This window comes from Lolium rigidum, chromosome 2, assembly GCF_022539505.1.
Source record: "Lolium rigidum isolate FL_2022 chromosome 2, APGP_CSIRO_Lrig_0.1, whole genome shotgun sequence".
NCBI lineage: Eukaryota > Viridiplantae > Streptophyta > Magnoliopsida > Poales > Poaceae > Lolium > Lolium rigidum.
The window spans coordinates 263,271,801-263,343,889 of record NC_061509.1 but is presented as its reverse complement, the minus strand read 5'-3'; the positions used below and the strand labels follow the sequence as shown (position 1 = coordinate 263,343,889).

General features: G+C 48.5%; 2 protein-coding genes across 2 annotated transcripts; both read right to left on the bottom strand.

The window, feature by feature from the left end:
* Nucleotides 1-17,705: 17,705 nt before the first annotated feature.
* Nucleotides 17,706-22,183, bottom strand: LOC124690859. Its single transcript, XM_047224187.1, has 2 exons — nt 20,940-22,183; nt 17,706-17,802 (listed from the first exon to the last, which is right to left on the bottom strand). The coding sequence occupies exons 1-2, from the start codon at nt 22,181-22,183 to the stop codon at nt 17,724-17,726; spliced, it is 1,323 nt and encodes a 440-aa protein (XP_047080143.1). The 3' UTR covers nt 17,706-17,723.
* Nucleotides 22,184-40,011: 17,828 nt separating this feature from the next.
* On the bottom strand, nt 40,012-44,116 carry LOC124688685. Its single transcript, XM_047222326.1, has 3 exons — nt 43,136-44,116; nt 41,269-41,339; nt 40,012-40,223 (listed from the first exon to the last, which is right to left on the bottom strand). The coding sequence occupies exons 1-2, from the start codon at nt 44,077-44,079 to the stop codon at nt 41,327-41,329; spliced, it is 957 nt and encodes a 318-aa protein (XP_047078282.1). The 5' UTR covers nt 44,080-44,116; the 3' UTR covers nt 40,012-40,223; nt 41,269-41,326.
* Between the last annotated feature and the right edge of the window lie 27,973 nt (nt 44,117-72,089).

Below are 72,089 nucleotides of genomic sequence, written 5' to 3'. Positions count from 1 at the left end.
TGGAGGCATGAACCCACTATCGAGCATAAATACTCCCTCTTGGAGTTACAAGTATCAACTTGGCCGCAGCCTCTACCAACGAACGGAGAGCATGCAAGAACATAAACAACATATATGATAGATTGATAATCAACTTGACATAGTATTCCATATTCATCGGATCCCAACAAACACAACATGTAGCATTACAAATAGATGATCTTGATCATGATAGGCAGCTCACAAGATCTAACATGATAGCACAATGAGGAGAAGACAACCATCTAGCTACTGCTATGGACCCATAGTCCAGGGGTGAACTACTGTTGCGGTCAGAAACCCACCGGCGAGCAGCGACGGGCAACACAGTAGAGCCGGGAGGCTCCCAGGATTGAGGCTGACCCTGGTCCCTCAGGCGACGGCCCGCAAAGCCTTCTGGTACACGCGTCATGGTGCTTACGAGGGCGTGCCACCTGACCTATACCTGGTCAGGAAGGTGATGGATCGCTTCGACTAGTTTCCTGCATGGCAAACACGTAACATTAAATACGAGCTCCAATCGGCTCTTAGATTGTTCTGTGGATCGGCTCAAAGAGCCGATTGCCCCATGGTTCATGTTAGATTTATAAGGACATGGGGATCATGCTTTATCAATATCAAGCTAAACTAATCTACGATAGTCTAGGGTTTTCACCGTATAATCGGAACATCCTATGCGTAGTTGAGCCTAACAGATACGCAAGATAATGGAAAACTAGCCCTAAAGAGGCCTAAAAACCAACGCGAAGTTGATCCCGGAACAATCCCTCTAGAGCTTAATAAACCACACCTTACGCACTACCGGATCGTTCAACCCGTTTATAAGGCCTAACCATACAGATATCAAACCAAATCCTTGAGGAACAAGGATCGACTATAACGGATTAGATCTACTAAATAAAGAACAAGCAAGATGTCTGCTCCTACACCTAAAATAGGTGTAAGGGCAGCTAGATATCGAGGGTAGCGTAGCTAAACAAGTGCATCGTGAAAGCATTGCGATCAACCCCAAAACACCTAAGATAAGGGTGTTGCTCGCCATCAAAAAGGCTTCACGACGAGCAACACCAATGACGAATAAACTAATACTGCCTAGATCGCAAGATGCGATCTAGGCAGCATGTTGCTTACCCGGGAGAAACCCTCGAAACAAGGGGTGGCGATGCGCCTAGATTGATTTGTTGTGAACGTGTTCTTCCTCCTTCTCAATAACCCTAGGTACATATTTATAGTCCAAGGGACTTTCTAGTTCGGAAGTACACCTAACCGTGTACGAGCTAAACTCTATCTTTTAATTCTAAATACGATTACTAATAATATACAGATACACGGGCAATTTAGCCCAAACTCTCGTGCAAGGCCGTTTCAGAGATTCTCCACATGTATATCCTTCAAGCCCATCTCAATTACGGCCCACCTCTTGGCCCGGTTAAAATCTGGTGATAACACATGCCCCCCTGGTTTTGGTAATGATAATTTCAAAACCACTCTGTTTTTCCTTCGAAGGGTCATGTCGCAGCAGAGCAGAACCGTCGCAGTATCCTTCATCATGACGCCTTGCCTTCTGAACTTCTCTGCACGATTTGATAGATTCGGCACCATGCCCTTGGAAACCGCTATAGCATTAAATCTCCACTATATCCCCTTTATTTAACTGCGCCAAGCAACTCGCTTCTTCATCCCCCTGTTCAGTACTAGCCACCGAAAAACCCTCCTCCACCATGGACTCATCCTCCTCCTCTGCTGCATCGGCTCTCTCCTTCCAATCTTCTTCCTCAGACGAGCCGATGCCAGAGCCCGACCAATGGGATGAGCCGGAGTGGGACTTCGACTTTGTGCCAGATGGCCCACCCGAGGCCCTCGTCGGGTCAGATGGCAACTTGCCCCTGACCGATGGGGAAGACGACCTCCGGTTCCTCATCGACGGGGAACTGGTGGCAGAGAGTGAGGACGACCTCCTCTCCTGGGGTAGCTTCACCCCCTCCGGCGAAGAGGAAGAAGAGGAGGATGAGGAGGACGACGCCTCCTCCAACGAGGAAGAAGAGGAAGGCGACACCTCCTCCGACGAGCCGCCGGCGAAGCGCTTCCGCGGCTGGGCCTGGTCGGATGACGACGAAGACGACGATGATGAGGAGGAAGAAGCCCCCACTGAGGGCTACGGCAGTAGCGACGAGGAGCTCGCCAGCAGCAGCACCGGCGGCGGCTACAGTGGCGACGACGAGGACAGCGACGGTCCTTAGAGTAGGGACCACTTAGCATAGGACTAGTGGTAGCAATCTGTCCTCCTTTTGTTCCTCCGTTCCTGAGCAATCGACTCCTTCTTGTAAACAAAATCCCCTTTTTAAATCAATGAAGAAGGATTCTACGCTTAGTTCTTCCAATCATCAAAATAAATCATTGCTCGAGAAACCGATGGCAATACAACGGTCTTTGCCCACAACGTCATCAAGGCCAGACCCACAATCGAATATAAAATTGAATGGTGACCTGAAATAGCAGTTGTTCCTCTATAGTCGATGGCTGCGCATCGGCTGTTTCATTCTTAAGTCGATGACCATGCATCGGCTCTTGCTTTGCACATATATTTCCTTTATACTGGCCGATTCCATACATCGGCCCCCATATTTCACTGCTCCAGTTGATGTAAAAAAAATTTACTGGCCGATTTAAAATCGGCCCCCGTATCTCACTGCCCATCATCCCACATACTTGGGAAATACTTCTTGAGATGCTGGCCATTGACGACCACTGGGAATTTCACACCATCCAACTGCTCAAGCATGTATGCATTGCCCTTTAAAACTTGATCGACTTTGTACGGGCCATGCCAATTTGGAGACCATTTACCATATGCCTTGTCCTTAGTCCCCAACGGCAATACAGACCTCCCATACCAGCATCACCAACATGGAACTCCTTTGGCTTCACCTTCTTATTATATGCACGAGCCACCTTGGCCTTGTTCTCCTTAATTTTCTCAAGTGACCAAAGTCTAAGTTCCGTGAGATCCTCAATGCTATCACTCATCGTGGCTGCATACTCTTCGGTCGTCGAGTCATTCGAAACGTGACACGTCTCGACCCAGCCGTGATCTCCCAGGGTAACACGGCTTCTTGTCCGTAGACCAGATGGTACGGCGAGGTTTTTACCGCTCCATGACATGACATGCGATAAGCCCATAAAGCCTCCGACAAAACCTTGTGCCAACGCCTAGGGTACTCGTCGATCTTTCTCTTAATCAGCTTGATAAGGCTTTTGTTGGACGCTTCAGCCTGCCCATTTGCTTGAGCATAATATGGAGACGATCGGATCAGCTTAATTCCCATGCTCTCGCAGAACTCTCTGAACTCGCGAGAAACAAAAACCGAACCTCCATCGGTCGTGATGGTCGGGGGAATCCCAAATCTGTGGATGACATGCTCTTTCACGAAACTGATAACGTCCTTCGATGCCACAGACTTTATAGGGACGGCCTCCACCCATTTAGTGAAATAATCTGTAATGGCCAAGATCCACTCGTGGCCCTTGCTCGATGCGAGGATGGATTTTGCCGATCATGTCCATGCCCCATCCTCGAAATGGCCAAGGCTTGATGATGGGGTTCATTGCTGATGCGGGTACCATCTGAATGATCCCAAACTTCTGACATGCTTGACACCCTTTATAGTAATTGAAACAGTCCTCAAGCATGGTGGGCCAATAAAACCCTGATCGCCTGATCAGCCACTTCATCTTATGAGCCGATTGGTGAGTTCCACAGACACCCTCATGCACCTCATGCAAGAGCCGATTGGACTCGGCTGGTCCCAAACACTTGGGAAGTAACCCTTCCAAAGTCTTGTAGAACATATCATCGCCAATCAGGACGTACTTCATGGCCCTGTATCTTATCCGTTTAGGTGCCCCCCGAGCCGGATCTTTCAAGTAATTGAAGATATCGGCTCTCCAATCATCTGGTTCCATAAACTGCACCTGAAAATCGGCTCCATCTGCTACGTCCTTGTATCCTGACGCTGTTTGTGCGAGATCGTTCGCCTCGGTATTTTGCGACCTTGGGATCCAATTGAAGTTTATATACCTGAACTGTGCCATCAGCTCACGGCATTGCATCCATAATGGGAAGAGCGACTCGCTCTCACACTTGTACTCTTCCGTGAGTTGAGAAATCACCAATTTGGAGTCTCCAAAGATCTCAACTCGCTTCGCCCGACGTCCAATAGCAACTCCATTCCCTTGCATATCGCTTCATACTCAGCAACATTGTTGGTGCAAGGGGTAGATATCCTGATGGAGAAGGAAAATGTTGCCCCCCGAGGCGACACGAGTAGCACGCCGATGCCGCAACCATCCTCACAAACCGATCCATCGAAGAACATGGCCCATGCACGCACAGATAGTGCTGCCACGTTCGTGTTTATTCGTTCAGAAATAAGATCGGCCAACGCTTGTCCCTTAACTGCTTTCGCAGGTTGATACCGGATATCAAATTCCGATAATGCAAACATCCACTTGCCGAGTCGGCCTTTCAACACAGGAGCCGACAGCATGTGCTTGATGACATCCGATTTGCATATGACGATGAATTTCGCCGACAACGAAGATGTGCTCGAATCTTGGTGCGAGTGAAAAATAGACAGAGGCACAACTTCTCAATTTCAGGGTACCTCGTTTCGCATCCAACATCCTTCTGCTGAGGTAGAAAACCACTTTTCCAGCACCATCATAAACCTGCACCACCACCGATGCGATGGAGGTGTCGGCCTATCGACAAGTAAATGTAGAATGGCCTCGTCTTACCGTGGCGGAACTAACACAGGTGGCTTCGTTAGGTACTCCTTAATATCGTCAAATGCTCGTTGTTGCTCGCCCCCGGCGAAACTCCTCATCGGACTTGATTTTGACCAATCCCATGAACGGCTCGATTCGTCCCGACAAGTTGGAGATAAACCTTCGACGAAATTAATTTTGCCGATGAGACATTGGAGCTCCTTCTTCGTGGTGGGTGGCTTCATCGTTCGCACCGCCTCTTGACTTTTCAGGCCGATCTCAATTCCGCGTTCATGAACCAAGAAACCCGTGAACTGACCGGCCGTCACACCAAAGGCACACTTCTTTGGATTCATTCTTAGTCCGAACTTCCTAGTTCGGTCCAGGACGTGTCGCAAATCCTCCAAGTGTCCGTCCATCGAAACAGACTTGACCACCACGTCATCGATGTAAATTTCCACCAATTTGCCGATTAAATCATGAAAGATGTAGTTCATGGCTCTTTGGTATGTTGCGCCGGCATTCTTCAGTCCAAACGTCATGACTACATATTCAAACAAGCCCACCGAGCCTGGCACTCGAATGCAGTCTTGTGTATATCTTCCGGAGCCATAAAAATTTGGTTGTAGCCGGCATTGCCATCCATGAAACTTAAAATTTTATGACCAGCAGCTGCATTGATCAATGTCTCTCGCTATCGGCATTGGATATTCATCCTTTGGAGTGGCACTGTTGAGGTTCCGAAAATCTATGGCGACGCGCCATCGGCCGCCCTTTTTCTCCACAGGTACGACATTGGAAATCCATTCAGCGTACCTGCATGGCCTGATGAACCCGGCGTCCAACATCTTCTGGATCTCTTTCTTGACTTCCACCAAGATTTTGGCCTTCATCTGTCGTGCCCGCTGCTGGAACGGCCGAAATCCTTTCTTCAGAGGGAGCCGATGCTCGATGATGCTCCAGTCTAACCCAGGCATCTCTGTATAATCCCATGCAAAACAATCCGGGTACTCTTTCAACAAGGCTATCATCGGGCCCCTCGGATGCGGATCCAACTTTTTGCTGATAAATGTTGGTCGTGGCTTATCCCCAGGACCAATGTCAATCTCTTCCAGCTCATCAGCTGATGTAAACCCATACCCCAGCTTTCCATCGCCTGCTAGATCAATGCTGAACACAGGGAAAATGCGTGGTGAGGATAATTTTGGCCGATTGCTAGAATCGGCCTCCTTTTTCATTGCAATGCTCAATGAGGGTTTACAACTTATTGGTTTCCCACTATGGCTACGTGACATGCTTGAGGTAAGATTTTTGCTTTTCATTTTTTGGGGCCGATCGCGGGGATCGGCCTTGCCACGTACGTCTAGTGCCTTGGATCTTGCTACTCTGTCAGGCCGGTGGATAAGACCAGCCTCACTCCGTTTTTTGAAGCTTCGATGCGCTCACAGCCGTCCAAACTGATTCCAGAGAGCGGCTCTTGGTCGTCTGCATCCCAAATATTCATGGCAGCTAGTGAGATCCTGATTGAGTCATCTCGCTCGAACGACCTCCACTTCATCTCCATCCCACTGTATGATGCATTGGTGCATTGTGGATGGAATGCAACAGTTAGCGTGAATCCAATCCCTTCCTAGCAGGACAGCGTAGGTGCTTTTGCTGTCGACGATGAAGAACGAGGTAGGGATGGTTTTTCGGCCTACGGTCAGATCTACATTCAGAACACCTTTTGCTTCTGATGCTTGGCCGTTGAAATCACTTAATGTGACGTTGGTCTTGATCAGATCGTCGTTGGAGCGTCCCAAACGTCGTAGCATGGAATACGGCATTATGTTGACTGTCGCTCCCGTGTCAACCAACATCCTGCCGACAGGCTGCCCATTGATATAACCTTTTAGGTATAGAGCTTTCAAATGCCTGTAGCTCCTCTCTCGTGGCTTCTCAAAGATCACTGGCCGTGGACCGCTGGTCGAATTGAGCCACCGATACTTCCTCGTCGTTTGGAGCACAAAACTCTGACGGAAGTATGAACACCATGTTTGTATCAGCCGATGCCTCTGCATCGGCTTTTGTCTGTTTGGGGCGCCACACTTTCTTTGGCAGGCGCGTCTCCGTCTCCAACGTTTGCTGAATTTTCACGGCCAGATCGGGCCGTGCCTTCCTCAACATGTACAGTGCATCGCGCCTCGGCTTCCTCCGGGTTTCGTAGCCGCTGCACCCTACGCTTCGAGAATGGCTGAGTCCATCAGGGCACCACCTTGGCCGGTGGTACCTATCTTCTTCTTCATCTGACTCCTCAAAGTCTTCATCTTGAGATGACTCAGCTCGTTTTTTCTGAGGTGGGAGAGGCCCTAGATGCTTGAACACTGAAACTTCATTTGTTTCCTTCCTCTGCTGTCTACACTCTGGGCAGTTCTCGATTGTAGGTAATCGGCTCATTCCTGAGTCCCAGCAGTGTTTAAAGAAAGGACAGTTCCAATGCCTATCCATGTCTTCTTGCTCTCTTGACCTCCCTCTAGCGTGACGCTCATACCCGTCGTTGTCTCTATCATATCGACGGTGTTTCTTGTCATCTGTATCAGACCGACGATATCTCTCATCATCTACGTCGTAGCGCCGACGTCGGCCATACTGCTGCTCATACTTATTAAGGAGATGCGCGGAGAGTGGTCGTTGATACCGCACGCTTCTCACTTCTTCCTCGGCCAAGTATCGTCTGTCATCATATTGGGGCCGGTCGCGTGGATCGGCCTCCTCTTTATACTTGCCACGGGCGTGACTGCTTTCTGCTTTATCCTTGCCATGGCGGTTCACAAGCCCTGCCATGTTGACATCAAAAGAGAAACCTGGCTCGCCTCTTATGGAGTGACTGAGATCCACCATGTTGATGCCAGGAAACGGATGTGTGTCTAGTTTCATGGCAAATTGTCCGAAGATTAATCGGCCTGATTCTATCGCCATTTGAATCTGTGCGCGCAATACTTTGCAGTCGTTGGTGGCGTGGGTGAACGTGTGATGCCATTTGCAGTATGGCCTACCGTTCATCTCTTGTGACGTAGGGATTTTGTGGCCTTCGGGTAACTTCAGCTGTTTCTCCTTCAGCAGCAAATCAAAAATCTGCTCAGTTTTTCTTAAATCGAAGTCAAACCCTTTTGCAGGCCCTTGTGGTTTTACCCATTTGCAGGACACGGGGTTTGCCCCCCGAGCCCATTCAGCTACAGCTACTTCTAGGTCTGGTGCAGGGTCTTCCGTTTCTTCCATCTCAACCAGGCCTATCGGACGCTTGAACTTGTCTTGGTACAATTCAGGGTGTCGCTGCTCATATGATGTGAGTTTCACGCACCATGTGCGACAATGAACCGTACTCGCTTGGGAAGTCGGGTCCTTGATCGGCGTTGCGAGACCCAGTATCGCCGGATCGATCGCTTCCTTCTCGGATAAACGAACCGAATAACATCGGTTCTCGACGACTCTGAAACGTTGGATGTATTCAGATACTGTTTCTCCCCGCTTCTGCCGCACCTGTGTTAGATCAGCAATGCCAGCCTCGGTAGCTTCCGAGTGATATTGCACGTGAAACTGTTCCTCCAGCTACTTCCATGTGCGGACTGAGTTTGGTGGCAACGAGGTGTACCATCCAAAGGCTGATCCCGTAAGAGATTGTGCGAAAAACCTCACACGTAAAGGGTCTGATACTGAAATCAAGCCCAGCTGTGCCAAATATCGGCTTACGTGCTCTATTGAGCTAGCTCCTTCTGCTCCATTGAATTTTGAGAATTCAGGGAGCCGATACTTGGGTGGCAGCGGGATCAGATCATACTCGTCAGGGTACGGCTTGGAATAGCCGATTGTTTTCCTCTTCGGCAGGATGCCGAACTGGTCTCTCAAGATAGTGCTGATCTGCTTCATGGTATTAGCCGTAGGGACCGAACCTTCATGACTCGTTCCAGTAGCATATTTAGCCAGCCATGCTTGTTTGTCAGCATCTACTCCAGAGATTCATGTTGGTGCGATCTGGCTTGTGCGCGCCAAGGCATTGCAGTCCGGCACGTATGTGCACACGTATCCATGTGGGATCTCCTTGGGCGGCTCATATAGGAATTGGCAATCGCTAGGATCGCCTCCAACCTTGTAGACAACGTACGCCGGTGAACCCGGTGGTTCTGGTGCTGCGAGCGCGAATGGCAGCGGTGGTCTAATCTGGAGTGGTATCTCTCCCTGGTGAGTTCCCAGGGTAGGTCCTGACGGAGAGTACTGATGCTTCATGATCTCTTGCACCACCCGGACCGCAACGCGCTCAAAAGCGTTCACCAAGCTCTCAGAATGGCGGTGTAGGGAATGAGCTACCATGTAATTAATCTCCTGGCGCAGAGCTCTGGTGCGTTCCTCTGAAGAGGTAGAGAGGTCTACTTCATCGAGGGCACCTTCAGGGGAGAACCCTTTCCATCTGATGCCATGTGAACGGGTTTTCATGAAAGAGCCGATGAGATCGGCTTCTAAGATGGCTTTCATCTCATCGTACTTCTTCTTGTGTTCTTCCGGCAGATCTGCGTACATGACTGGTTCGCCCACCACCTCATCCGCGGCTTTTGACATGGTTGCTGCAGATGTCGACGTAGTGGTTGCTGTAGAGTGTCTCACCGGGCGTGCCAGAATGTGTTGCGGTCGAAACCCACCGGCGAGCAGCGACGGGCAACACGAGTAGAGCCGGGAGGCTCCCGGGATTGCGGCCGACCCTGGTCCCTCGGGCGACGGCCCGCAAAGCCTTCCGGTACACGCGTCCCGGTGCTTACGAGGGCGTGCCACCTGACCTATACCCGGTCGGGAAGGTGATGGATCGCTTCGACTAGTTTCTGCATGGCAAACACGTAAACATTAAATACGAGCCCCAATCGGCTCTTAGATTGTTATGTGGATCGGCTCAAAGAGCCGATTGCCCCATGGTTCATGTTAGATTTATAAGGACATGGGGATCATGCTTTATCAATATCAAGCTAAACTAATCTACGATAGTCTAGGGTTTTCACCGTATAATCGGAACATCCAATGCGTAGTTGAGCCTAACAGATACGCAAGATAATGGAAAACCAGCCCTAAAGAGGCCTAAAAACCAACGTGAAGTTGATCCCAGGAACAATCCCTCTAGAGCTTAATAAACCACACCTTACGCACTACCGGATCGTTCAACCCGTTTATAAGGCCTAACCATACAGATATCAAACCAAATCCTTGAGGAACAAGGATCGACTATAACGGATTAGATCTACTAAATAAAGAACAAGCAAGATGCTGCCCCTACACCTAAAATAGGTGTAAGGGCAGCTAGATATCGAGGGGTAGCGTAGCTAAACAAGTGCATCGTGAAAGCATTGCGATCAACCCCAAAACACCTAAGATAAGGGTGTTGCTCGCCATCAAAAAGGCTTCAGCACGAGCAACACCAATGACGAATAAACTAATACTGCCTAGATCGCAAGATGCGATCTAGGCAGCATGTTGCTTACCCGGGAGAAACCCTCGAAACAAGGGGTGGCGATGTGCCTAGATTGATTTGCTGTGAACGTGTTCGTCCTCCTTCTCAATAACCCTAGGTACATATTTATAGTCCAAGGGACTTTCTAGTTCGGAAGTACACCTAACCGTGTACGAGCTAAACTCTATCTTTTAATTCTAAATACGATTACTAATAATATACAGATACACGGGCAATTTAGCCCAAACTCTCGTGCAAGGCCGCTTCATAGATTCTCCACATGTATATCCTTCAAGCCCATCTCAATTACGGCCCACCTCTTGGCCCGGTTAAAATCTGGTGATAACAACTACTCACACATCGATCCGGAGGCGATCATGGCGATGAAGAGCCCTCCGGGAGATGATTCCCCTCTCCGGCAGGGTGCCGGAGGCGATCTCCTGAATCCCCCGAGATGGGATTGGCGGCGGCTGCGTCTCCGGAAGGTTTTCCGTATCGTGGCTCTCGGTACAGAGGGTTTCGCGACGAAGGCTTTAAGTAGGCGGAAGGGCGGAGTCAGAGGAGTCACGGGGGCCCCACACGCTAGGGCCGCGCGGGCCCCCTTAGGTCGCGCCGCCCTAGTGTGGCGGCGCCCCGTGGCCCCACTTCATTTCTCCCTCGGTCTTCTGGAAGCTTCGTGGAAAAATAAGCCCCTGGGCGTTGATTTCGTCCAATTCCGAGAATATTTCCTTTGTAGGATTTCTGAAACCAAAAACAGCAGAAAACAACAAGCTGGCTCTTCGGCATCTCGTCAATAGGTTAGTGCCGAAAAATGCATAATAATGACATATAATGTGTATAAAACATGTGAGTATCATCATAAAAGTAGCATGGAACATAAGAAATTATGGATACGTTTGGGACGTATCATCGAGCTCCGAGGACTCCATTCCCGAGCGCATCGTGCGTCCCTCTCCACCACCTCATGGCAAGGTCAAGCTCAAGACGAAGATGAAGGTGATGAGGAGGAGGATGAGGACGAGGAGATCTATGGAGATGATGAGGACGAGGGGGACGAGGAGGAGGAAGACGAGGACGAGGATGACGAGGGATCTTCTTGGGGCACTAGCATGCTTCCTCTCCCTTTTTTGTGTTCTGATGCCAAAAGGGGAGAAGTTGTTTTATGTAGTACGGGTATTTGCATGGGGATGCCAAGGGCTTGGTGCTTCATTTTGGTCTTTTCGGCCTTGGCATCGCTTTTTACTCTAGTTATTTGAGAAATTTTATTCGTATGCTTGATACTTTGCTACTCTATTTGCGGATCTCCCGGATTGTAATAAGACTTATTTGTGGTAGCCTATATTGGTATTCAGTATTCATCTATTGTGGCTACACCATTTCTATGGAGGCATTATTATTGGAAGTTTGGGTTTTCTCAAGGCAAAGGTATGACTCATTCACCCAAAACTCCTTGTATTCTTGTTGCATATTGATACGTCCCAAACGTATCTATAATTTTTGATGCTCCGTGCTTGTTTTGTTACAATTCTTATATGTTTTATGTGCACTTTTCCACACTTTTTAGCATTTTCAGGGACTAACCTATTAACGCAGTGCCGCAGTGCCAGTTCCTGTTTTCTGCTGTTTTTGTGTTTCAGAAAAGTTGTACATGAAAGTTTCTCGGAATTGGATGAAACAAAAGCCCAGAGTCTTATTTTTCCGGGACGAAGATGGAGCCAGAAGGACACGCGCAGGAGAGCTGCCACGTGGCAGTACATAGGGCAGGCGCGGCCCCACCATTGGTCGCGCCTGGCCCATGTATTGGCGCCTCGTCGCCTCGTTTGCTCCGCCCTTCCGCCTATTTATTCCTCGTATCGGGAAAACCCCAGGGACCAGAGCCTCCATATACGAAAAGTTCCGCCACCGCCGTCAACCGAAACCCTAGTTCGGGAGGGTTCTGCAGTCCATCCCGGCACCCTGCCGGAGAGGGAAATCACCGCCGGAGGCCTCTACATCGCCATGTCTTCATCCGAGGTGATGCGTGAGTAGTCCTCCACGGGACCATGGGTCCATAGCAGTAGCTAGATGGTTGTCCTCTCCTTGTTATGCTTCATGTATAGATCTTGTGAGCTGCCTAACATGATCAGGATCATCTATTTGTAATTGCTACATGTTGGTTTGATGTGGATCCGATTTATAGAGAGATTGCTTTGGTTGAGATTATGTATTATGTTATTATGATCTTGCATGCTCTCCGTTTCTAGTAGATGCTCTGGCCAAGTAGATGCTAGCGACTCCAAGAAGGAGTATTTATGCTCGATAGTGGGTTCATGCCTCTATTTAACCATGGGAAGTGACCTTGTTCTCTACGGTTGTAGATGTGATGTTGCTACTAGGGAGAAAACAGCGATGTTCTATTCAAGGGTAGTTTCATTGTTTACTTTACACACATTGCATAAAGCGATAGTCCGTTGCTTGCAACTTAATACTGGAGGGTGTCGCGGATGCAATCCTGAAGGTGGATTATTAGTCATAGATGCAGTTGGATTACGGTCTATGTATATTGTTGTAATGCCCGCATACTTTCATAGCATGTATTATGCACCAACCATTAGCGTAGAATCTTTGTTTGTCAATTGCCCATCTGTAATTTGTTTACCGAGCATATTTATTTTATTGGGGAGGCGCCTCTAGTGAACTGTGGACCCCGGTCCTTCTTCTTTTAATTGCAATCTTCTACAGCATTTTTCTGTTCTGTTCTCTGCAAACAATTCTTCTTCCACACGGTTCGTTTAACGTTTGTTTTCAGCAAAACCAGTGAGCTTGACAACCTCGCTGAAAGTTGGGGACAAAGTACTTGGTTGTTTGTCTGCAGGTCTCCACGTTGCTGCTGACGCCGGCAGTGCGCTCTGCCACGAGTTGGTTCGCAACACCACGGGAGAGAACTTTTTTCTCCTACTGGTCGATAAACCTTGGTTTCTCATTGAGGGAAAACTTCCTGTTGTGCTCATCATACCTTCCTCTTGGGGTTCCACCAATGTTGCGCTTAAATTCTCCTTCATCAACTCCGCGCTCAGCACATATGTGCTTGATTTGTAGAATCTAGGGGGAGTTATGTCTCTAGGATGTGTGTATTTGTATTCAAATGCATATTCTAACTATGCACACATCCAGGGGGAGTTCCGTCTAGCTTTTGCAAATCTAGAATCTTATCATAATATCTTATGCTATATTGCAAATTCTTGTATTGTCATCAAACACCAAAAAGGGAGAGATTGAAAGAGAAAAATATATACCTCGTGTTTTGTGTGTTTGATAACAACACTTGAATGAATTTCACCATGTGCATAGTTTGTTTTTGATAGATTTCCAGGTGCACGGTGCCCTCGCTGAACGCATCAGGATCGGAAGACTCAAGCGTAGCTTATAGGATTTCTGGTTTTGTGTGTGTGTCGCGAGGTGACGTGGTTGGAGAGGGAAAGAGGAAAATATTGAATCTGCTCGACCAGTACTACCGGCACCAACAATGGTAGTACCGCTACCTATTGGTACCGGTCAGTGGTACCGCTCTGGAGTTTGCACTGAGAAACGCCCACAGTACATGTTACGGTACCTCGACGGTACCTCGACCGGAAGTACCGCTCTCGAGCGGTAGTTCCGTCAAGGTACCGCTTTGGTATCGTAAATATGACGGAACTACCGCCCTGGTACCACTCTGGTACTGGGTGGGAGTCCAGGGATCGCAGAGGCCCTGCCGGTACCTCAGCGGTACCGCTGAGGTACCGGCAGTGGTACTACCGCTTCGAGCCCACGTGGCAAGTCTGTGGGCAGATTTTGAATCCAGAGCGGTACTACCGCTTCCCCAAGCGGTTGTATCGCTCGTGCGGGATCAGCAATTAACGGTTGGATTTGGAAGGGACCTATAAAAGGGCCCCTTCCTCCCGAGCTCGATTTATATCTTCTCCCTCTCTCTCCTCCATTGTTGCTGAGCTCAAACCTTGAGGATCTCCCTACCTACCCAACCAATCTTGCCCAAACTTTGAGGAGTGGTGGAGGAGAACCCGATCTATAGTTCTACCAAGAGAGATTTCACCAATATCAGCTAGTACTTAGTGGATCTTGGAGTTAGGGTTCCTATGGTGGGATCTTGGAGGAAGTGCTCCTATGGAGGCTAACTTGGAGTTGTGCTAGCCCCATAGGGTGTTGGGAGCCTCCGGTGTTTATGGAGCTCGCCCCAACCTTGTGAAGGAACTGCCGCCTCGACCGGCTACTTAGTTGAGAAGGGGAAACTCCTTCGTGGGGCTTTCTCGAGGAACAGGGTGAGGCCTTTGTGGCCGCCTAGCCTTCGTGGTTAGCACCTCCTTAACGCAGACGTACTCCCTTTTGTGGGAGGAACTGCGGGAAACAAACCTCGCCTCGTCTCCACTACCCCGGTCGTTTCGTTCCCTCTCTTTACTATCTTGTTCGGTTCCTTTACTCGTTGCATCGCTAGGATCATACTAGGAACACCCCTATCATCAAAGTCACCACCTTTACTTGTGCATCGCGCTTAAAATTGAAAAAAGCTATACAACTTGTTTATCGACCATTCACCCCCCCCCCCCTCTTGTTCGCTAACGATCCGTTCATGGTACCAAACAGGCCTAATCTCATCTCCATCGAGATTTGGTGTTGGCTGCAGCCAAACAAACAAAAAGATCTTTTTGGCCCAAACCATACAGTCCGACCTACCAAACAACAGGCCAATTCCGGCACGTGGCTCGTCCCGAACGGGCAGGTGCCCTCGCACCACTGCGCCAGTGAGCCACGATTCGATGTAACCAAACGTGCTCATATTATCAGCGCGTCGTCCGGTGGCCTGCACACATGTGAGTTGTGACCGTTTCTCAACATGCCCGGATTTTCAATAATGAGTAAGTGTAGAGGAAAAACTTTCAAAGTATAGCCATCACCACGTCCACTGCTGCATAGGAAACATAGTTTTAAGGACACAATGAGCAGGTTGACACGAGAATTTAGCTTCAGTGGTAATTTATTGTCAATATTCCGCTAAATTTCCTAGCTTTTACGGAGAAACTTTGAATTAGTAAGAAGAACCGAGGGAAAGAAAAGTTGGGTTCCACTAAACACCGGAACAACACTGCACATGAACTGAGCAAGAAAACAAAATGTGGTTGGTCTTGGGGTTGTCCACATAGACACAAAGAGCGGGAGCCATCTGAGTGTCCACGTCTTCTGTGAATTTGGTCAATAGATGGTAAATACCTCTAGCTAACTACCAGGTAAAGATCCTGATCTTATGTAGAATCTTCAAAGCCCACATGTCCTGATAATAGAGAACATTGTCACCTTGACAAATTTTGTGATAAAGAAACGAACCAATAAAGATCCCAAGGGTTCAAAAGAGCCCACAAGACGCCATCGAGGTCCTTACTAGGGCTGAGGGCATCGATCTCCTCCCAAAGTAGACACTACTAGTTGTTCTCATACTCACCATATGAACAAAGGGAACTAGGGAGCAACAAATCACCTTTGTGATTTTTGGCAACCGTGATATGTGGATTAGAGCGGATCTCCAAAATAAGTGAGTATCTGTCCTAGAGGGGGGCATCACCGGACCACCGGTGCTGGGAACCTCCTTGAGCCGAGTTGGAAAAAATATTCACCGTACCGCGATATTTTGCCAAAGAATACGAGACCACGAGGGTTGCTTGTGCTCCTATGAGATCAAATGCCAAATACATTTAATCTTGAGGGATATATTGAGGATCTTCGAGTTGGTATCGCCTAGAGTACACTGATCATTTGGGAGGCACACCTCCGACTCACTATATGGTATTCACCTTTGTCGCATATGCCTTCCAAAAAAACCTAGCGTGATGCTTAGCATGAGTCCCATCGGCAAGAAGGAACGGAACAGGTACATGAAAAAGATATGGAGACTAGAGAGCCAAGAGTTTGTGAGTGTCATCACTTCGTGGCTCACCTTGCCAACCAATTACCAAACCTTCCCAAGTAAGATTTTGACCAAGAAGCCCAAGTAGGTGACAAAAGTTGCCAACTTGGCAATTAATAAGATTGGCCACTCTAGCCTCCTTCAACCCGGACACTCCATAGTTCCATGACTATAACCTCAAGCTGGAGGAAGTTGATCTTGAGGTCGAAGATCAGCTCAAAACAGAAGGACGGAAATTTGAGGCAGGTGATGTCTAGATCTCTACTGAAGAGTATCGGGGTAATCGTGTCATCGGCTTATTGCAATATTGCAGGTGAGAGACCCCCACCTGTGATCAAATGGGGACTACTCTGTGAATGTGTCCTGCGCTTTTAGCCTTATCTAGCATGGCCGCAAGGTCATAAACAATGAAGTCGAACATACGAAGGCGGGATGGGTCCCCTTGTTGCACTATCATCTTGTTTATAAAGAAAGAACTATCCTAATCTCAAAAAAAAAGAAAGAACTATCCTCGCTATTGATAACGATTGCCTTCAGACCACCTAAAACCAGCTGCATTGTTGCTCTAAAAAAACAGCTGCATTCATCTATACGTTGATTAGCGCACTAGATTTAAAATACTTGACTCGGCCTCAGGCCAGCAATGTTGAGGATGGCAGATAGAATGTCAAATATTAAGCCTGGACACATCCAAAGTGCCCAACGGTAAACCATTAAGAATCTGACGAATTATCTTCCTGAGCAAAGGCCATTATTTTTTAAAGAAGGCAATCGGGAGCCCATTTGGTCCTGCCTGTCTTAGTTTTTTTATAAAAAATTACCTTAGTTTATTTGAGCACCTAATCCAGCTCCTGGGGAAGAAAGGAAAACAAATGAGCCAAGTTTTCTTCCTCGGATACTCTGGAAGCATCAGCCAGAGATATTTTTAGCATATTACAACAAGTTTTAGTTAGGTGTAGAAAAACTCATAAAGTTATGATTATTTCTTGAGTGGGTTATAAACATTGCAGCTCTCTTCTGTAAAATCGGTTCCACTATGTGGTGCACTCGGTGCTGCTAGTTCATACATTTAAAACGCCTGCAAAAGGCTGGTATCAACTTCTTACTTCTGATCAACATACAGACTGTGCCAGGAGCCCAGGACCAGCACTGGTACATTCTGGTATATGTACCATAGCCTCCCATGTATGGTAATAGGCTGTGATCTTGATAAAAGGTTTTATTACTGTTAAAATAAGAACTACACTGGCCAACTAAAACAGATTTTGCAATGGTGAACAAGAACATACTTCATAAGGCACAAGTAACAAGTAGGCCAGCGGTTGAACCATAAGACTGAAACAAGTAGAGTTGGCTACTGAACATACATCTCTTCTCAACCACATGGAATGAAGATTCAGTCACGGACAGTCATCACGCCAAAGGGGATATTAGGAGTACCTGCTACAGTTATGTCGACTCCTAATTCCTATTAAATCCATTACAAGTTAAACCTCCAACAGATACTTGGGAGAATGCAGCTCACTAATGCTCTTACACGATGCCACCCTCGTCACCGACGTACATACCATCAAAGAGCTTCCTGATATCTTCCTTCCTCACATGGCAATTTCTGTATCAAGGACAACATAACACATCAGGATGGGAGAATTGCCAGGATTTAAAATGAATGATGAACACAACTGGCTAGTACAAAGATAGTTAAATATTATATGTGCTCAAAGTGATGCATTTGTTCCTACAGGATACATATCCTACTGAGGCATGTTTCCAGTATACAGTTTGCAGTCCAGTAAAACAAGTCTTGATCATAGAAGGACAGGTTCCATGCAAGCACAAATTAACTATTGATAAGAGAATTTACATTATCACCGGTCATATGAAAAGAAAAATATTCTATGGTATATCTGCATCAGAAACCGTGCATAAGAGATACACAATCGACTAAGCAACAAATTGCTTAACATGCAGAACATAATTGTATTATACATCAACTTCCTGAATTAAAACAAAACTCATACTTTTGAACATCCAATTTTAGTTTCGCAGTTAAGGACAGCTGATAATTCAGAGACAAGTGATAAAATCAGAATAAAAGTGATAAAGGCAGAATGAAATGCCCATGCTAAAACAAGCACATCAGTCATCTTCAGCAACACAATAGATTGTTATACTGGGAAGACAAAGTTCAGTAAGCATGAATGAGTTTTAACAAAAGTAACAATCTCATGGAGTAATATGACATGATCTGACACGCCAGCCTATGCTTACGAAAAAAAATTGACACTATCAAATGTAATTTTGTAACAAGTCTGGAGTCATTCAAGTAGCATGCTAAAACCAATGACAATGTGGTATTAAGGATAAGAGTGTGTTGTGAGATAAAAACAATTGGAATTTCAAATGAATAATTAAGACAAGTGGCTAGTAAAATGATAGCCAAACATTATGTGTGCTTGAAAGTAAAACTAATGCATTTTTCCTACAAAGTTCTTGAAATCCTTCATATCCTAGACATGCATATTTTCATGATACAATCCAGTAAAACAAATATCTGATCATAGGACAACCCATTGTTAACTTGTATATCTACTGGTCATATCAACAAAAACTTATGTTATGATATATCTGAATCATGAATCACACATAAGACTATAAGGGATATATGATCCCCTAGGCAACATCATGCTTAAACATACAGATACGGAATGTTAATCCCATTATACATCAATGTTCTGGAAAACCTATGTTTATACTTTTGGACATCCCCTATTTTAGGTTTTACTTAAGAATGCCTGGAAATTCAGAAAACACTGATAAATCAGAATGAATTGTGCGTCCTAAAGCACCAAACAGGTCATTATTTAGTACCAGTATAAAATGCAACTATTATTAGCCTGTATATGGGTAAGAACAAGTTCAGAAAAACATGATGTTTGGAATCAATACAAGCTTTAAGAAAAGTTATCATCCCATAGAGTAATATGCCATAATTTCAAGTTTCAGTATATGCTAGCAAACTACAATGACAACCATCTACACAATGAATTGCAATTTCTAACAAGTATGGAGTCCATAATTATCATACAAGGGACACCCTCATCCCGTGACACATCCAATTTTATCATTCCATGGAGTAATATGCCATAACTTGACAATTCAGTATAGGTCTAGCAAACAACAAGCTACAAGATGAAATGCAGTTTCTAACAAGTATGCAGTCCATACTGTTGTGAAATTAAACTTTACAGGACACCCTCATCCTGGCACATGTCACGGAAGTGTGTCCCCTCCTAAAACCATACATTGTGACTGCAGCATCGAATGGTTTTTAAAATCCTAACACGAGCATTCTAAAATGACGGTTAACAAGCATATTAAAATGGCGCAAGTTACCATCACATGGAGTAACATGAAGTAATCTGACACGTCAGCGTATGTCTACTAAACGAAATCGACAACATCGACTCAATGAAATGTAATTTTGTAACAAGTCAGGAGTCATTCAAGTAGCTGCTAAAACCAATGACAAGCTGGTATTAAGGATAACAGTGTATAGGAAGATACAAAATTTGGTCTTTCAAATGAATAATTAAGACAAGTGGCTAGTAAAATGATTGCCAAACATTTATGTGCGCTCCAAAGTAAAAAACAATGCATTCCTACAAGGTTTTTGAAATCCATCATATCCTAGAAATGCATATTTTCATGATTCTGATCACAGATGGACAAATTACCCATTGTTAACTTGTATATCTTCTGGTCATATCAACAAAAACTTGCGCTATGGTATATCTGAATCAGGAATCATGCATAAGAGATACATGATCCACTGTGCAACATCATGCTTCAACATACAGATATGGAATGTTTATCCTATTATACATCAACCTTCTAAAACAACCATGTTTATACTTTTGAAGTTCGAACATACTATTTTAGTATCATGCTTCAACATTCAGATATGGGATGTATATCCTAGTACATCAACATTCTGAAACAACCATGTTTATACTTAAGAATGCCTGGAAATTTTATAAAAACTGTGATAAAGCAGAATGAACTGTCCATCCAAAAACACTAAACAAGTCATTTTTAGTACCACTATAAAATGCCACTATTATTAGACAACATATGGGTAAGAACAAGTTCAGAAAAGCATGATGTCTGGTATCACTACAAGCTTTAACAAAAGTTACCATTCCATGGAGTAATATGCCATAATTTCAAGTTCCACTATATGTGTAGCACACTACAACACCAACCATCTACACTATGAAATACAATTTTCTAGCAAGTATGGAGTCCATAATTGGAATACAAGGAACACCCTCATTCTTTCGTGACACATCTAATTTTACCATTACATGGAGTAATATGACATAACTTGACAATTCAGTATATAGGTCTAGCAAAGAACAACAAGCTACATTATGATATGCAACTTCTAACAAGTATGGAGTCCATACTGTTGTAAGACACCCACATCCTTCCGTGCCACGCGCGTGTCACGGAAGTGTGTCACCTCTTAAAACCATACATTGTGACCACATCACCGAAGTCTATTAAATATCTTAACACAAGCATTCTAAAAATGTCAGTTGGAAGTTAGTTGCATGTCAAAGTGGCATAAGTTCAATAATACACCTAACACAATTCCACAGCTATACCAAACAGTGCGATGGAAAAGGGACATTGCAAAGCTCAACAAGAGCACTACACAGATTACCTAAAGGACAAAAGGCAAACCTGGTAGGATCACACTTCAGGGAAGGGAATGTGGGAGGCCAGATCATCATAAAAGGATGGATGCTAATGCTGCCCCTATGTTTCTCATCTTCTGACATCTCATAGATTGTACGCAGTGTCCTGCACTTCATGTCCAGATAGCGCACGAATCGACCCATTTGCAAGAGCGCAAACTCAGCGTTGTCCCCCACATGGTTTATCCGAAGATGAGAAGTATGCGCGTCCTTGACCGTGCAATCTGACATCATCAGATTTGCACACATCTCATGCAGACAAATGGTATCCACAATCGACCAGCTGCCCCCCTTGTGGAGCCAGATGCGAAACTGAAACTCCTTCAGCTCAATGAGATACACACTGGATGCATCATCGGCCTGTGATAACATGAAGTCTGAAGAGTAATACTGCACTCCTTCTGGAAGCTGAATTGTGGAAAAACTTGAGGTTGTTAAATCCAAGACGGTGATGCCTATCAAGGTGACTGTCATGTAGATTTTGTTGTCAACCATCACAGCTCCGTGTCCTGCCCGCCAGTGAGGGATCTGCGTGGTGGCTGAGGCATGCATACACCAGACTCCATCTTGCAGCATAGACACACGGGCGGTGAAATTTGTCGTCAAATCTGTTGCCCCCTCCTTTGCGGCAAACTCCATCAACACATAAAAGTAGGACAAGCCGCCGCCTTTTTCTTCTCTGGAGAGGATGTGAAAGGATCTCGGTGTTGGTGGCCTGAGGGGATTGTAGTACTGCTGCTGCTGGGGGGTTGAGAGTGGTGGGTCGATGGCCATGGCTCTCTCAGGGCAGAGTGGGCTGTGCACCGCAAGGCTGGGTCCGTATCCGCGCCTGCTGCTGCACAATACGTTGAAGATGCTGCCGTTCCGGCAGTCCCGAATCACTACTCTCTCCTTGTCGGCGCAGAGGCCGTAGCCCTCGACGATGCGGACGGCGCCGGCCAGCTCTGGGGGCTGAGGAAGCATAGGTACGAAGCGGGGAGACCCTTGAAATCCTTCGATGTAGAAACCGAGGAGGCGAGGCGGGTTGAGCTTACGGAAACGGCGGAGGAAGGCCTTGTCGGAGGCGTGGTGGAGCCAGCGCTTGCAGACGGCGGCGGCGCGGACGAGGGTAGTGGGGAAGCCAACGCGGAGGAGGATCTCGACGAGGAGATCGTCGCCGAGCACCTTGGATACGGCGTCCGCCGCCACCGCCCCGGCCGCCGTCGCCGCCAGCGTCGGGTCGCGTTCCATTCTCTTTAGTTGATTTCCGTGGGGGAAGCAGAGGAAGGCGATTGAGTTTTTTTTTTATCAGAGAAGGAGAAGGGACTCGTGCTCGGTAAAGTAGAAAATAATTGACGCCTACCCAAGTACGATGTCCAAGCTAAACAGAGCATCTCCAGCCGCCGCGTCCCCCAAAGCGTCCTCAAACCGCGCTGGATTGAGCGTTTGGGGGACATGTTTCGTTGGTGCCGCGTTTGGGGGACGTCACTCCCCAGCCGCGTCCTCTAAACGCCGCCCCAAATTAATATTGGTGCACGAAAATAAAGGTTTTCATTCAGATTTGATTATATATTACAAAGTTTGAATGAAAACGGATAGATTTCATCTAAACCTATACTACTGACCGCCCGGTGGTGCGTTCGACGGCCCCGCCCCGTCGTCGCCTCCCCTACGCCGCAGCTCCTCCTGCGCGCGCCTCCTCTCGTTGCGTTGGACGGTGGCCAGACGCCGCCGCTCCAGCTGCGCGTCTTCCTCCGCCCTCCCCTGTTGCGCCGCTTGGAGGGAGAGCTCGACGGCGCGACGAATCTGCGCCTCTTCGCGAGCATGGGCGTCGTCCTGGAGCTTCTTCTCCGACTCGAAGGACTCGACGAGCGCGCGTTGCTGATCGGCCGTCTCGTCCGGGTGCGGCCCATCGTCGTCGGACCACTCGAACTCGTCGTCGTCGTCGTCGTCCTCCACCTCGGTCTCCTCTGCCTCGGCCTCCTCCTCCTCCATTGGCGCCTCCTCCTCCACATCTGTTGGTGCCTCCATCATCGCCGCCGCCAACTGGTCCGCCCGCCTCCCCCAGATCGCCGTCAGCACCGCCTCCCGCTGCTGACGCTCCTCCGCCGCCAGCTGCTGCTGGCGCTCGATCGACTCCTGCCGCCGGCACTCGATCGCTTCTCGCCGTTCACGGTATAGGGCATCCCGCTCATCGCGCTGGCGCCGGCGCTCATCAGCCCACCGCTGCTCCATCTCCTCCCGGTACCGGCGCTGTCGCGCCTCTTCTCCCGTCGAGGCGTCGAACGCCACAACGGTGTCGCACCGCCGCCGTGCCAGCCGCCGCCGCCGCGGCCTCGTCGGCGGCGGGGCCATGGGCGCAGAACTCCGCTAGATCCGCCGCTCGCGCCGCCTCACACCGCTGGTCGAGTGCCTCCCGCCGCCGCCGACGGTGTGCACGCCGCTCCGCATCCCTCGCCGCCGCCGCTCTTCCCGGGCCGCAGGGTCGGTGTCGACCTGCGATTCCGGGACTGGAAGTGGAGGAGACGGCGGTGGAGGGAAGTGGCCAGCGCCGGGGCGGTTCGCCATTGCCACTGGTGGTGGAGGAGACGGCGGTGGAGCGACGAGGGTTGTGTTTGTTGCCGGCGGGGTGTGGTGGCTACCATTGAGCCGGGAGCCCTTTTATAGACGCCGGCGTCGGGAAGAAAGCGTGGGAACAGGCGAGAAGAGGCGGGAAGATCGCGCGGGAACGGGCGGTGGCGTGCGAACGCCGGCGACGCGTGGAGGCTGCGCAGCACCGACGAGACGTCTCGCCTGCCCCTCCGTCGCCATTAAGGCAAAGATGCCGCCGTGTGTCACTGCGCGCGAATAACTTCCGTCGCGAGGTAGGCGACAGTTAGGTTAAAATTAACTGTGCCGCTGACGGGTCGGCCCCGCCACTCCCCGCCTCGCTTTTCCTTGTGTCCGGCGTGCCCGGAGCGTCCCCTGTGGGACGGGGACAGGCTCGGGGCGCCAGACACCGTATCGGGGGGCGCCAGACAAAAATGGGCTTTGGGGGACGCGGCTGGAACGGTTTTTTGGTCCGGCGCGCCCCAAATTGCTTTGAGGGACGCGGCTGGAAATGCTCTAAAGGCCTACGAAGCCCAGGCAAGAAACACTAGATACTTCTTCTGTATCATCAAAATTGTCTGAGATTTATCTGAATTCAGATATATCCGCACACGACAAGTGTAGAAAAAGAGTGCAGATATAGCTTCTTTTTATAAAGCATCTAACATGTTTGTATATAGCAGGTAAAATAGGAAACTGCTTGCCTATCCGCTAGAAATGGAACATGTACTTGTTTTTTTTTCGAAAGAACTTGTATTACTCAAAGATATCAGAGATTACAATCGGTATGACATATGCTCATTAAACCCTCTGGACCAGAGGATAGCCATAATGTCGTACAAGCTTGGGTTCTAGCATAATTAGCCAAGAAGTGGCTACTATTGTTCTGACACCTTAACACATGAGTAACACAAGTTTGACAAACCTTCAGCAATGTTTTTATCTCTTCAATGGTAGAGTTGTAGACAGAGCGATCGACATCTTTATTTTTTAGCATCGACACCAGTTCCAAACAATCCGTCTCAATTATCAGGGGATAATTGCACCAGTGCAAGGCAATCGCCAATCCTTCCCGGACTGCAGAAACTTCAGCGCCTAGGGCATCCCTACAGTTTAGCAGTTGGCGGCATGAGGAGAATATAATAGCTCCATCATGATCACGGCCTATCATACCAGCCCCTGCATTTCCATCCGAGAACGAACCATCTATATTCAGTTTACACCATCCGATAGGGGGCGTTGTCCATTTCTTGGTGGGAGTATTCCTATGTTCAGTCATCTCATGGATTCTTGCTTCTTCTCTGTCTAAAGTGAATTTGCTCTTGGCAATGTCTTTATCCGGGTGATATTTGATTTGCACCAGAGACTCCCAATAACTAACAAGAAAACGTCTAGATACATTGAATGTAGGTGGCGTTTTTTCCATGGACTATCTCATTGCGTACATGCCAGATACGCCATAGTGTCATGATCGTCATTCCTTTGCTCTCATCCGATAGTCTGCATAGGCAGGTTTAGGAGCCAGTCTAAACCAGTATTCACAATGGTGTTTAACTTTGGAATGTTCCATACCTCAGACATATGAAGCCATAGCTGTTTAGCCAGATTGCATCTGATAAAAGGGTGGAAGTTATCTTCAGTCTCCATACCACACAAAGGACAACAATCGGATATCTCCAGCGTACGCTTGCATTTGCTTTGCCAGATCGGTAGAGAGTTTGTGGCCAGACGCTAGGCAAAATGCTGCATCTTCGGTGGAACGATAGATTTCCAAACAAGATCCCATATCTTCCTTCTTCCATCTGGGGCCGAGTTAGACGATGTAGTAGATGAACGCCACAACTCATCCATCACTAGGCCATATGCACCACGTACAGTAAAGAGGCCATGCTTCTCTGGTGCCCATGAAAGATGATCAGAATTCAGTCGAGATGATGGTATAATTTTCATGATCTCAGCAACATCCCCTGGAACAAAGTAGTGGTTCAATAAATAAGTTTTCCACATACCATGTTGGTCTAGTAACTCTGAGACAAATCAAAGTCTGCACTCCCCTTTTGCAATACCAATTTAAATGAAAAGGGTCTCGGAATCCATGGGTCCCCTCCAAATACGGATGCTTTGGCCATTGCCCACTCGACAATTCAGTCCTTTCTTCAGGAGATCCAGACCATAAGAAATTGCTTGCCAAGTTGACGATGCATTCCCGCTGAAAACTGTGTCCTCTAATTTCCCATTAGGATAATATTTCACCTTTAACACACGAGCACATAAACTATCAGGCTTGATGATCAACCGCCATCCTTACCGAGCCAACATGGCTTGATTAAATACCCTAAAATCCCGAAAGCCGAGGCCTCCCTGCTTCTTTGGTCATTGCAAATTATCCCATGACCCTCAATGAGTTTTTCTCTTCCCATCTTTAGCTCCCCAATAAAAGTCTCTAACCAGCCTTGTTAGATCATCACATACCGAGAAGGGCAATTTAAAGACACCCATCAAATATAAAGGGAGAGCCTGCGCCACAGATTTTATGAATACCTCACGACCTGCTTGAGCTAAGTGGCCATCACCCCACATAATTAATCTTTTAGCATGTACTTGATGTTACATAACATCAGAAAATTGAAGTCTTTTACAATGGGTTACTCATGTCGCTGCTCTTATTTTGTCTTGTTGGATGTTTTGTGAACCTTGGTATATGCACGACGAATTGGTGTCCGATGCTCGTACAATGTTGGATCAAAGTCATCCGATAGAAACATTGCATCAAGGTGGTCTGACGGATTGCACTAGTACACCCTCGGACCCTAAATATTCCACAAGTATTTAGGGCCGGAGGGAGTACCAATGGTAGACAACAAGTATGTGAAGAGCAGCACATGAACGGAAATTATTATTTTTCTTTAGTTAATTCCAGCTGCAGTTCCTAATCCTGTCTATTTACTGCTGCTTGCTCATAAATTTAACAGAGCTTGCACAAAGGCTGGTATCGAACTCTTTACGTCTGGTCAACATACATACTGCCAGGACCAGCACTAGTACATTCTACAATATTACCAGGGCCTTCCATGCATTGTAGACAAATCGTGACCTGAAGGAAGTCTTCTTTTACTGTCAAAATAAATCTACACATGGCTAACTAAAATAGGATTTGCAAAGCTGAATAAGAACATAGTTCTCCAAAGGGCAGAGGTAACAAGCAGGCCAGCAGTAGAGCTGTGACACTAGCAGAGATAACCACTCAACATAAATGTGTTCTCGGTCAAGCAGACAAAGGAGCGAGAGCGAGTGGCGTGAAAGAATCGTAAGATGTGTGCGTCCCGACGTGCCTCGTCGGGTAGGGTTCTTCTCATTATATATGGGTACAATTACAAGTCCTATACGTATACGATACGTATACAATTTGTCTATTCTAACACCCTCCCTCAATCTCAACTAATGAAAGGTTGAGATTGCGCTTACAATGCTCATACAAAGGTAAAGAGAGTGGTTTAGTAAAGATATCAGCAACTTGATCTTTAGACGAGATAAACCGAATCTGAAGTTGCTTCCGAGACACACGCTCACGAACAAAGTGAAAATCCACCTCAATATGCTTCGTCCTCGCATGAAAAACTGGATTGGATGACAAATAAATTGCACCAATATTGTCACACCACAAGACTGGAGGTCGATGTTGGATCACACCAAGCTCTCTCAATAAGGATTGGACCCAAACAAGCTCAGTTGTAGCATCAGCAAGAGCTTTATACTCAGACTCAGTGCTCGATCTCGAGACGAGTAGATCGTTTCCGTGCACTCCGGGCGATCAAATTTCCTCCATAGAATATAGCATATCCCCCGTGGATCGCCGATCATCCATATTGCCAGCCCAGTCAGCATCGGAGAAAGCCGACGAGTAGTGTGGAGGGAGAGGACCGAAAATGCAAGCCACAATGAATAGTGTGACTCACATAGCGAAGGATCCGCTTGACAGCAGACCAATGAGGTGTACGAGGCTCATGAAGGAATTGGCAGACCTTGTTAACCACAAAAGATAAATCCGGCCGTGTCACTGTGAGATACTGAAGACCTCCAACAATACTGCGATACTGAGTGGCCTCCTCAGGAGAAAGCGCATCACCATCCGAGCTGCACAGACGTTCAGAAGATGCCATAGGAGTAGTCACAGGAGCACACTTCAACATACCAGCGCGTGCCAGCAGCTCCAAGGCATACTTACGCTGCTGAAGAAGAAGATGACCAGCTGAAGGTGATGACACTTCAATACCCAGAAAATAATGGAGAGCACCAAGATCCTTCACAGAAAATTCAGACCGGAGCTTGCCAATCAATCTGGGAATAGCACCTTCCAAGGAGCTGAGAACAATGATATCATCAACATAAATCAATAGGAAGATGGTCACATCCGGGCGACGAAGAATGAACAAAGACGTGTCTGCCACTGATGGAGAGAAGCCCAAGGAGCCAAGGACGGAACTGAGACGAGCATGCCAAGCACGAGGAGCCTGCTTCAGTCCATATAGTGATTTGACCAGTCGGCAGTAATGATCCGGCCGAGAAGAATCAACAAAGCCAGGAGGTTGCCTCATGTAAACCTCCTCATCCAGATAACCATGGAGAAAGGCATTCTGAATGTCGAGCTGACGAAGGTACCAGTGGTGAGAGAGAGCCATACCAAGTAATAACCGAATGGTAGCAGGTTTCACCACAGGGCTGAAAGTCTCATCATAGTCCAGACCATAGCGCTGTTTATATCCCTTAGCAACCAAACGGGCCTTGTACCGCTCAATAGAGCCATCAGCATGAAGCTTGACTTTAAAAATCCATCTGGAATCAATCAAATTAACACCAGGAATAGGAGGAACTAGTCGCCAAGTGCCAGTATCCTGTAGAGCTAAAAACTCCGCCTCCATAGCATCACGCCAGTGCGGAATACGCAAAGCTTCTTTATAATCCCGTGGTTCCTGAGTATGCTTCGATGCAGAATAAGCCTGAAGAATGCAATTCCAAGCAACTGACGAAACAGGCGGTGCAATTTCGGGCGAGGAAGTAGCTATCGCTGGCGAGGAGGCGAGCGGTGTCGCTGTCCGGGAGACTGGGGACACAGGCGTCGGAGCAGCAGGGGACAACAGGCCATCATCAGCGGACACGTTCGACGCGCGGGAAGCAGGAGTACGCGCTGGTGTGCACGCTGCGTCGAGGGACCCATCAGAGGACATGCCAGGAACAGCGATCGTGCGCGTCGCGTGCGGCGCGTCCGGTTTCTCCATCGCGTCCAGGGATCCAGCAGGAGACATGCACGGAGCAGCAGCATCCAGTCCAGACTCGGTTCTGTGCGTGTCTTCACATGCAGGCATGCAGCTAGAGGCAGAACCGGAGGCATTGCATGCTGGGGCTGCTGCATTGCATGGCTGCACACAGCCCGAGGGAGAGCCATGCATGGGCTGCAAGCCATGCATAACCGGAGCAGTTTTATCGACGTCCCGTGGCGGCGCGTGGGGGATTAAAATTTCCAGTCGACCTCCTCGTCCGATGCACTGCACCATGGTTAGCAAGCAACGGCGAGGCATGTGCATCATCCATAAATTGGTCAGCTGAAAGTAAAGACGACTCCGATATAGGTGGTAGTGTATGTGAATTGGGCAAATTGACAAAGGGAAAAACATTCTCGTCAAAGATGACATCTCTAGATATATAGACTCGATTGGAGGGAACATGGAGACATTTGTATCCTTTATGAAGAGAACTATAGCCCAAAAACACACACTTCTTAGATCGAAACTCAAGTTTATGATCATTATATGGTCGAAGATGAGGCCAACAAGCACAGCCAAACACCTTAAAAAAGGTGTAGTCCGGTGTTTCCTTGAGAAGACGCTCAAGAGGAGTTTTCATATCGATTGTGCGACTAGGGAGCCTGTTGATGAGAAAACAGGCAGTAGCAAAAGCATCACTCCAGTAGCATAAGGGGACAGACCCATGAGCAAGCAAGGTAAGACCAGTCTCAACAATGTGACGGTGCTTACGCTCGGCAGTGCCATTTTGTTGGTGAGTGTGAGGACAAGACACACGGTGTGAGATGCCCAAATTATGAAAGAAGGGGTGAAGTTTCTCATACTCACCCCCCCAGTCAGTTTGGACATGAATAATCTTGCGACTTAACAGGCGTTCAACATGATTCTGAAACTGAAGAAACACGTCATAGACATCAGATTTACGCTTAAGTAAGTAGAGCCAAGTGAAACGACTATAAGCATCAACAAAACTGACATAAAAACGATGTCCACTAACAGAGGTTTGGGCAGGACCCCATACATCGGAATAAATAATCTCTAATGGAAACTTTGTTACACGAGTAGACAAGGAGAAGGGTAACTGATGACTCTTCCCTTGCTGACAGGCATCACAAACTGACTCAATCTTATTGGACTCATGGATGGATGGTAATTCATGACTACGAAGAACATGTTGAACGACTTGTAACGCTGGATGTCCTAGACGACGATGCCACATATCACGAGACACCTTGACGCTGCTAAGTGCTTGCTTGATGATAGGAGCTTTAATCTCATAGAGACCACCACTGCAACGACCTCTAAGAATGGGTGCCCGCGTGTCCCGGTCCTTAACAAAAAGATCATGAGGATGAAGTTCAATGAATACATTATTATCAGAGGAAAGTTTACTCATAGATAACAAATTACGGGTTGCTTTAGGAACATGGAGGACACGATTAAGGGCTAGAGACCTAGAGGATGGAGTAGGTAAAGTAGCATGACCAATATTATGAATGCGCATACATGAACCATTGGCTGTGTGAACCTGGTCGGTGCCGTGGTAGGGCTCACGGGAGGTAAGCTTGTCCAGCTCATGAGTAATGTGATGAGTGGCGCCAGAGTCTGCATACCATGCCGGGTCTGCAACCTGAGGAGCGCCAGAGGAGGATCCATGGGAAGCAGTCATCGCCATGGAGAGTTGCTTCTCGGTGTCGCGCCCATCATTGCCGATGCCGAGAAAATCACGGTTAAACCGCTTGTAGCATCGAGAAGCAGTGTGACGAGGGACTCCACAGAGCTGACAGACGACACTGCCACGCCCAGCAGTCGGCTTAGGAGCCGCGGGAGGGGGCGCCGTCTTTGGCGGTGGAGCAGAGGGTCGGGGGCTGCCACGAGCAGTCCATGCAGCGACAGGTCCGGCGGGAGTGGAGGCAGCAGCGTGCGCCGCCGGATAGTGAGCGACACTTCCTTGAGTCCGGCGTTGCGCCAGCTTGTGCTGCTCGGTCGCTGGAGCTGCGAAAACAGGTCACGAATCTGCATAGGAGTGGTACGAGCATTGACCACCTCGAACAGGGCATCATACTCTTCACCGAGGCCGGCGAGGAGAGAAGAGATAAACTCATCATCGCGGAGAGGCATCCCAATACTGGTCAACGAGTCCGAGAGGGCCTTCATCTGATGGAAGTAGACATTGATGGTCTTGTTGTCCTTCTTCAAGTCAGCCATCTCTTGCCGGAGGGCCGAGGCACGAGCAATAGATGTCGACGCAAAAGCGCCACTCAAGGTCTCCCAAGCCTCGCGAGAAGTACCGGCGAACATGATCATACCCAAGACACCCTCCGTCATCGAGGAGACGAAACCCGAGAGGATTGCCTGGTCCTGCTGAATCCAGTGCTGGTGCGCCGGGTTCGGCTGTTGGTGTAGACCGCCGGCGTGGCTAACGACGACATGAGGGTCGGGGCAGACGAAGGATCCATCAACATAGCCCATCAACATATGGCTGCGGAGCAGCGGACCAACCTGAGCACGCCAAAACATGTAGTTATCGCTAGTGAGCTTGATGGTGATAGCCGGCGCGATGGTGACAATGCTGGGAAACGCATGGTTGTTGAACGGTCCGGCGCCGTAAGACGGCGGCTGCTGCGGCTGAGGCGGAAAACCGGGCGGCGTGCTGTAGGGCATGGTGCCAGTATACGGCAGCGATGGCGCGCCGGCGGGAGGCAGCAGCGGCGGCCACGGAAACCCGAGTGCTAGAGGGTGCCAAGCCCGGCCATCTGTGGGTAGTTGTGGTAACCAGGGTATGTACCAAGCCCTGCCATATGCTGCATGGACGCGGCCAGGGAATCTGAATACCGTGATGCATCTGAACGAATTGAAGCCATCGTGGTGGAAGCAGATGGATTCACGTCCGTGCCGGACGGGAGCGGCAGGACCGCGCCAATAGATGAGGCCACGGGCAGAGCCGCGCCTGGCGGGATCGCGCCCGGCGGAACCGTGCCCGGCGGGAGCGCCCCCGGCGGAACCGCGGCGCTCAGCGCGAGCGATCCGGCGACCGAGGCCGCGGGCGGGACGGAGAGCCCCGCGGAAGAAGCGGACGTCGAAGCCGTGGAGTCGGCAGACGTTCCGGACGCCATCATGGCAGCGACGAGCTGTGACGGCGACGAGCTGCGGAAGCGGAAGACGGCGGCGCGAGAACCGTAGGTCAGGTCGCGGCGTCTGATACCATGAAAGAATCGTAAGATGTGTGCGTCCCGACGTGCCTCGTCGGGTAGGGTTCTTCTCATTATATATGGGTACAATTACAAGTCCTATACGTATACGATACGTATACAATTTGTCTATTCTAACATGGCGCAGGGCGCCCCTCCGCGCAACCGTCGCCCTCCCCGACGGCGGTGGTCCTCCACCCACCTACCCACCACCCCTTCCCATGGTCAGTATGGTAGTGCTCTCTGAATCCGACCCGCGCCCAGCCCCCACCCCTGCGCTCGCTCTTCGTGGCGCCTGCCGGCCACCGGCTGGGCTCGAGCGGGTGGGACGCGGGTGCGGGCCCCAGCCACCCTAGGGAGGTCGCAGCGGCCAGGCCACCGGCGGCGGCTGCGGCGGGCGCGGGCGGTCGACCTTGGCAGATCTCCGAGTCCCGCCGCGCCCGGAACGCGCGCCGTGCTCACGACCGTGCCAGGCAGGAGCGGTTGATCCTTCCGGCCTCCAGGCCCCCCGGCGGCAACGTTGCCCGGATCCCCGCCGCGCTCCACAGCTGCTGCTATAACTATGGCCAGGAGGGCCACATCTCGGCGCAATGTTCTAACACCACCTTGTGCGTCCGATGCGGGGGTTCTGAGCACACTTCACAGGATTGCAAGCGGCCCCGCAGCCCCTCCGATGCGGCACCGCCGCGGCAGGCTCCACCAACCATGAGGATGGTGGACGCCGCCGGTGGCTCCGCCAACCCGCGCGCGCCCGTCGATGCCTTGCATGCCACGGATGCCGTACGCACCTGGCGCGACGTCATCTCGTCCGGTGCTGAGAGCGCCGTCGAGGGTGGCTCGGCGGAGGTGGGCTTCTCCGCGCCTTTTGCCCCATCGTCGCCTTCTTCCGCGTCGCAAGGGGAGCCGCACCGAGCCGTCCCAGACAAGGTGGACCTCTGCTACGTGCTACCTTCTCAGGGCATGGTCCAGCTAGAGCACAACCTTGACCGCGCTATCATGGACACCGTGGCAGGCGGGCGGGTGGAGGTTACGCCTGAGATCGCGGCGGCGGAGCTCCGTGCCAGCTTCAACCAGCCGCCCAGCGCCTTCTCCATCAGGGCTTTTGGGAAAACGGACTTCCTCGTCCTCTACAACACCGTCGACGTTCGTGATCTCATGGTGCATGCGGGATCGGTGTCGTCCGCGCATTTCACCCTGCACCTAGAGCCTTGGACACGGCAGGCCGGCACAGTGCTGCGTGAGGTGCCGTTTCTCGCCGACGTTGAGATCAGGGGCATCCCGGGCCACGCCTGGGCAGAGCGCACCGCCCACAAGCTCCTAGAAGGGGCAGGTGTCATCGACGCCGTTGATCCCGCCACGGCCACCCGGAGGGACATGTCTTGCTTCCGCCTTTCCGTCTGGACGCATGACGTGGACGCTATTCTGGCAGTGCGGTGGCTCGCCGTGTCGGAGCCCGGGTCTGGCCTGCGGCTACAGGTGTCTGACGGACGACCGCGGACGGAGTCGCCTAGGGTCTTGTGGTATCGGATCCGTTTCTGGGTCGTTCATTGGCTCATCGGCAACTCGCCATCCTCGACAAGTGATGCAAGTCCCCGGCCGCCCGCCCGCCACATGGGTGGCGCAGATCATGGTGCGGCAGATGATGCTGGTCAGCAGGCACGGCGCCGGCGGCATCATAGAGCTCCTAGAAGAAGACACGGGCGCCGCGCCGGCGGCAGCGACGCTGCCATGGATGCGGCTGCTAACCTTGGAGTCACAATGCACGGCGGCTCGGTGGAGCGCTGGGCTCCGGCTGCTAACTCGGTCACAGCCTCGCCCGCCGCCGTGGAGCCCATCTCTAGTAGGGCTGACGTCAGCCCTAGCCATGGGGCGGGATCACCGTTGGACCTGCGGTCAACACAGCGGTCGTCGTGTGCTTCCCCATGCCCTGCCAATGCGTGCTCAGCCGCAGCCGGTAGCCCGCGTCAGTGCGTGGACGGGAGCGGTGGCGTGCCTGCACCCTGCTCCCAGGCTTTGGCAGCTTCTTCATGTCAACGATCTTGCTCGGTGAGCTCCTATGGCAGCGTAGTTCCCATTGGCTTGTAATGTCTTCGAGGTGACAGTGTGGCGATCGAGGCTGCAGAAGCTCTCTTGTCCGCTCGCCGAGGAGAGTTTGAGGGGGATGGGCCTCGTTCGGACGCATCTCCTTGGATTCTGACTCGCGACATTGTGGCGCGCAGTTCCCTAGGACACCGTAGCATGGAGGATGCCCATGCCGAGCACATGTCTCCTGTTTTCCCGCAGCACACACCCATGAGATCGGGCGCTAAGACCATTGTTGCGGTCCCACCTGTGAAGCACGCGGAGCCCTCCGTTGGCCATATAGCGGCTCAGACTGAGCAGGACCTGATTCCTCAAGATGCTAGGGCAGAAGATGCGGAAACCCTAACAGCGATTGGAGGACCCACTGCTCAGCCTCCCAGATTCCAAGGTCGACCGTCGACGTCTATTCATGGTCACCAAAACCTCGGCCCGTCGGAGCCGGCGGCTCGCAGCAAAAGGAGCCGGGGCATCTGCTTCCGCGATCAAGCGAGCACAACGCATCTTGATGCAGAAGCTAGGGATTTTCCATGAGGAAGAAAGGTTGTCCAGCGAGCAGTTGGAAGAGTATGCGACTCTCTTCGCCTCGCCGCTTGGGCCAGAGCAAGTCAGCGCCATCTCAGCTCTCTTTGGCCTCAGTTGTCAGGGCGTTGGCGAGGAATCCTTGGTCACCGTGACCAGCGCCTGATCCGCGCTACGTGTGTGTCTTTGGGCAGAATGTTCGCTATGGATACGCCTAATCTATGTCTAGCAGTTTGGAAACGCAAGGGGCCTCAACAACCCTGCGCGTCGCACGGCCGTTCGTGTTGCGGTAGAGGATGCAGCGGCATCGGTAGTTTGCATCTCGGAGTCCAAGCTGCAATCTGTATCCGCCTTTGACATTGTTGAATGTTTTGGCGCCCGCTATGACGGGTTTGTGTACTTGCCGTCTGTTGGCTCCGCTGGTGGGATCATTGTTGCTTGGCGATCGGAGGATGTCCGCGTCCTACGCTCTCGTGTCGACCGCTTCTTCGTTTCGGTGGAGCTCTCCTGCGCGGATACCGCTCCATGGTGGCTTACGACGGTGTAGGGGCCAACTACCATGGATCTCAAGCCGGTCTTCCTCGACGAGTTACGTGCTCTACGACCTCTGCTCCACGGCCCATGGGCGATCACTGGCGATTTCAACCTCATCGCTTCTGCGGCGGACAAGAACACGCCCAATGTTGATCGGCGTGCCATTGGCATGTTCCGTAGATGCCTTAATGATCTGGAGCTCAAAGAGTCTCAGCTTATCGGCAGGTGATACATCTCAAACGTATCTATAATTTCTTATGTTCCATGCTAGTTTTATGATAATACCTACATGTTTTGTTCACACTTTATATCGTTTTGATGCGTTTTCCGGAACTAACCTATTGACGAGATGCCGAAGTGCCAGTTCCTATTTTCTGTTGTTTTTGGTTTCAGAAATCCTAGTAAGGAAATATTCTCGGAATTGGACGAAATCAACGCCCAGCATCTTAGAATTCCACAAAGCTTCCAGAACACCCGAGAGCCACCAGAGGAGAGCCACAGGGGGCCCACACATGGGGCTGGCGCGGCCAGGCTAGGGCCCGCGCCACCCTATTGTGTGGCGGCTCCGTACCCCCTCCGACTCCGCCTCTTCGCCTATTTAAAGGTCCCTGACCTAAATCTTCGATACGAAAAAGCCACGGTACGAGAAACCTTCCAGAGCCGCCGCCATCGCGAAGCCAAGATCTGGGGGACAGGAGTCTCTGTTCCGGCACGCCGCCGGGATGGGGAAGTGCCCCCGGAAGGCTTCTCCATCGACACCACCGCCATCTTCATCAACGCTGATGTCTCCCATGAGGAGGGAGTAGTTCTCCATCGAGGCTAAGGGCTGTACCGGTAGCTATGTGGTTAAACTCTCTCCTATGTACTTCAATACAATAATCTCATGAGCTGCCTTACATGATTGAGATTCATATGAGCTTTGTATCACTATTAGTCTATGTGCTACTCTTGTGATGTTATTAAAGTAGTCTATTCCTCCTTCACGGTATAATGGTGACAGTGTGTGCATCGTGTAGTACTTGGCGTAGGCTATGATCATAATCTCTTGTAGGTTATGGAGTTAATTATTACTATGATAGTATTGATGTGATTTATTCCCCCTTCATAGTGTAAAGGTGACAGTGTGTATGCTATGTTAATACTCGGTTTAAATTGCAAAGATCTATTATGCTCTAAAGGTTACTTAAATATGAATGTCGAATGTTGTGGCACTTGTTAACTCCGGCTTGAGTGAGCTCTTGTAGCCCTACACAACGAATGGTGTTCATTATCAAACAAGAGTATATGTAGCACAAAGGAAGAGAAATTATTTATTTATGTGATCAATGTTGAGAGTGTCCACTAGTGAAAGTATGATCCCTAGGCCTTGTTTCCAAATACTGCAATCATCGCTTGTTTACTGTTTTACTGCATCTTTGCTTCCTGCAATATTACTACCATCAACTGCACGCTAGCAAGCACTTTTCTGGCGCCGTTACTACTGCTCATATACATTCATACTACTTGTATTTCACTATCTCTTCGCCGAACTAGTGCACCTATACATCTGACAAGTGTATTAGGTGTGTTGGGGACACAAGAGACTTCTTGTATCGTGATTGCAGGGTTGCTTGAGAGGGATATCTTCGACCTCTTCCTCCCTGAGTTCGATAAACCTTGGGTGATCCACTTAAGGGAAACTTGCTGCTGTTCTACAAACCTCTGCTCTTGGAGGCCCAACACTGTCTACAGGAATAGAAGAGTGCGTAGACATCAGCAGGCGCTTCACTTGGAGCAATGAGCGATCGACTCCAACGCTCGTAAAGCTCGATCACTGGTTTGCCTCCGTCGAGTGGGACGATCTTCATCCCATGGCCGCGCTCACACCGCTTTCCTCCTCGCTGTCTGATCACTGCCCCATCCTCATGTCTACGGCGGTGGAATCCTCGATAGCGTGGCGTTTCCGTCTCGAGCGCTTTTGGCTCAAGCTTGACGGTTTCCACGACGAGGTTAAGAGCCTATGGGACAATGATGTCGATGGCATTGTGCCGCCATCAAACCCCCTGGCCAAGCTGGAGTTCAAGCTTCGACGTGTCAGCCGCAGTCTACAGAGGTGGAGCCAACGCAGGGTGGGATCTGTCTGTGATCTCCTTTTGGTGGCCAACGAAATCATCTCCAGGCTTGATGCGGCTCAGGACAATCGGCCTCTGTCCGCCATGGAGATATGGCTACGCCGGAGCCTCAAACTCAAGGTGCTGGGGCTGGCCTCTCTCTAGCGGACCATCTCTCGACAAAGGGCTAGGGTGGCTGGGCTGCGAGATGGCGATGCTTCCTCGCAATTCTATCACATCATTGCAACATCCAGGCGACAACGCGGCATCATCACCTCTCTGCGCTTTGGAGATCAGGTGGCGTCTGACTTGCAGGACAAGGTCGAGTTGGCCACCAGCTAGTTCCTCAACCTCCTTGGCTCCGCCCAGCCAAGAGACTTCGATGTTTTGCTCGCCGCCCTTGGGCTACAGCCGATCGACCTCTCCGGCCTTGAAGCCCAATTCACCGACGACGAGGTGGTTGTCGCTATTCATGCGATGCCATCCAACAAATCACCGGGCCCCGACGGTTTCACATGGGAGTTCTATCAATACTGTTGGCATACGATCAAGCTCGACGTTATGGCGGTGATGCGGGCAGTCTGGCTCGGGCGGGATGAGGGTTTTGAGGGTTTGAACACAGCTCTTCTTGCCCTGCTACCCAAAAAGGTTGTCGCGCACGAGCTCAAAGACTTCCGTCCAATCATCCTCGTTCATAGCTTCGCGCGCCTTCTCACCAAGGTCATGGCACGTCGGCTAGCACCGCAGATGGAGGAGCTGGTCGACAAGAATCAAACGGCGTTCATCCGCGGCCGCTGCATCCAGGACAATTTCTTGCTTGTCAAAGAGAGCGTCAAGCTCCTTCATCGGCGCAACATCCCGTCGGTGCTACTGAAGATCGACGTGGCCAAGGCGTTTGATAGCATCTCCTGGCCATTCCTTCTGAGCATTCTGCGGCAACGCGGGTTCGGCCCCAGGTGAATTCGGTGGAACACCCTCCTTTTGCGCACGGCGAGCACTTCCATCCTCATCAATGGCACCGCCGGGGACGCGTTCAGACACGGCAGAGGGTTGCGCCAGGACGACCCCATCTCCCCCTTGTTGTTCGTCATTGCCATGGACGTGCTCTCGGCTCTGTTTCGGACAGCCGAGCACTCTGGCGTCCTCGCTGATCTCTCCTCTATCGGCCTGCGCCACCGCGTCTCCTTGTATGCCGACGACGTCGTCATATTTGCCAAGCTAGAGCCGGAAGAGCTTGCAGCTGTGTGGGAAATCTTAGGTTGTTTTGGGTTGGCCTCGGGACTCAATGCCAACCTAGGGAAGAGCAGTGCAGCGCCCATTCGATGCTCCGAGGAAACGCTGGAGGCCATCGCTCCAGCTCTGCCGTGCCCGATTGCCCAGATCCCCTGTAGTTACTTGGGTCTTCCTTTGTCCATTGGAAAACCAAGGAAGGCCGAGCTGCAGCGGGTGCTTGACAATCTGGCCGCCAAGCTCCCGTTCTGGAAGGCTCGGCTCATGACACGGGAAGGTCAGCTGGTTTATGTCCAAGCGGTGATGACCGCTTCTGTCGTCTATTAACTGCTTGCTCTTGACCTGGACCCGTGGTTCCTCAAGGCAATCGACAAACTGCGGTGTGGCTTCCTTTGGGCTAGACGGGAGAATGTGTAGAGCGGCTGTTGCGTCGTCGCATGGCGCCTCATCTACCAGCCAAAAAGCCTCGGTGGCCTTGGCTTGCATGATCTACGACGGTTGAACACTGCGTTGCGAACGCGATGGCTCTGGCTCAACAAGGTAGACAGTGACAAGCCATGGAGCCGCCTCGGCGTGCACATCAACAAGGACTCCCTCGCGCTGTTCAACGCCTCCGTGCAGATTGAGCTACGATCTGGTGCTTCCGTTCTTTTTCGGGAGGATGCTTGGATCAACGGCCTCACGGCGGCAGCCATTGCCCCATCCGTCTTGCAGTGTGTACGTCCAGCGGTTCGGCGACGCCGCTCCGTCCGGGAAGGGCTAGCAGGCAACAGCTGGGCCAATGACATCACTGGAACACTCACGATCGAGGTGGTTACCCAGTTCTTGCGGCTGTGGACGGCAGTCCAAGAGGCACGCCTCGCCGCCAACGACGGGCAAGGCCGGGACATCTTCCGTTGGAAATGGCGCGGAGACGGCCAGTTCACGTCGCGCACGGCGTATCGCAGTCTTTTCCACGGCATGACCGGCCTGCCGGCCGCGCCCCTTATCTGGCATTTCTTCGCGCAGCTCAAATACAAGCTGCATGCCTGGCTTGCCCTACGCCATCGCTGCTGGACTACCGATCGACGCCTGCGACACGGATTGCCATCCCATACCCTCTGCCCACTCTGTGATGCAGATGATGAGACGCTAGACCACATCTCCCTTCACCGTGGTTTTGCGCGGAAAATTTGGGCTGGCATCATCCTCCGTCTGCGGCTGCCAGACATCTCGCCAATCGCCAACAACGATATCAACGACTAGTGGATCACGGCCACGCAGCGATTCAACTCCAAGGAGCGGAAGGGTGCGAATTCACTGATCACCCTTACCTTGCGCGGCCTATGGACTGAGAGGAACGCACACATCTTTGAGAACAAGTGCACCACCGCACCGATCGTCATCAACCTCATCGTCGACGAGTGGCATGGCTGGCTAGCTAGTAGACGTGGGCTACGGGGAGATATAGACTAGCATGCTCTGTAGGTTGGCGGACCCTGCTTGTTCCAAAACCGCCAATCGTGGATCATTTGTAGCTCAAACTATCTTTCTCACTTAATACAATGACGCGCAGATCTCCTGCAGGTTCTCGAAAAAAAAAAGTGTTCTCTTCTCAACCACACAAAACGATGACCTTAGTCTCTAAGACATGAGTACCAGCTCCGGTTTACATCGCATCTTAATCCTAATCAATAAATCCATTACAAGTGGCAGTTCGAACTACAATGAGATACTTAGAAAATGCACCTCACTACTGCTCCTCTCCAGATGCCACCCTCCAGGCCCGAGCGGCCACGTGTGCGGAGAGTGCAGCTCGCACAGGGCCCCAAAATTTGGGGGCCCCAAATTGTTATGAAGGCCTATATAATATAAGTATAACATGTTAGAAAAAAATTAGAAAAGAGAGAAGGAAAGGGACTTACCTGGGCCTTGGAACGATGGAAGAAAACCACGTCGCGAGTGAACCGTCCTCGCGGTCACGGCCTCGCCTCCTCGGTTTCTCGATCCGAGGGATCTAGAGTTACCGTTAGGTTGGAAAATGACAACAAGCAACTCATCAGGACTCAGCGAGGCAGCGACGACGATGCATGGCCTGCAGGCTGGAGCAAAGTATCCTGGACTCACGAGGCCGCGACGGAAAGCTCCGAGCCGCCACGCATCGGTCCTACCATTAGGCGTGGTAATTTGATTTTTTTTCTCATCTTCTGCGTTCTGATCAACAATGTTGAGGCACACGCGGTTGATCTTTTGGTTCACTTAATTGTCAAACAAATTAGCAACTTAGATAATACTCTAATTGATTGATGATGCCGAATCTTGTTAATTTTGTTATTTAATCTTTTATACGTAGTGTTGATATGTTGATCTGAAGTTTCTTAAGAATTCATTGCAGAAGATATGGAGGCTCTTGAAATTCTGAAATATTTAAAGCGGCTTGATTATTTTCTCAACGCAAATATTGCATAAAGAATTTTGTTGATTATATTTGTGACTGTTTCATCAACAACAGAGCTTTTCTAAATTAAATCTACTGAAATCATATATGCTTAATTACTATGATGGTAAAAAAAGACTCATTGATTTAACAACAATATCGAGTGAAGTGTTGGACAAGATTGATTATGAGGTTGAAGAACCCTAAAAGAATGATGTTTTTCAGGTAAACATTATGCAACCGAGATTTGACTAAGCATGATTATTAACATATCCAATTAATCTGTAGGATATTAAAATATATACATTATACTTATTGAATAGTGCAAATTGTGTAGTATGATAGGGCCCAATTTGGAGTCTCGCACAGGGCTCGGCCCTGCCACCCTCACCGCCACCGCCGTAGATAGATACCATCCAATAGCTTCCTGATATCTTCCTTGTTCACATGGCATTTCTGTTTCAAGGAAAACATAACATAGATCAGGATGGGGAAATTTCCAGAATTTAAAATAAATGGTGAATACAAGTGGCTAGTACAATGGCAGGTAATATTATAAGCGCTCAAAGTAATGCATTTGTTCCTACAGGGGGTACAGGTTAAATGCCTTCATACACTATGGGGGCATGTTTCCGTTATACAGTTTGTAGTCCAGTAAAACTAGTCTTGATCTAGAAGAAGTTCCATGCAAGCACAAATTACTCATTTGGTAAATTGTATTATCCACCACAAATATGAAATAAAATTTTGCTGTCATATATCTGCGTCATAAGAAATCATGGATAAGAGAGATACATGGTACACTAAGCAACAGCTTGGTTCAACATATAGATATGGAACATTCATTCAACTATACATCAACTTTCTAAAATAAAGCCATGTTCACAATTTTGAAAACGCAATTTTCAGTTTCGCGTATAAGGACAACGCACTGATAATTAAGAAAACAGTAATAAAAGCAGAATCAAATGTCCATGCTACAGCAAACGAACGAGTCATCTTCAGTAACTCTATAAATGGTTATCACTAGACTATATATACTGGGAAGAAAGGGTTCAGGAAGCATGATGTCTGTTGCCAAGAGAAGCTTTAACAAAATTAACGATCCCATGGAGTAATATGCTGTACTGACACTTCAGCATATGTCTAGGAAATGATATCTGCAGTTATAGTAACTTAGGGCTCTATTTTTTTTAACAAATCTAGAGTCATTCAATTAGCATGCTTACACAAATGACAAGCCGGTATTAAGGATGGAAGTGTATTGGTAGATACAGAATTTGGAATTTCGAATGATTAAGGAGTAAGGACAGGTGGCTAGTAAAACGATAGACAATCATGTGAGCTCAAAACTAAAAGTATTGCATTTCTCCTACAAAGTTATTTAAATGCATTCATATCCTAGACATGCATATTTTTATGATACATTTCAGTAAAAGAATTGTCAGATCAATGAAGGACAAATCCCACAGAAGCACAAATTACCCATAACTGTATCATCCACTAGTCATATCAAAGTAAACTTCCACTATGATATATCTGAATCAGGAACCATAAATAAGAGATATAAGATCCACTATTCAACAGCGTGCTTCAGCATACATATATGGAGTTAATTCCATTATACATCAACATTCTAAAACACAATGTTTATACTATTGAACATCCAACTTTAGTTGTACGATTAAGAATGCATGAAAAAACAAAAAAATGTGATAAAGCAGAACGGATTTCCCTTCTAAAACACCAAATAAGACACTTTTTAGTACCAGTATAAAATGCTAGTACTATTATTAGATTATATATGTGGAAGAGCAAGTTCAGAAAAAAATGATGACTGGTGCCAACAAAAGTTACCATTCCATGGAGTAATAAGCCATAACTTGAAAATTTAGTATAGGTCTAGCAAATGATAACAAGCAACACTATGAAATGCAATTATTCTAACAAGTATGGAGTCCATACTGTTGTAACATTCACGAGACAACCTCATCCTTCCGTGCCACAACCGCATCATGGAAGTGTGTCACCTCTCAACACAATACATTGTGACCACAATACCGAAGTGTTTGAACACGAGCATTCTAAAATGTCGGTTAACAAGTATGTGAAAATGCCGCAAGGAACCAATCATATACCTAACACACCATTCAACATATATACCAAGCAGTGTGATGGAAGATGAACATTGCTAAACTGCGTAAGCTCAACAAGAGCACTATATAGAATTATCTGAGGGCCAAAAGGCAAACCTGGTAGGATCAGACTTCAGCGCAGGGAATGTGGGAGGCCATATCATCATAAAAGGATTTGCACTAATAACGCCATCGTATGGTTCATCTTCTTTTGGCACCTCATACAATATACGCAGTGTCCTGCGCCTCGTATCCAGATAGAGCACAGCCCGACGCCTTTGCAAGATCACAAACTCAGCGTTGTCCCCCACGTGGGTTATCCGACGTTCAGAACAAACAGTATCCTTAACCCAGTCTGACATCATCAGATTTGCACACATGTCATTCAGAGAAAAGGTATCAACGACTGACCAGCTGTCCCCCTTGTGGAGCCATATGCGAAGTTCATTTTCTTTCATCCTGACAAGATACACACCGGAAGCATCATCAGCCCGTGATATCATGAAGCTGCTGCCCAGTCCTCGTGGGTATGGGAGCTGAATTGTGGAAAAACTTGAGGTCGCCAAATCCAAGACGGTAATTTCTGTGTAGGTGGGCACCATGTAGATTTTATTGTCGACCAGCACAGCTCGTATGCCCCGCCAATGGTCGATCCGTGTAGTGGCCGAGGCAAGCATGCACCAGACTCCATCTTTCAAGATGAACACGTGTGCCATAAAATTTGTTGCAGATGTTATATCCAACACCATAGGGTTCTCCAGCATCACATAAAAGTGAGATAAACCGCCGTCCTTTTCTTCTCTGGAGAGTATTATACAGCCATGAGAACCGCCGTAATTGGGGTGCTGGTGGTGGGGTGAGAGTGGTGGGTCGATGGCCATGGCTCTCTCGGGGCAAAGTGGGTTGTGCATTACAATGTTGCGTCTCGATTCATATCGATATCCACGCCTTCTTCTGCCGCACAGCACGGTGGAGACGCTTCCGTTCCGGCAGTCGTGGACCGATACTTCGTAACGGAACAATGACTCTCCGTTCACGCCTAAGCTGTAGCCCTCAGACATTACTCCGTCGGGGCCTGCGGGGAAGCGGTAGCCCCCGACGATGCGGATGGCGGCGGCCAGCTCGGGGGGCTCGGGAGGAAGCATAGGCACGAAGCGTGGAGCCCCTTGATTTATCTTGGTGTAGAAACCGAGGAGGCGAGGTGGGTTGAGCTTACGGAAACGGCGGAGGAAGGCCTTGCCGGAGGCGTGGTGGAGCCATCGCTTGCAGACGGCGGCGGCGCGGACGAGGGTGGTGGGGAAGCCGACGCGGAGGAGAATCTCGGCGAGGAGGTCGTCGTCGGCGAGCACCTTGGATACGGCGGCGGCGGCGGCGGCGGCCGCCGCGTCGTCTTCCATTTTCGTCAGTAGGTTTCCGTGAGGAAGGGGATTGAGCTTGCTTTGTTTTTCCAGCCTGGGAACGAGAATTGAGATGGAGCTGGGGCATGAGGTCTTTCTGGGCCGTCGCAATGACCGTGTCAGTCTTTTACGTCGAAACTCTCGTGCCGCGCTAGTGGGCTGGCGTTCAATCTTCGCAAAGGGCCGAGCGAAGAAGTCCGGTCACTGCAACGGCCCAGCAGCTCCAAATAGGCGCCGCAGGGCACCGGCACCTCCGTTTTGGGATGCCGGTACAACATTCTTCACCGGCGCCTAAACAGGTGGCTCTGATAGATAATTTAAATTTGAAATCTCAAACACAACCATAGAAATTCGAATAAGTCTACGAATATGAAATTTGGGCTAACACACGGCCACCAAATACGAATAGGTTTTGAAATAAGAGACATGAACGCGGACGGTGCCGGTGCCGGGGGAGACATGAACATGGACTGTGCCGGGGGAGACACCGACGCAGCTCACGCCGCCATCACCTCTTGGCCGATGCGCTCGCGGTGACATAGGCATCTCCAATGGGCCTGCCGAAAATGGTACCTGGGGTTTACTAAAGGCCCATGACCCGAAGGATAAAAAGATTCGGAAGCCCAAGATACTGTTAAGGAAAACTAGAGTTGTATTAGGAAATGATACTTGTAATCTTGCGGGACGGGTTAGAAACCCTCCCGGACTCTGTAAACTTGTGTATTACGAAACCCTCGGCTCCACCTCCTATATAAGGGGGAGTCGAGGGAGAAAGAAAGGATCGAATTTACTGTCAACATAACCCTAGTTTTATATTCGTTGAGTACTTTTCGGCTGAAATCTTCGAGATCTACTTGCCCTCTACATCCAACTAAACCCTAGTCTACAATCCGTAGGCATTGACAAGTTAATACCTTGTCAATTGGCGCCGTCTGTGGGATTTAGAGGCGACAAGGAGCCGATCTCGATGGCACGTTCAAGATCGTCGACTTCGTCGGTAGCAAGCAACATCATGAACGAGAGGTAAACAGATCGAAACTGGTCTCGTTGATTTTGTTCCTCACCCGCCCTCCCGTTTGGATGCATATGCGTATCTGGAGGAGCCCATGGAGATGACGTTTGGAGAGTTCCACTTCTGCGTCGAGAAGGAATGATCATATCGTCTTGAAATTTCGATCTCGTCGGGATTATCGGCGGTTGATCCCGATATTTCGGACTCAATATCGTCAACAGAATCAAGCGATGAAGAAATTTCGTCGCCACGCTTCATCAACACCAGGGCAAGTGAAAAACTCGCCAAGCTTTTCAGCGACATATCCTTCGGGTCATCCGCGGACTCAGATATAAGCGATGACTCGAGTAGCGTCGACAGCTTCAACTTCATCGACAGATCCACATCTGTAGGCAAGGTCTTCACCAATCTATATGATGGTGTCACCAAACCCACCAAAGTGAAAAATCCAAAATATCATCAAGTTTATGCCATTGGAGAAGCAAGTCGCGATCAGGAGGAAACATCAGAGGCTTTCGACGATTTGGGAAATCCATATGTCGATCCCTCGGACCTAAGGCGAGGCTTGGGCACTAAATATGTCGGGCCTACACCACGCATCAGAGTTCAACTTCCACAAGCAGCATGGGATAGAGCTGCGAAAGCTATGGATGGTTCTGAACCAATGGAGACAACCGCTACGGTGGAAGAACTACAAGCATATCAATATAGGCTCGCCAGAGCAGGAAGAGAATTGGAAAAACAGACAGCTGCTTTGAACAGAAGAAGGGAGGCAGCTTCCGCGTCAAGCAGGCGAAGAGCTGAGCTAAGTCGACAGTCAGGAACTTCGGGAGATAGTCATAGAGAAGTTCGTAGGAGAGCAAGATCTCGGCTGCAAAACATACCTGAAGCAGAAAGAGAGACTCTAATCCAAAACCTCAACATGTCCTTTATGTCAATCGACACGAGGGGGAATATTATTCCAAAAACACCAGAAGCAGGGTACATGGCGACGCAAGCTTTCATCCTGGCGTCCAGGCCACCTCCAGGAGATCCAAGAGAAGCGCTGTATAACATGGCCATGGCAGGATGTGGAGCCATGGGAGCAGCGTTCGCAGCTACACCTCCCGAAGGAACCGCAAGGCAAAATAGTCCGAGACCTACCGCAGCAGTGCAAGATCCACCAAGAGCAAGTGGAGTTAGAGACGCAACGACTCAGGCCAGAGTGGATAGAGCGCGACAAGAAAGAAGGGAACATCGGCATTCACCAGAAGTTGCTTAGGAAGATATGTGTGGGCTCCCGTGTTTTACGAGACGAGTTCGAAAAACTCGAGTCCCGTCAGGATTCAAGTTACCCGATAGTTTCAAGAAATTCGATGGCCTGCAAGATCCTGAGGATTGGCTAGTCGATTATCTAGAGACGGTGAAATTAATAGGGGGCACCAGGGCAACAACAATGCAGAGTATTCAGATACACCTGAGTGGAGCCGCAAGATCCTGGATAAAGAAACTTCCTCCGGGGTCCATCGACGACTGGGACGAGTTTTGAGGATGTGTTCGTCAAGAACTTCCGATCAACTTGCAAAAACCAGCATCACTTGAAGAGCTGAGGTCGTGTCGACAAAAACATGATGAATCAATGAGAAAGTACATCCAAAGGGGGAACATCATCAAAAACTCGGCAGAAAACATATCTGACGAGAGAGCAATAGATGCGTTTGTGGCAGGAATTCGGCGAGGAGATTTCGTCGAGGACTTGGGCAGAACTAACCCAAGGACAGTGTCAGCATTGATGGAGATAGCAAACAGATGGGCAGACGGAGAAGATGCTGTTCACAATAAGCGACACAGGTCACCAGAGGAGGACCGTAGCCGAAACTTTCAAAATAGAAGGCGATTTTCTCGGCAGTTCTCGAATTACGATGCTCCTGGCCAAATATCGGCTGGTTTTCGGGGAAACAACGGAGGAAACAATAGAGACGAATATCAAAGGAGTAATGAGCAACGAAGCGACAACAGAGATGATTCCCGAAATAACAGGCAAAATAGCGGGTCAAGGTTTCAAAGACCTTTCGTAACTCCCGAAGATATGATGAACGGGCCATGCCAGATGCATTTTTATCTCGACAACTGTCGAGGGTGCTCCTCGGCAATGCCCTCCGATAGGGGCTTAGGGTTGATGGAATCCTGCAAGCTGACACGAGACATCGGTTCACAGACAAGCGGGGAGAGCGATTTACCCAGGTTCGGGGCCCTCGATGAGGTAAAACCCTTACGTCCTGTCTGTCTGTTCTTGATTATGATGAAAACAGGTTACAATGGGGTGCCGAATAGTTTGGCTGTGATCTCGTTGAGATGCTAGTTGCTAGGGTAACCTAGTTCTAAGCTTCTGTTGGCTAATATTGCTAAGATTGATTGTGTCCCTCGACAGCCCCTCTCCTGGCCTTTATATAGGTGGCCAGGTCTCGAGAGGTCTAATCGAGTACGAATAGGTTTACAGTAGATCTATCTCTAAACTTTTCTTGTTCGGCTTCTTCCGTGTCTTGTACTTCAAGTAACCTTCCGCCGCACCGCCTTAGTGGCCCATCTTGCCATCGGGTACCTTCATGGGCCCCCAGCTGGACCGTATAGGGTAGAGCAACATTGGTTACCCGAAGGGTAATGCCCACGTCAGTAGCCCCCGAGTGTCTAGCCGAACATAGTTCGGGTAGAGGCCGAAGCATGTCTTCTTCCGACGTCCTTTTCTTTGATCATTCTTGCTTTTCTTCTCGTCTGTATCATTCTCTTCTATCGGGTGCGCGTCAGCGCTCCCGATGGGAGTAGCCCCCGAGTCTAGGTACGGATGCTTGCAATCCGTGCGTAGACTCAAGTTGTACCACTCGAACATCTTCTACCGAAGTTTTTCCTGCCAGTCTTCGTAGGTCATCCGATATATTCTCTTTATGCAAGGGATAATGAATAACGTGCCCAACTTTTGTTGATTAACTGCCGATAGCAAAACAGCGTTACCCTACACAGAATCAAGTCCCCGGGCATGATCCTGGAGTACGAAAAAAGTTCTGTCGGGTGCGCGTCCAGCGCTCCCGATGGGAGTAGCCCCCGAGTCAAGTTTTTCCTTCGAGTCCTCATTCTGTCGGGTGCGCGTCCAGCGCTCCTGATGGGAGTAGCCCCCGAGTCTAAGTGCAGATGCTTTGCAATCTGTACATAGACTCAAATTGACCACCCGACAGCTTCTTATCTCTTCGTATGTAATCATTCCTCATGACGTCATCGATGACGTTTTTCTGACACCTCGATTCTGATTGATAAGACGCGACCCGCCGGCCTTTTTTTCAAGCAATTCCTGCTCCTCTTCCACGGTAAACGAGGCACCTCCTCGATTTCTGCAACCATTAACTGGAGAAAAGGCCCACTAGCAGTACGAGGCCTTCCTTAAGTTTCCCAAAAGATAGAAATCCCTAATCTTCACCTTCATTCATCCCTTCGTTGTTCTTCCTCTTCTCCCCTTCGCAACTGCTTGCGCCGCCACCACTGCTTTCCAGTTTTTCCCAAATCTCGCGATGGTGAAGAAGAAGAACCCTAGTGCCGCCGCCAGCTCCACGAGCGGAGGCGCCGCCGCCAAATCTTCCTCGATTCTTCCGAAGGAGGGCGCCCCAAACGCTCCTCCCCCAGCTCCGGCGCCGCCGGCGCCACCAGGCTCAGTAGCCAGGCCCGGAGATTGGGTAGCATCGACCGTTACCAGGCGTGACGAGAAGAGACCCCGAAGCCTGGGACTGATCTCCTCCGATGAGGGGAATGTGATCTTTCCAGGTGCGATTTCTCGACCTAATCCCCCTGCCGGCTTTACCGTGATGTTTTTATCGTTCTTATATCGGGGTCTTTCGCTTCCCGTTCACGAATTCCTCCTCCTTCTCCTGCGAACTTACGAAATCCAACTATGGCAACTCACTCCCAACTCAATCCTCCACGTTGCTGTGTTTATCACCCTTTGCGAAGCATATCTGGGCATTGAGCCTCATTTTGGGTTGTGGAAAAAGATCTTCTATGTGAAGAGATACAGCAGTAGTAACGGATCCTTTGTCACCGGAGGAGTGGGATTTGTAGCTCGTTCGGATGTCAACTACTTCAATTTCCCTATGAGAGAGTCCGTGCAAGGGTGGAGATTGAAGTGGTTTTACGCCAAGGACTCCTTGTCACCCGAATCTCAGCTTCCTCGCTTTGTCGATGTCCTTGAAGCCAAGCCTAAGAATTCCTGGAAGAATATTCTCTCTCCCGACGAAAAAGTAGCAGCCGATGAATTATTCGCCAAATTTCTTCGGATCAAGGAAGCTGACGGCCAAACTATGGTCGGCACAGAGGTGGCGGCGGTGTTCCTGAAACGTCGAGTCCAACCAGTCATGGCCAGAGTTCGCCCAATGTGGTTGTATTCTGGTCCGAAGGATGAGACCAGAATTAACGCTGCCGAATTGTCGGAAAAGGAACTGCTCGATGAAGTCCGTCGCCTCACTTTCTTTAGCCAAGAAGACTTGATCCCATTGACGTCTTCGTATACTCCTTTTGATGCCGATCATCCACCACCAGAGGTAACTTCCCTTCTCAAATTCTTATTATGCTGCTATTTACTTAGTCGACATAATTGCTGCTGTTCTCATCTGTCTTTTCTTCGACAGACCCTTGTAGCCTCCGGAGACTTGCATAACTCGCCAGACAATATTTCTGAAGGGAGAGGCTCTTCAGAACCTGTTGATTTTCACACTGTCGAGCATACAAGCCCGAAAAACGATCACAATGATCCGATAGATTCCGAAACCGTTCACACCAATCTCCCTCCATCAGCCGATGACACTTGCGACACGAGAGGGATCAGTGCGTGATGATGACGCTGATCACGATGCCTTTGTTAATGCAGCTGCGGAGGAGACCAGGGCTCCGCCTACGAAGAGATCAATCGGCGGCTTTGCCGACGAAGATGATCTCCTCGATATGTAAGTATCTTCCTCCTTTTCGCCATACTTTGCCCCTTTGTTTCTCGCATTCTTCTCATAACTTTTTTCGATCATGTCCTTCTTGTAGTGACGATGCTTTCGCTGAGCCTCCGTCTAAGAGGGTCAGGTCTGACGCTGTCTCGCCGGCCGCCGCGGCTTCCGAAGCTTCAGCTCCTAAAGCAGCTCCTGCGGCGCAAGCATCGACTGCTTCCTCCCTTTCCAAGGGGAAAGATGCTCCTGCCGCCACCACAGCTCCTCCTTCTGTAAGTCCTTTTCGACTATGATGTGAATTCCTTTGGAGTATGCCTTGCCTAATGATTCTTTGTAAAACACATTTATTTTTTCTTAAGGACCTGCGAGGTGTGATATCCTCTCTAGAGGACTTCGCTTCTCAATTTACCTCTCTAGAGGCGGACAAAGCTCGACTGCAGGAGGAAGTTAAGTCTTCCTCTTCAAAGTTGGACGGCGCCATTAAAAAGGCTGCCATAGCTCGCCAGGAGGTCGACTCCCTAAAAGAGGAGTTAAGCAAGCTGACGGAGAGGCTGAAGGAAGAAGAAGCTCGAGCAGCTGAAAAGGATGAACTCCTTCGACAATCTGCTTTGGCTCTACTTGGTAAACTCTTTCACTCATCTCTGTCGATTATTACTCTTATGAATCCATTTCTTTATCAATGATTTTCTCCAATCTTGATTTCTTGCAGAAGCCGCCAGTATCCCTGCTACTGCCTTGGACAAAGCTCCGAACAACTCTCCGGCAAATGGTGTGTCGATGGCTCTCGCCTCCCACCAGCTTACCCGGGAGATTCTTAACAAGGGGAAGGGTGCCCTGGCGCGGATGCATTCGATGATTTTCCCCAAGGTCAAGCAGGAGAAGACTTTGGGGCAGCTGATTGATGCCTTCGCGGTTGACACCAAGGAAGTTATTGAGGTATTCAAGCGTACCTCGCGTACCTATGGTGCCCTCCTTGCCTTCCAACTTATGATGGGTTATGGCTTTAAGGCCGACATCGAAGAAATGACTAAGGAGGCTGCCGAAAGAAAAAGATGGGCGATTTGTTGACTTAAGCGCCTTTACGGTGTCTGCCGTACTTGTGCTCGCCAGCTCCTCGAACTAGTTTCGTCAGGAAAGGCATCGGCTGGCCCCAGCCTATCGACTCAGACCCAGGCTCCTTGATTGTTGTAATCAATTTTATCCTCGGGATAGAGTGAAACATTATTCTATTGCAAAAACTTAAGTTTGTAATGAACACTGTGTTGGCGATGTTGCCAGCACACCTTTGTCATAATATCTTCACTTGCACTTCTCCTGATAGGAATTACTTGTACTTCTCCCGATGGGAGTTACGTTGGATCTTCGATTTGACCATATCCGTTTATCCTTTTTAACGCTGCTTCCTGCAGGTTTTCCCGGTGCCCTCGTTTGTCGACGACTCGTCGGGTGTTCTTCCCGAAGGTGATCGGATCCAGCGGATGAAGGATCGGATCGCCCAGATGGAAAAGGACCTACGCAGCACGTACGCCCTAGCTGCTATTGTCAATAAGAAGAGCGAGATTGCAGCCGACGTGGAGCGATATGCCCTTACTGAGCTGCATAAAGCTACCGAAAGCTTGAACTGTGAGTTTCTTGATCCCTGCCCCCTCTTGTTGACAACGCCTTTTCTGATCCTTTATTTATTTCTTTGCCAGTCATAGCTCTGAACCGTGCGGAAGAAAACAAATGGATTCACGAGCGAGTGCGTGCATTAACGCAGCTATCCTCAGCCGAAGAGATTTTCTGGCGGGAGCACTCGAAGGCTTCGGCTGTCGCGCAATTTCAAGATCGGGTTCAGCAGGTCCACCACTTTTTTGACAAGTGCTACAAGGCTATGAGGGTGGTTTGGAAAACGATGTTCCCTTTGAACGCAGTTCCTCCCACGCTCCTTGCATTGATGTCTGAGTTTGGTAATGCCAAGAAGATCCGAGACTTGGTGCGTGCGCAAGTTTTTGCGAGGGCCAGGTTTACACTTGCTCTTGTACTCGCTCGTTATCCCTCGGCGGGTTTGCTTGTCGATTGCCAACGCAACCGGAGACTTGGAGGCACCGTATCCGAAGGTATTGTTGCCTGCCAACATAATTGTCGACAGACTCGAGGAGGACTCAAAGGTACCTGAAGAAAGAAGAACTCCGCAAGGGTGATTTCAGGGATTTAATGTTTGTTTTGTAAATAGATAATCTGGCTACTTCATCCAAGTATTTGGATTATGTAATGATGCCTTTTCATTCGGTAGATACATGCATATGTACTTTTACCATGTTATTGCCGTTGGCAAGTTTTGACTTGAGCGAATCTGAGTTGCTCGTTTAAATGTATGTATATTGGTTGGTTAGCAAATCTTTTGAGTGATCAGCTCGTGTTGCAGGTTTTGCTAAACCTGTTGTATGCGCAACTTTGCTTTCAACCGTTTCATGTTTCGACAGGCACTCCCGAATATTTCGGGTGTAGTGGTTCTGTCGATGAGCCCGTTGTTCCTTGATATTTCCATAAGTAAAATATCGAACGTGGGTTGTGTTTATATGTATTTCCGAACTCTTGCTATTTACGGCACTCGTAGAGGCATCTGTAGCAGAGGGAAAGGTGAACGTCTTTTAGCACTCGTAGAGGCTTTTTGAAGCACGATCTTCTGCCTCGTACTATGTTTGCATAGTGATGGGGCTTAGAAGTTTGTAGTTACGCAATGCTTAACAGAGAATTGAAGCTTAAGTTCTCATTAATAAGGCAAGCACGAGGCTAAAGGGCGAAAAGAGGAAGGCCCTGTTTAAAATAAAGGAAAAAGGAAAATAAAGGCTGATAAATTGCTTAAGCAAGGAAGGGGTTCTTCTCTTCTTCTGGCTTCTTCACCACGTTAGTGGTTGCTGCAGCGTTGCTGGTTTCATCAGGGGTTTGGGCAGTGGTTGTCAGTGTCTTGCTGTCTCCTATACCTTCTGTGCCATCAACTGCCGAACCTTTTGCTGCCGAGGCTTCTGCTGCCGAAGCTTCCGCTGCCGAAGTTTAAGGGCAAGAGCGGCTGGCTTTTTCTTGGTTTCCCTGATATCTTTTTCCTCCTTGATTTCACGTAATGACAGCTTGGGTAAGGGGTCGACGATTTCTTGCTGTGACCCAAACTTTGCAGCAATCCTCTGAAAGTCGCGATCACAATTGTCCGAGCGTGAAAAACTTCCATAGATTGTGATGTTTGTCCCGTTGTTCCCAGGCATTTTCAGCTTGAGGTATGCATAATGCGGCACAGCCATGAACTTGGCATACGCTGGTCTCCCGAGTATAGCGTGATACTGTGACTCCCAGTTCACCACTTCAAACTCGATCTTTTCCTTCCTGAAATTGTCGGCTCTGCCGAAGATAACATTCAGGTAGACTTTGCCAAGAGAGTAGCCCGGTGCGGTTGGAAGGATCCCATGGAAGCAGGTGTCCGTTTCTTCCAGCATCCTCATAGTGATCCCCATACTTCTGATTGTGTCGACGAATATCAGATTTAGCCCGCTTCCACCGTCCATGAAGACTTTACTCATCTTGAACCCCCCAATTTGTGCTTCGACTACCAAGGCAGCGTGTCCTGGTTTTGGTATGGTCGTCGGGTGATCTGCTCGACTGAACGTAATGTTCTGAGAAGACCACTTGACATATTCGGGGATGTTTGCCATGATGCTTTCTGCCAAGTTGATCTCTCGGGTGAGCTTTTTCATCTCCCTTTTCGAAACACCTATCCTGTGGATCATGCTCATCTGCCCACGTGGTGGTGGGAATGCCTCATTGGGTTGATGAGGTTGAGCCTGCTGGACTTGATGCTGTGGTGGAGGTGGGGGTGGCGGTGGTAGCTGTTGCTGGCCTGACTGCTGGATGAGTTTGTGCATGTCTAGGAACTGCCGACAGTCCCTGAGCAGGTGACTCGACTTCGTTTTGCCGTCCTTGGAATCGACATACGAATGCAGGTAACAGGGGGCGTTGATCTGCTCAGCGTAGGGTAATTCAGGAGTCCTCTGCTGTCGTGGTTTATAGTTGCCACGGTTCCCAGAGTTGTTCCGATTACCGTCGTGTCGATCGTCTCGATCGTCCTGTCGATCGGAATATCCTGCGGCTACCAGATTATTATCATCATAGTTGCGGTTCTTCCTTCTTTTGTGACGATCCCTTCGGCCACCCGAGTCGTGCTTCGGCTAGTCATCGTCTTCGTCGTCACTGCGCTGTCGTGGCCTTCGTACATTGTCCTCGCCATCAGCCCAACTGTTGGTGATTTCCATTAACTTGGTTATAGTTTTTGGCTTTTTGCGCCCGAGTTCTTCTATGTAGCTCTCCCGCTGAACGCCATCGCTGAAAGCGTCGATTGCTCTGTCGACAGATACGTCTTCGGCAGCGTTCAGGAGTTTTGTGAATCTCCCGATGTATGAACGCATCGACTCCTTCTGCTTCTGTCGGCAACTCCGCAACTCTTCGATCCCAACGGGCCTCTTGTATGTTGCCTGGAAATTGGCAACGAAGGCATCTACTAGGTCGTCCCATGATTTAACGGAACCTTTCGGCAACCCCCTTAGCCAGGCTCGCGCTGAATCCTTCAAGTAGAGCTGTAAGCATTGCATTGCTGCTATCTGGTTTCCTTTGTGCAGGATAGTCGTCTATCCAGGATCTTGGTTCTTGCTGCCCATCGTACTTGGCAGCGTCGGTAGGGGTAGGCTTGAACTTTTTGGGCGGCATCGTTTCACGGATTTTGTAACTTAGACAGTCGGCTCCCTTGAGCTCGCCGTCGTACTCCTGATCTTCATTCGAAGAATCGCTATCGTTGTCCTTCCTAGCGGCGCGTCGTCGCCTTGCTTTGTCGATCTTGCTCTGGGTAATTTCGTCCCGAGCATCTCTCGCATGATGTTTCGAACCACTGCCTTGTACCGTGGTCTTTTCCTTTTGCGGGACTAGGTTGTTCCCCAATATCGCGAGACTCTCCAGGGCACCTCGATGAGCTTGAGCCATGGATCCTTCGGGGCGTTGGTTGATGAGGTATGCGGCGAGGTTGGCCGTTGCTCCTGCAACGGTTTTCGGCGTGGCATGCCGGCGGTATCCATAGTCATAAAGGATTTAGTCAGATTCGACGTTATTCTCTGGCGTCATCTTCCGAAAGCCTGGATAGTCTCGACCGGTGCTTGCCTGTTCCCTGAGTGTTTCGGGAGGCACTCCCTTGTGAGCCCCTTCGCCGTTCACTGGATCGATCTGCCGCAGATAGGCGTCTCTCGAGGGTGGCTTGCTCTTTCGACAGGTGCTCCCGGTTTTTCTCTAGTATAGAGCGATAAGCATTGAGGGTTCCAACCGAAGTTCTCGCGGGGAGCGGTGTGTTGTTGAGTACTCGCTGCCCTTGCTGCTGCCCACTCCTCATCCGCGATGGTGTAATCGCTATCGCGGTTGCTGGCACTCGTTTTCAAAACTTGCCCTTCTACTGGAACGGGGAGTATGGTCCTCGTCTCCTCTGCGCCTTGTGTTTCCCGTGTTATTAGCGACATAAACCTGATGGTGTGCCGTTCTTCGGGTGGTTCCCTGGATGATGTTGTCGATACTGTCCTCTCCCGATGAATACTGGGCGTTGCAGATGAACGGCATGTCGCTCGATCCCAGCCCGTGCCTGGTGTCGCAGTTCAGGCAGTAGTACGAAGTTAATTCCGAAGATGTGGGATCTTCAGACCCTACCGACATGGAGTACGCCGAGCGGGGACTCGAGGGCACGGGTGAGCACGTCGATCCTGTCAGACCAGCCGATAGGTCGTGTGACGATGACGCGCTTGAACTCGTCGATCCAGAAGTGGGGGATTCCAGCAATCGAAGGATTCCTTCTGCGTTGACGTTGTAGTGGACGCTGCCGAAGGTCATCTCCATGTTTCCTTGTAGATCTGAAAAGTTCGAGCGGGAGGAATCGCTGTGTGGAGTAAACTCGTAGGAGCCGAATCGAATCGGGCTTCCCAGGATTGGTGATGATGGTGTCGATGAAGTCGCTGGCGAAGCCGCTGGTGTCATGATTGGATCTGCCGATGACCGATCTTGTGCCGACAGGGTTCCCACAGACGGTGCCAATTGTCGAGGGTGCTCCTCGGCAATGCCCTCCGATAGGGGCTTAGGGTTGATGGAATCGTGCAAGCTGACACGAGACATCGGTTCACAGACAAGCGGGGAGAGCGATTTACCCAGGTTCGGGGCCCTCGATGAGGTAAAACCCTTACGTCCCGCCCGTCCGTTCTTGATTATGATGAAAACAGGTTACAATGGGGTGCCGAATAGTTTGGCTGTGATCTCGTTGAGATGCTAGTTGCTAGGGTAACCTAGTTCTAAGCTTCTGTTGGCTAATATTGCTAAGATTGATTGTGTCCCTCGACAGCCCCTCTCCTGGCCTTTATATAGGTGGCCAGGTCTCGAGAGGTCTAATCGAGTACGAATAGGTTTACAGTAGATCTATCTCTAAAATTTCCTTGTTCGGCTTCTTCCGTGTCTTGTACTTCAAGTAACCTTCCGCCGCACCGCCTTAGTGGCCCATCTTGCCATCGGGTACCTTCATGGGCCCCCAGCTGGACCGTATAGGGTAGAGCAACATTGGTTACCCGAAGGGTAATGCCCACGTCAACAACAATGGAAGAAGGCAGTCAGGACATCTGCAGAAGGACTGCCGTAATTTTCAAGCAATGCTGCGAGTAGCAGGGATAGCCAATGCTCAAGCAGCAAATAGAAAACTTCAAGGGCCTAGGAGTGAGATCCACCTACCACCTCCTCCCGCGATCACGGACGATAATCGACACCAGCTCAGAATAGCGGCAGCACCACACCCACCTCCATATGTTGATCCTAACTCCAATGGCGCGGTCTCGATGATTCAGAAAGCCAGGCCATCTAACAGAGCTCAGAAGGTAATCTCGCGACAAGTGTTCATGGCAGAGAAGATGCCTCCACCAACAATAGAATACCTAAATTGGTCGGGACAGGACATCGGCTTCACAATTGCGGATCACCCGCAGTAAGTTCCTCGACCAGGGCAATCAGCACTTATCTTACCAGCGGTGATCGCAGGATTCGACGCATCACGAGTTTTCATAGATGGAGGCAGCAGTCTAAACCTCATGTATGCAGATACACTGAGGAAAATGAACATATCCCTGGCAAATATAAAACCAACCGACACGCGTTTCCATGGAATCACACCAGAGAAGTCGAGTTATCCGTTGGGAAGAATTAATCTCGACGTTCAGTTTGGGACCCGAGAAAATTACAGAATAGAAAGGTTGGAGTTTGAAGTTGTGGATTTCCCATCGCAATATCACGCCTTGTTAGGGCGACCAGCATATGCGAGGTTTATGGCGGTACCACATTACACGTATCTGCTATGGAGGTTACCCGGACCTAAGGGACCAATCACAGTTAAAGGAAGCTTCGCGTTAGCCGATAAATGTGACAAGGATTTTCATCGACTATCAGAAACCTTCGGGATGCAAGCAGAGTACGCGGCGTCAAGGCTCATGACTGATTATGATGTGCTGCCAGATGTAGGGAGATTTAACAAGGAATCGACCTTTAACACGATGAAAGACTCCAAAGAAGTGCAGATCCACCCGACAGATCCGAAGAAAACGACGTCCATCGCGACAAACATGGACCTCGCATAGGAAAACACGCTCGTCGAGTTCCTCCGTGAGCACTGGAAAATCTTCGCATGGTGTCCAGCTGACATGCCAGGAGTACCCAGGGAACTTGCCGAGCACCACCTAAACTTTGATCCAATAGCGAGACCAATCAAACAACCTTTGCGGTGTTTTTCGGAACCAAACCGCAAAACCATGCTGTCAGAGATTGATCGACTCAGAGAAGCTGGTTTTATCAAGGAGATATATACAGAAGCCACCCGGGTAGCTAACCCAGTGATGGTGCCGAAGAAAACACGAAAGTCCTTCGCATGTGTGTCGACTTTACGTGCCTCAATAAACATTGTCCAAAGGATCACTTTCCCTCCCAAGGATCGATCAAATTATCGACTCCACGGCAGGATGCGAACGTCTTTCCTTCTTGGACGCATATTCTGGTTACAACCAGATCAGATTAAAAGAAGATGACGAAGCCAAGACAGCGTTCATCACACCGTATGACGTGTTTTGTTACAGAACAATGCCTTTCGGTTTGAAAAATGCGGGAGCAACATATCAGCGGATGATGCAGAAATGCTTAGCAACACATATTGGGAAAAATGTACAAGTGTACATCGACGATGTCGTCATAACATCAAAAAAGGGGGCAACGTTAATCGAGGACTTGAAGGAAACCTTCGACAACCTCGACAAATTTTGTCTCAAACTGAATCCAACGAAGTGTTCTTTCGGCGTCCCTGCGGGAGAACTTCTTGGGTTCCTAGTCTCAGCAAGAGGGATTGAAGCAAATCCCGAAAAATCCAAGCTATCGTAACAATGAGGAAGCCAACAAATTTGAAGGAAATACAGCAATTAACTGAGCGAGTCGCAGCTTTAAGCAGATTCGTCGCCAGGCTGGGAGAAAAAGCGCTACCGTTCTACGCCTTAATCAAACAAGGAGAGAAGTTCCAGTGGAATGAAGAGGCAGATAGGGCCTTTGAGGATCTCAAACGGACAATTTCGACACCACCAATCTTGGTGGCGCCAAAAGAGAAGGAACCACTCCTGTTGTACATTGCGGCTACACCCCAGGTGGTCAGCACGGCGCTAGTTGTCGAAAGAGAAGAAGAAGGAAAACTCCATGGAGTGCAGAGACCGGTATACTTCATCAGTGAAGTTTTATCGCCTTCAAAACAGCGGTACCCGCAGTACCAGAAGCTAGCATACGGAGTGTTTACAACCGCAAGAAAATTGCGACACTATTTTTCGGCGCATCCGATAATAGTGGTTAACGAGGCGCCTCTATCCAATATACTAAACAATCCAGAAGCCACAGGTCGTGTCTCCCTTTGGGGAATAGAACTTTCCCCTCGGGACATCACGTATGAAAAACGAAAAGCAATAAAGTCGCAAATTCTACCAGATTTCATCGCGGAGTGGATGGAGCTGCAAAACACAGGACCGCCAGATTTATCGAGAACCTGGACTATGAACTTCGATGGATCCAAAAGGTTAGAAGGAGCTGGAGCTGGCGTGATACTAATATCACCTGAAGGCGACAAATTAAAGTATGTCTTACGGATGACGTTCCCAAACGCGTCTAACAACGAGGCGGAATACGAAGCTCTTATACATGGGATGAAGATGGCGAAGGCTTGTGGTGCAACTCGACTGAAAATCTTCGGCGACTCACAATTGGTGGCCCAACAAGTCATGAACCAATGTGATGCAGTCAATGATAGCATGGTGGCGTACAAGGAAATGTATAACGAGCTGGAAAAACTGTTCGATGGATGCGAGGTAAACCACATCAGCAGGTTAAGCAATGACGAAGCCGATGTTCTTGCAAACATCGGGTCGCAGTGTCTCGCAATTCCTCCAGGTGTGTTCTGGGAGGAGATAACAGAAAGATCCACAAAGCCGAAGAAATCAAAAAAGAAGGAGAAGGATGAAAAATCCTCGGGGGCTGTGCAAGAAACACTGGAAGAAGAAGAGGAACAGGATCTAGTACTGATGGTACAAATCCCATGGATGCAAGCGTACATATCATACATCCTAAGAAAAACAATACCCGGCGATCCGGTTGAAGCAAGGCGAGTTATTAGGCGTTCCAAAGCTTTCATTGTGATCAAAGGAGAGCTGTACAAACGAAGTATCTCGGGTGTGTTACAAAGATGCGTTACACCCGAAGAAGGAAGGGTAATTCTAAAGGAAGTACACGAAGGAGTATGCGGTCATCATGCAAGCAGTCGAGCTATCGCAGCCAAAGTTTTCAGAGCAGGATTCTACTGGTTGACAGCAATTGAGGACGCGAAGGAGATAGTGCAAACTTGTGACGCGTGCCAGAGATTTGCCGCGAAACCTCACTCTCCGGCAGCGGAGCTGATGCCAATACCCCTATCTTGGCCCTTTGCTCAGTGGGGTCTCGATATGGTGGGAAAATTGCACAAAGCCTCGCCAGGAGGATACGAGTATATGCTCGTCGCTGTCGACAAATTCACCAAGTGGATAGAAGCGAAGCCGATAAATTCACCAGATGCAGCATCAGCCATAAAGTTCGTGAAGAGCATTGTTTTTCGATTTGGAGTACCTCATAGCATCGTCACGGACAATGGCAGTAACTTCACATCCAAGGAATTCAAGGCGTATTGTGCAGAGGTAGGTATTAAATTGCACTTCGCGTCAGTCGCGCATCCTCAAACCAATGGCCAAGTTGAGAAAGCCAATGGTATCATCTGCAATGGTATCAAGAAGCGTTTGTTAGGGCCACTGGAAAAAGCTCGACATACTTGGCTAGAGGAGCTGCCGAGTGTGCTATGGAGCATACGAACAACACCAAATACAGCGACACAGGAGACTCCGTTTTTTCTGGTCCATGGAGCAGAGGCAGTGTTGCCGATAGAAATAGAGCACGACTCTCCGAGAGTCACGGAATACAATGAAGAAGCTTCCAGGAGAGCATTGGAAGACGACGTCGACGCACTCGACGAAGCTCGAGACGAAGTATTGTCAAGGGTCACTAAATATCAGCAAGACCTGAAAAATTACCACAGTCGACGTTTGCGACCAAGGTCCTTCCAGGTTGGAGACTTAGTTCTGCGACTAAATCAAGATCATACTGAAAAACTCGAGTCGCCATGGCTTGGCCCTTACGTCGTCACAGAAGTAATCGAAGGAGGAGCATACAGGATCAAAGATAAGAAGACATGGGTTCCCGAGAAAAACCCCTGGAACGTAGCGCAGCTAAGGCGTTTCTACGCTTAGTGCCGAAATATAGCTCTCCTTTGTAAAAATACAATGTACTGAAACGCCCGCGAGTTTTCAGACACACTCTTTTCCTTTTTCGGGGCACCGAGTGGGGCCGGAAAAGGTTTTTAATGAGGCGGGATCGCGGTGCTGCAATATAATAAAGATAGTGGAATTATATATCTTTTCGACAGGCTCAGGGGCTTATACACAAGAGGATACAATATATATATATATACAATGTCGACGAATACAACTTGCAAAATATCTCGCCTTGGTGCAAAGCACCTCGCAAAAATAAAACGGAGACGCAAAACAGTGGTCAACACAAAGCTTGGGGGCCAACGCCTGCAAAATAGTATTCAATATAATTCTGCCTTGGGTCAACCTCGCATTATAAAAAGAAAACATCGCCATCAAAACTCTCGGGGGCTTGACAATGAAAAACAACAAATCTAGTGACTTTACAATATAGATTATGTCTACAACATACAGGATACAATCCTTGGGCAATAAATTTTCAATTGTGGCCCAATATATTATCTATAGTCAACTGTTCATTACCTACAGCACGAGTACTATGTTCAGCATAGCTGCCCTTTACGAAGAATTCGGCGTCCATCCGAAGAAGCTTGTCCATCATAGCCTCCGCAACAGGGGTCACAATATCATCATACCTGCCGAAGTTCCTTTTCCTTTTCGCCATCTTGGCCAGGCACTTGGGAACAATTTGACTCATGTCTAACTTCGGGCAGCAGATCTTTATCATAATCATAGCAAACCTTGCGCCAGCAGCTAATTGAGCTCGCACAAAGCCATGAATTCGAGGAGCATCCCGAAATTTCTCCATCAGAGCAGGAAGGGTTTCTGGCATTTTATTACGCGAAAACATGGTGCCATAAACTAAAGATAAGGTCCTCGTGCAGAAGTCAAGAAACTCGCGGACCTGAAGCGCACGGTCTTGAAATCTGACGATCTGGCGGGTACGTTCAGGTGTGCCCCAAAAATTAGATCCATGCTCCTTTGAAAGTCTGAGAAGCACAGCGGATCGAGCTTCAACGCGTTCATCCTCGGTAACAGTATCTAAAAAAGAACCTGTTTCAAGAAAAGAATTAGCAGACAAGGAGAAGACAAGCAAGATAAAAATTCAGCATGATCAAGTTAATGAAGCATACCTGCCATATCCAAGCTTGACTCCGCCATTAGTTCAAGCACATAATTTTCTCGAGCAGAAGCCGCAACAGCCTCAGAAACCGCGTTTTCCTTTGCGGCTACAGCATCTCGAGCTTGTTGAAGCACAATTTTTTCCCTCTCGGCAGATTTTCGAGACTGTTCCATTATCATAAGCGATTATTTCTTCACAGATTGAAGTTGTTGGCGAAGTTCTTCCAAGTCTTGTGCCGAATCTTTACTCGATGAATCTTCAAAATGCTCGACAGCCACAGGTTTCTTCTTCAAACAGGACGCAGGAAAAGTATCGGAAGGAGGAGTCGCAGTATAGTTGTCAAAAATCAACTGAAAAATAAAGATTCTTGACATCAATCATCAAGCAAAGATAGATTTCCATTAATTCTTAAAATATATACATAGCTATTACAAAAGAAGGATTCCTAGTGAATTACTGGAGCAGTTGTCACCAAACCTAGTAAGGCAACAACGCCAAAAGAGAGTTAAAACTAGAAGCAAAGGCAAGGTGGTCTACTTGACCTCTGGCTTCGACGAGCTAGGAGCAGGAGCTGGGTTGTATCCGAGATAGGCAAGGATCTTCTTCGAGTTGGGCTTGGCAGCCTTAATCAGTGCCTGCCACTTCTTCGTCTCCATTTCCTCCGTGTCGCCAACTTTTGTCCAGTCGACGTCTTGCTGGCTGTCAGCAACCAAGGCAATTGTACCTTCAACGCCAACTTTTAACCCCTCTTGGCGAAGTTGGAGTCTAAGGTTTTCTTGAGAGCTGAAGCACTTGGCGAGAGCGACAAAAGTCGCGGGCACTTCCTTCTTCTTGAAAAAGTATGGAAAAAGTCGCGACAGGCCAATCTTCGCTTCAGTAAGGCCATCGCGGGCCTCATCACAATGGATCTCAAGAAGAGAAAGCGTGTCAAGGAGCTGGTCACCTTCGGGACCTTCCAGCTCATATTCTTTACCGGTTCTCCCTGAATAAAGTGAAAAAGAGTTGGTCAAAGGAAAAAGGGAGCAAAAACTACACAGGGAAACAGCAAGGATCCGAGCACTTACTAACAAAACGTCGACATTGTGACTCCAAGCGAGTAAGGATTTCTTGTTCACGGGCAGACTGTTGAGTTATGTTCTCACTCAGAGAAGTTTCTGCGTCGTGAAGTCTTTTTCGGAGTTCTTCGACAGTGGCGGCATCTTCCTTAGCCTTCTTGGCATCCTATTCAGCTTTCTTGCGAGCATTCTCGCTCTGCTCTAACTTGGTAGCAAGAGCGTCAGCACGCTTGTTGGCCTTCGCAAGATCTCCTGGCAAAATAAACGACAGTCAAATATCATGACAAAATAATGGTACACATGCAACAGAGGAGGAGAATAAAAGTAATACCTTCCAGCTTTTTGGTATGGTCACGGTACCCAACGAATTGAGTACCGAGACGAATAAATTCCTTCATTAGAGGCTGAAGAGACGACCAAGGGAGAAAAGAAGTCAATATAGCCAGTATAAATTCGACAACACTTAGCAAAAAACAAAGGGGAGATGGAAGCATTGAAAGGCTTGGAACTTACATCATCCAATGAAGGTGTCGAAGAGCTACCAGGGAATTGGATAGGTTCCTTGGATGGCTCGACCCTCGCTCTCTTTGGAGAAGAAGCTCGGGGGCTCTCAACTGTTGGTGGATGCTCGGTGTTTTGTTGGGGAGGCGAAGTTTCGTCCCCATCGGGTCGAGATTCAGAAACAACTAAAGTACGGAACGTGCTCGTTCGAGCAGTCACGTCAATAGGTGTATCCTCATCTTCGTCGCCACTACAAAAATAAAGCGACAAGATAAGAAACAAAAGAAAGCATTATCGAAAACAAACAAGTATAGTGCATCAAAAACTTACGAGCTGATAAGAGCAGCCTCGTAAGGGTCAAAGGCTCTCTTTCCAGCATCAGGTGCAGATTCTTTGGCACGTGCAGCACCGGCTTCGGAGGTGCTGGAATCAACAACGTCGTCCCTTTTCCTCTTGTTCTTCGGGGAAGCAGCTGGGAGAGAGGACCGTGTTGATGCAGTGGCCTCAGTTTCAATCTCTTTTTCAGAGGATGCGCGGATTTTCGAGAACCCGCGACTTCACTCTCAAGGCGAGAAGTACCTTGGTTGTCGTCGGTGACAACGGCCCGTTCTTCGACATCTCCACCTTCAGGAAGGGGAGGAAGAGGTGATGTAGTGTCATGGTTCTGCACAAAATAGAAATATATCGACATAGATTCATATCAGTAATAGCAATCCAAGAACTGGCAGTACCAAAGGAGAAAAAGAAGGAGTCCATGAATAAACATATGACAAAAATATATCACCTGAGGGAGTGCGTTGGTGGCGTTGTATGGCGTCACGCGGCAAGTTGAAGGAACGATGTCTTTCTTGTTCAGCGACGAGATTTTTCGGACAAGTTTCTCTAAGTCCTTGACCGATAAATCTATCGACAAGCGATCTACATCTTCATTGCCAGCATACATCCAAAGGGGATTTTTGCGGGCTTGCAGAGGCTGCACCCTGATCCTAAGGAAGTACGCCGTGATTTGGACACCCGACAATTCTTGTCCTCGGGTGTTTTGGAGCTGATGGATGCGCGTCATCAAGGCCTCTGTCGCCGTTTTTTCTTCGTCGGTAGCCTCTGCGTCCCAGGAACGACGGCGACAAATTTTCTCGGTACCATCAAAAGGAGGGATGTTGTCTTCAACAGAGCCATGATTCTCCTCATGAATGTACAACCACTTTTTGCGCCACCCTTGTACTGAGTCAGGGAATTTGACATCAAAGTACTCAACGTCGGGGCGGACGCAAATAACAACGCCACCAATGTTATAAGAAACATTGGCAGAGCCATTACAGCGGCAGAAGAAAATGCGTTTCCATAGAGCCCAGTTAGGCTGGACTCCAAGGAAAGTTTCGCAAAGCGTGATGAAGATTGAGATGTGGAGGATGGAATTGGGAGTAAGGTGGTGAAGTTGCAGTCCGTACATGAAAAGCAACCCCCGTAAGAAATTATGAATGGGGGCAGAAAGACCACGGATGAGGTGGTCGACGAAACTGACCCGATACTCCATTGGAGGGGTTGGATAGCTTTCTTCGCTGGGGAAGCGAAGCGCGTCTTGCTTCTTGCTAATCCCCAGTTTCTTCAGCAGGTTGATGTCTTGAGGGGAGATTTTGGATCTCTCCCACTCCATGTTCCCCAGATCTTCGGTCGCCATCTTAGACTCGGGCGTGCTGTGCCTGGTGAGTCTGCGCGGAGGCATCAGCAATGGCTCCGGAGGAAAGTGCGAGGTGCAGTTGAGCTCAAGAACTGTGGGGCGCAAGGGAGAATTTTGGCAGAGGAGAGCAGAGGAGCGGCGCGAGCGAAAGTGTCCAAAGAGGAAGACGATGATCTTAAATAGAGGTGCGGCGAACGGACGCGCTGTTGGATGGAGAAAATGTGGGATAGATGATGACACGTGGATAAGGGGTAAAATCGCAAATTCACTACGAAGGAAACGAACGGGCGCTATAGTTCGTGCGCCAGGAAAAGTGGAGGACGTGTGTCTCCCACTTGCACGATGTGTCAACGTGGTAAGAAATTTAGGCCCACGAGACAGAGGGAGAGAAGTTCTCGCGTTTTTCCTGACACAGTGATCGTGGCTATCGTCAGCAATGATGTCACCTTGGCAAGCGAAAATCTCGGCTAAGAAGGTTCGTAAAAATGGCGACAGCAGAAGATTGTTGATTATTTCGAGAGCCTTTGATCAAATACAAGTTTTTGCCCAAATGCTCGGGGGCTACTTTGGAAAAAAGAAAAAATATACTATGACAAAATAGAAATGGCGAGAGCCTATGATCAAATGCAAGCATTTGTTCATAGCCTCGGGGGCTACTCCCATCGGGAGCGCTGGTCGCGCACCCGATAAATCTAAAAAGTTCGAGAAAGTCTGAAAATATATTGACATGAGGCAATAAAGTGTTGAGCCTACAACCAAGCACATGTCCTTGGCTGTAGCCTCGAGGGCTACTCCCATCGGGAACGCTGTTCGCGTACCCGATAAAATTATAAAAAAAAGAAAAGAAAAGAAAGAAGAAGAAAAAAGAAGAAAAAGAGAAGAAAAAAGGAAAAAGAAGAAGTAAGCATATTTCGAGTTATACAGATAACTCTACATATACTCCCATCGGGAAGGCAAAATAAGTCATACATTGACTCGATAAAATGTGCTATTCCAGCAGCCGAAAAAACACTCGACAATATATTCTCAGAGCGCCAAAGTAGCGAATAAACTCTGAATGCCGCAAAACATTGCGAAGGTAAGACCCCAGATCCGTTCTGAGTGGCGTAGCGCCGTCTCTGACGTCGGTTTGCTACTTTTTTCCGTATCAACAGATACGAAGAAAAATCCTAACGGACGCGTTAGGTACCCGATAAAATATGACCAGGACTCGACGTAATGGTAAGACCTTAAGCGGCACCTGTCGAAGTTTACACCAAGTATCCCGAGATCATGTCCGGGACGTGATCTTGAAGTAGGTTTTTGCGGATTGCCACTAGAGCAGTTAACTAGTACCTGATCCGTCAGATGAACTAGCCCCAACTACCATTATCCCTGTACAATATAGAATTGCATATTTAAAAGATATGTGATAAAATTCGGCAGATGTATTGAACGAATATAAAGTTGGAGATTTTCCCTGATTCTGCGATTCAAGCAAAATCTCGGGGGCTACTGACATAGGTATCCCCAATGGGCCTGCCGAAGATGGTACCCGGGGTTTACTGAAGGCCCATGACCCGAAGGATAAAAAGATTCGGAAGCCCAAGATACTGTTAAGGAAAACTAGAGTTGTATTAGGAAAGCATACTTGTAATCTTGCGGGACGGGTTAGAAACCCTCCCGAACTCTGTAAACTTGTGTATTACGAAACCCTCGGCTCCACCTCCTATATAAGGGGGAGTCGAGGGACAAAGAAAGGATCGAATTTACTGTCAACATAACCCTAGTTTTATATTCGTCGAGTACTTTTCGGCTGAAACCTTCGAGATCTACTTGCCCTCTACATCCAACTAAACCCTAGTCTACAATCCGTAGGCATTGACAAGTTAATACCTTGTCACGCGGTACATCTTGTGCCATGCCCGCGCCAAGGGGTCCATCTTCTCCATGTCGGCCATCAAGATCTTCGATTCTTGAGACATTTTGGCCAACGATAGCTGCTTATTTTTCTTTCTGTGTTTAGATGGCTGGTGCGTGCTGAAACTTTGTGTGATCCTTGAATTGTAATGGCTTTGTAACACTGGATGCTCAATAAATTTAATAAAAGTTGTATGCATAAATTGATGCAGAGGCTGGGATTCTCCCCCTATCGAAAAAAATGCAGATATTTGGTTCGTCCCCACTGAGTGACAGAACTGAATTTATCAACAACATTCTGCGTATTATATATATATGAGTAATCTGGTAGATAGTCATGACAAATACAACCCAATAGTAAACTCAGATTATTGATTTGTACACAAAAGAATGTTGAGTTAATAAAACCAAATTACCACACAAATATTGGCTGAAAAGATTGTTGCTAGGTGTGGTTGAGCCGTTGAGGCAGCTGCTATATGACACTCCATAATGAACGCATGAACTTTGAGTAGTCTCCCTGTTTATCATTAAATGGACCGTAAGAAACAGCAATGTTATATAAACATATGGAGCTGCAGGTGCAAAATGCAAGATATTTCAGAATAATCAAAATATATGAAAATGAAGGTCGGTTTACTCACGAGAAAGTTGACTGGTATGGTTGCGAGTTGAGACAGCTGCTAATATGATATTCCTCGCCAACTCATGAACTTCGAGAATCAACCCTGTTTCGAACTAAATGAACTGTAAGATGCATGCATCACCATTATATATAAATGTGGAGCTGGATGGTGATAATTAAAAAAAAATCAGAGGAAATGAAAGATATAAATAAAAAAACGTGATGTTTTTTCGAGAATGATGAAAAGATATGAATGAAAGTTAATTTGAAGTAGCGAAGAAGACACAATACCTGGTTAGTGTACCTGATCCAAAAATAGATAAAGATACTGACCTGCGTGTTGGGCATCAGAAATAACATCCACACGGAGCAAGTATCCAATTGCCAGCTAGTCTGCACTTTAAATTAACTTTGTTGTACTGCATCTAATTGCCAACATAATAAAGTTAATTATACATAGAAGTATTTAGATTCCGTAACATGAAAAACATAGAATACACTTACATTGCCGAACAGGAATATAAGGTGGAAAAGAAGCCACGTATATATAGCCGAATACAATCTGCATATTCTAACAAACCACATCGGCAGTTGGTCCTACAAAGTGATTCATTTGATGCAAGAGCAAAACCTGCATCTATTACCCAAGTTTCAGATGAGAGCATGGCGATGGACGGTGATAATCAGTGGACGCAAAAGCAGAGCAACAACTGGGGAGGCCGACGAAGCATCAGTGCAATCAGCAGACCGCCTAGGGGGTCGAGAGAGATAGAGGAGGAGGATTCAGCTGTGAGACCAATGTGCTTGAGATGAAGGCATGTGCGATGCGATGAACTGGACGCAGAACACCATTCCTTATCTAGAACTCTAGATCGATGAGGTGGAGTGGAATATATAGGGATAGCGGGAGATGAAACAATGAGTCAGAACTAATAAATTTCAGCACATATAGGAAAGGTGTGGTGGGAGGCAACATGCATAGTGGGGAGAGGAAATGACGAGTCGGGACAGAAAGAATAAAAATCGCAGTCATCAGTTAAACGGCTCTGCACCCAGGAAAAAAAAAGTTGGCCCCACGTGATGACTTGGATAGAAAACATGTTAGTGGGTAGTGGTAATTTGCTGATGTGGCAGGTTTGATGAGGTGGCATAGCTGCATGTTGAGAGAAATAAGATAGTGGGGATGAACTTAAGGATACCCCGCGCGTTGCAGCGGGATCTCTTTAAGTATGTGGCATATGTTAAAGATAGAATGAATATGACATTGAAAGAATAGAGTAATAGGAAAAGAAAGGATTAAAACATGTATATCCGAGTGTTCTATTTGATAGAAAAATATGTACTTCAAAAGTAAATTAAATTTTAAGAGTAGATTTAGTCGATGAAACTTTTGTACATTGATCTATAAAAACAGGAATTTCATAAGCACTAAACACTGAGTACATATTAATTAGAAACAACCGGAATGCTAACATTGACATAAATTAAAGAGAGAAAGACATCCGTGACAACATGGATGAGAAATGTATCAAGACACACAAATGTGGGTATATAATAGTTTGTGTGTAAACTCTATTGGCCCTCCAATCATATTCACAAATCTCTATGTATTTTTTGACCTTCTGCACATAGCATGTATTGTTCATGTTTAGCATAACTGTCTGCTATAAGTAGTATTGTACTGACACAAACATTAGCATGGAAATTAAGACATCACACAGTTCATGGTTGAACCTACAATAAGAAAAATATGAAATTACCCTTCGACACTTACAAAACAGATACATTTTTCCACAATCCAAATGTTATGGAAAAAGAAGGAAAACCAATAACATGAAAAACACCGAGATTTTTTTAGCTAAGTCTATTTCGTTTTTCAACATAAATCATAAGAAGTGTTAGTTCTATTGTTAGTATCTCCACTTGCATTCTTTGTTTTGATGTTATGTAGAGCTAAGCAAATTGAAGTGTGCAGAGAGGCTGCATTTAAAATACTAAGCTTGATCTTCCCACAAAGCTTGTAACACGTACACATTTAAGAGGGGAGATCATCCGAGTGGAATTATGTGTTTCAGCCACCTAAATCTTGTTTGTCGATGATATTTTGTGGTCTAACTATAACCATGAAAAGATCCAACTCCACGTGTAGATTAATTTCTGTCATTCCAAATTAAGAAATCATAAGCCCTTACAGAAAAGAAGAGAAATGTGATGTAACAGTTTTATACCCAAGAAAACCCCCGGAAGCTAACATAAATGAACTGTGAACGGCTTTTCATCGAAAAAAGAGATTTTGGAACCCAAGAAATTGATCTATTCGGAATATCCTAAAACACAATTAAGAGCATAAATCTATTGATTCCGAATTAAGAGCATAAATCTATTAGTTCCGAAGATATCAGTTTCTTGGGTTCCAAAATCGGGAGAACAACATTGTGCAAACTCAAACCAATCTGCTGACATGCAATCCAATCTGGTAACGGCTACATGAGAAGTAGGCACAAATTTACATTACACGGTCACAACGGGTTTATGTGGAGTGGGAAATTGATAAGCCTGCATGCAGATCCCAGTCAACTTGAACACGTTTGTTTCAGAAATTAAGAGAAGAAAACAATGGCAGGTGGGATACAAACCTATCTGACTCCAACATGAAAGTATGGATGGATGTATTAGCTACTCCCGCACATGGATGTTACTGGCTGGTGTAACCGTGTAGGCTGTCTCATCAAGAGCATTTGATAGTACAGTTGACGCAGAGAACGTAGCCACCCAGCTGCGGTGGAAACCATGGTGCAAAGAACGTGGCCTCGCCGGCGCGGCCGCCAAGGTCATCAGCTAGTTGCAAGTTTTTCAAGATTCTGCTTGAATACGTTCAGCACGCCGACATGGTGTCTTACCTGGCCAGGACAACGCTAACCGACCGGCTCGTCGCCGAGATGCATGGACGCCATGTGCGCGCGTGCCATGGCGGTATACAAACGATGAAAATTGCGTGGGCTGGCAATGTATGTCGACAGTGGGCACTTTATATTAGCCCCATCAAGCTCGGGCTGGAGGAGATGAACGCTGGGTCCTGAGATCAATATATAGGAAAGGAATCGTTGGATTGGAACAATCTGGAAGGGAGAGGAAGGAGAAAGGGTAGCAATAATAAGCTGGTTGGGAGAGGAAGAGGAACATACGCCCAGTTCATAGGGAATCAAGTGCTGGCGAGCTGACGCTTCAACGAAAAACCAAATTTATGTGGCCCTGCTGACGTGTATGAAGAAATGCCTTGATGGTGGGATGGCCTGAACACGTGAACAATGGAGACTACACAAATGAACGGATGGATGTTTACAATCGTACGGCTACGATAAGTTGATGATGTGGCTAGGTTGCATGTTGAGATAGACAAATTAAATGATCTCTAGTGGGATTTTGCTTTATAAGAGATAGATAGGATTGCAACATTCACAAGCCGACCGGCTGGTATCAACTCCTTGCCTCTGATGGCATCTCTAACGGGATGACCATTTGCGACTGCGCCATCCGAAAATGCGTCTGGGACCAGCCTAGCAGCCTCGACGCATAGTGTTCGGGCTATCCGCGGAGACGTAAATCTGATTTAAATATGCACCTCGTATGCGTCTCTGCGAACGCTACGTGGACGCGCAAAGTATCCGCTCGCGTCTGGCGAACGTTTTGTCGAGCCCGCCTTCCAGCGACTCAGGTTCGATGCGTCTTCTCAGGCGCGTCAGTGACTGGCACCAATGCGTCGTTTCGGTAGTCTGTGCCACGTTAATGGCGATGCCTCGACTGCCGAGCATCCACCGCCCACCTCTACAAACGAAGTAATAGCGATGACACGCGTACCGCGCCCCTCGCCTGCCTTCAGCGTATATAAAGAGGGCGCACGCTCGTCTTCTTC

What these genes read in the sequence shown, in the direction of transcription:
- LOC124690859 (XM_047224187.1), bottom strand. Translation starts at nt 22,183, where the DNA reads ATGGAACGCGACCCGACGCTGGCGGCGACGGCGGCCGGGGCGGTGGCG. An exon ending in CTGAAGTGTGATCCTACCAG is followed by an intron (nt 17,803 to 20,939) that starts GTTTGCCTTTTG and finishes TCCTTGATACAG; the next exon opens with AAATTGCCATGTGAGGAAGG.
- LOC124688685 (XM_047222326.1), bottom strand. Translation starts at nt 44,079, where the DNA reads ATGTCTGAGGGCTACAGCTTAGGCGTGAACGGAGAGTCATTGTTCCGT.